Genomic DNA, 70,937 nt, shown 5'->3' with positions numbered 1-70,937 from the left:
TAGGGTTAGGGTAGTAGTTAGGGTTAGTGTACGTGTTAGGATTAAGGTAGTGATTAAACCTATCCCAATATCTAGATACCCCTTAGCACGTAAAGGAATATTATTTGGGGGTCCAGCCATGGAGAAAAGTTTAGACACTAGGATAAGATAAGGAACATACCCATTATAAAGAAATCACATTAGGATTCTCTTTTTAAGCTGTTCCTTAAAACACTCGTGCTTAAGAAATCTATTGGAGGCAGAAGCTGTCAAGGGTAGCCTAGGGTTAGGGTTATGCTTAGGGTTAGGCTTAGGGTACGGCTGAGGGTACGGTTTCGGGGAGGGCTTCGGTTATGGCGTAGGGTATGTGTTAGGGTTAGGGTTAGGGTTAGTGTTAGGGTTAGGGCTCGGTTTAGGGTATTGGTTAGGATTAGGGTACGTGTTAGGGTTACGGTAGGGGTTTGGGTTAGGGTACGCATTAGGGTTAGTGTAGTTATTAAACCTATCCCACTCTCTAGATACCCCTTAGCACGGAAAGGAATATTATTTGGAGGTCCAGCCATGGAGAAGAGTTTAGACACTAGGATAAGATAAGGAACACACCCATTATAAAGAAATCACATTAGGATTCTCTTTTTAAGCTGTTTCTTAAAACACTAGTGCTTAGAAAATCTATTGGAGGCAGAAGCAGTCAAGGGTAGCCTAGGGTTAGGGTTAGGCTTAGGGTTAGGCTTAGGGTACGGCTTAGGGTACGGGTTCGGGGAGGGCTTCGGGTACGGCGTAGGGTATGGGTTAGGTTTAGGGTTAGGGTTAGTGTTAGGGTTAGGGCTCGGTTTAGGGTACGGGTTAGGATTAGGGTACGTGTTAGGGTTAGGGTAGGGGTTAGGGTTAGGGTACGCGTTAGGGTTAGGGTTGTTATTAAACCTATCCCACTCTCTAAATACCCCTTAGCACGTAAAGGAGTATTATTTTGGGGTCCAGCCATGGAGAAGCGTTTAGACACTAAGATAATATAAGGAACACACACATTATAAAGAAATCACATTAGGATTCTCTTTTTAAGCTGTTCCTTAAAACACTAGTGCTTAGGAAATCTATTGGAGGCAGAAGCAGTCAAGGGTAGCCTAGGGTTAGGGTTAGGCTTATGGTTAGGATTAGGGTACGGCTTAGGGTACGGGTTGTGGGAGTGGTTCGGATACGGCGTAGGGTATGGGTTAGGGTTAGGGTTAGGGTTAGTGTTAGGGTTAGGGCTCGGTTTAGGTTATTGATTAGGATTAGGGTAAGTGTTAGGGTTAGGGTAGTAGTTAGGGTTAGTGTACGTGTTAGGATTAAGGTAGTGATTAAACCTATCCCAATATCTAGATACCCCTTAGCACGTAAAGGAATATTATTTGGGGGTCCAGCCATGGAGAAAAGTTTAGACACTAGGATAAGATAAGGAACATACCCATTATAAAGAAATCACATTAGGATTCTCTTTTTAAGCTGTTCCTTAAAACACTAGTGCTTAAGAAATCTATTGGAGGCAGAAGCTGTCAAGGGTAGCCTAGGGTTAGGGTTAGGCTTAGGGTTAGGCTTAGGGTACGGCTGAGGGTACGGTTTCGGGGAGGGCTTCGGTTATGGCGTAGGGTATGTGTTAGGGTTAGGGTTAGGGTTAGTGTTAGGGTTAGGGCTCGGTTTAGGGTATTGGTTAGGATTAGGGTACGTGTTAGGGTTACGGTAGGGTTTTGGGTTAGGGTACGCATTAGGGTTAGTGTAGTGATTAAACCTATCCCACTCTCTAGATACCCCTTAGCACGTAAAGGAATATTATTTGGAGGTCCAGCCATGGAGAAGAGTTTAGACACTAGGATAAGATAAGGAACACACCCATTATAAAGAAATCACATTAGGATTCTCTTTTTAAGCTGTTTCTTAAAACACTAGTGCTTAGAAAATCTATTGGAGGCAGAAGCAGTCAAGGGTAGCCTAGGTTTAGGGTTAGGCTTAGGGTTAGGCTTAGGGTACGGGTTCGGGGAGGGCTTCGAGTACGGCGTAGGGTATGGGTTAGGTTTAGGGTTAGGGTTAGTGTTAGGGTTAGGGCTCCGTTTAGGGTATTGGTTAGGATTAGGGTACGTGTTAGGGTTAGGGTAGGGGTTAGGGTTAGGGTACGCGTTAGGGTTAGGGTAGTTATTAAACCTATCCCACTCTCTAGATACCCATTAGCACGTAAAGGAATATTATTTGGAGGTCCAGCCATGGAGAAGAGTTTAGACACTAGGATAAGATAAGGAACACACCCATTATAAAGAAATCACATTAGGATTCTCTTTTTAAGTTGTTCCTTAAAACACTAGTGCTTAGGAAATCTATTGGAGGCAGAAGCAGTCAAGGGTAGCCTAGGGTTAGGGTTAGGCTTAGGGTTAGGCTTAGGGTACGGGTTCGGGGAGGGCTTCGAATACGGCGTAGGGTATGGGTTAGGGTTAGGGTTAGGGTTAGTGTTAGGGTTAGGGCTCCGTTTAGGGTATTGGTTAGGATTAGGGTACGTGTTAGGGTTAGGGTAGGGGTTAGGGTTAGGGTACGCGTTAGGGTTAGGGTAGTTATTAAACCTATCCCACTCTCTAGATACCCATTAGCACGTAAAGGAATATTATTTGGAGGTCCAGCCATGGAGAAGAGTTTAGACACTAGGATAAGATAAGGAACACACGCATTATAAAGAAATCACATTAGGATTCTCTTTTTAAGCTGTTCCTTAAAACACTAGTGCTTAGGAAATCTATTGGAGGCAGAAGCAGTCAAGGGTAGCCAAGGGTTAGGTTTAGGCTTAGGGTTAGGCTTAGGGTACGGCTTACGGTACGGGTTCGGGGAGGGCTTCGGGTACGGCGTAGGGTATGGGTTAGGGTTAGGGTTAGGGTTAGTGTTAGGGTTAGGGCTCGGTTTAGGGTACGGGTTAGGATAAGGGTACGTGTTAGGTTTAGAGTAGGGGTTAGGGTTAGGGTACGCGTTATGGTTAGGGTAGTTATTAAACCTATCCCACTCTCTAGATACCCCTTAGCACGTAAAGTATATTATTTGGGGGTCCAGCCATGGAGAAGAGTTTAGACACTAGGATAAGATAAGCAACACACCCATTATAAAGAAATCACATTAGGATTCTCTTTTTAAGCTGTTCCTTAAAACACTAGTGCTTAGGAAATCTATTGGAGGCAGAAGCAGTCAAGGGTAGCCTAACGTTAGGGTTAGGCTTAGGGTTAGGCTTAGGGTACGGCTTAGGGTACGGGTTCGGGGAGAGCTTCGGGTACGGTGTAGGGTATGTGTTAGGGTTAGGGTTAGGGTTAGTGTTAGGGTTAGGGCTCGGTTTAGGGTACGGGTTAGGATTAGGGTACGTGTTAGGGTTAGGGTAGGGGTTAGGGTTAGGGTACACGTTAGGGTTAGGGTAGTTATTAAACCTATCCCACTCTCTAGATACCCCTTAGCACGTAAAGGAATATTATTTGGAGGTCCAGCCATGGAGAAGAGTTTAGACACTAGGATAAGATAAGGAACTCACCCATTATAAAGAAATCACATTAGGATTCTCTTTTTAAGCTGTTCCTTAAAACACTAGTGCTTAGGAAATCTATTGGAGGCAGAAGCAGTCAAGGGTAGCCTAGGGTTAGGTTTAGGCTTAGGGTTAGGCTTAGGGTACGGCGTACGGTACGGTTTCGGGGAGGGCTTCGGGTACGGCGTAGGGTATGGGTTAGGGTTAGGGTTAGTGTTAGGGTTACGGCTCGGTTTAGGGTACGGGTTAGGATTAGGGTACGTGTTAGGGTTAGGGTAGGGGTTAGGGTTAGGGTACACGTTAGGGTTAGGGTAGTTATTAAACCTATCCCACTCTCTAGATACCCCTTAGCACGTAAAGGAGTATTATTTGGGGGTCCAGCCATGGAGAAGCGTTTAGACACTAAGATAATATAAAGAACACACACATTATAAAGAAATCACATTAGGATTCTCTTTTTAAGCTGTTCCTTAAAACACTAGTGCTTAGGAAATCTATTGGAGACAGAAGCAGTCAAGGGTAGCCTAGGGTTAGGGTTAGGCTTAGGGTTAGGCTTAGGGTACGGGTTCGGGGAGGGCTTCGTGTACGGTGGATGGTATGGGTTAGGGTTAGGGTTTGGGTTAATGTTAGGGTTAGGGCTCCGTTTAGGTTACGGGATAGGATTAGGGTACGTGTTAGGGTTACGGTAGGGGTTAGCCATAGGGTACGCGTTAGGGTTAGGGTAGTTATTAAACCTATCCCACTCTCTAGATACCCCTTAGCACGTAAAGGAATATTATTTGGGGGTCCAGCCATGGAGAAGAGTTTAGACACTAGGATAAGATAAGGAACACACCCATTATAAAGAAATCACATTAGGATTCTCTTTTTAAGCTGTTTCTTAAAACAAGAGTGCTTAGGAAATCTATTGGAGGCAGAAGCAGTCAAGGGTAGCCTAGGGTTAGGGTTAGGCTTAGGGTTAGGCTTAGGGTACGGCTTAGGGTACGGGTTCGGGGAGGGCTTCGGGTACGGCGTTGGGTATGGGTTAGGGTTAGGGTTAGGGTTAGTTTTAGGGTTAGGGCTCGGTTTAGGGTACGGGTTAGGATTAGGGTACGTGGTAGGGTTAGGGTAGGGGTTAGGGTTAGGGTACGCGTTAGGGTTAGGGTAGTTATTAAACCTATCCCACTCTCTAGATACCCCTTAGCACGTAAAGGAATATTATTTGGAGGTCCAGCCATGGAGAAGAGTTTAGACAGTAGGATAAGATAAGGAACACACACATTATAAAGAAATCACATTAGGATTCTCTTATTAAGCTGTTCCTTAAAACACTAGTGCTTAGGAAATCTATTGGAGGCAGAAGCAGTCAAGGGTAGCCTAGGGTTAGATTTAGGCTTAGGGTTAGGCTTAGGGTACGGCTTACGGTACGGGTTCGGGGAGGGCTTCGGGTACGGCGTACGGTATGGGTTAGGGTTAGGGTTAGGGTTAGGATTAGGGTACGGCTTAGGGTACGGGTTGTGGGAGTGGTTCGGATACGGCGTAGGGTATGGGTTAGGGTTAGGGTTAGGGTTAGTGTTAGGGTTAGGGCTCGGTTTAGGTTATGGATTAGGATTAGGGTAAGTGTTAGGGTTAGGGTAGTAGTTAGGGTTAGTGTACGTGTTAGGGTTAAGGTAGTGATTAAACCTATCCCAATATCTAGATACCCCTTAGCACGTAAAGGAGTATTATTTGGGGGTCCAGCCATGGAGAAGAGTTTAGACACTAAGATAATATAAGGAACACACACATTATAAAGAAATCACATTAGGATTCTCTTTTTAAGCTGTTCCTTAAAACACTAGTGCTTAGGAAATCTATTGGATGCAGAAGCAGTCAAGGGTAGCCTAGGGTTAGGGTTAGGCTTAGGGTACGACGTAGGGTACGGGTTCGGGGAGGGCTTCGGGTACGGCGTAGGGTATGGGTTAGGTTTAGGGTTAGGGTTAGTGTTAGGGTTAGGGATCGGTTTAGGGTACGGTTTAGGATTAGGGTACGTGTTAGGGTTAGGGTAGGGGTTACGGTTAGGGTACGCATTAGGGTTACGGTAGTTATTAAACCTATCCCACTCTCCAGATACCACTTAGCACGTAAAGGAATATTATTTGGGGTTCCAGCCATGGAGAAGAGTTTAGACACTAGGATAAGATAAGGAACACACCCATTATAAAGAAATCACATTAGGATTCTCTTTTTAAGCTGTTCCTTAAAACACTAGTGCTTAGGAAATCTATTGGAGGCAGAAGCAGTCAAGGGTAGCCTACGGTTAGGGTTAGGCTTAGGGTTAGGCTTAGGGTACGGATTAGGGTACGGGTTCGGGGAGGGCTTCGGGTACAGCGTAGGGTATGGGTTAGGTTTAGGGTTAGTGTTAGTGTTAGGGTTAGGGCTCGGTTTAGGGTCTGTGTTAGGATTAGGGTACGTGTTAGGGTTATGGTAGTGGTTAGGGTTAGGGTACGCGTTATGGTTAGGGTAGTTATTAAACCTATCCCACTCTCTAGATACCCCTTAGCACGTAAAGGAATATTATTTGGGGGTCCATCCATGGAGAAAAGTTTAGACACTAGGATAAGATAAGAAACATACCCATTATAAAGAAATCACATTAGGATTCTCTTTTTAAGCTGTTCCTTAAAACACTAGTGCTTAGGAAATCTATTGGAGGCAGAAGCAGTCAAGGGTAGCCTAGGGTTAGGGTTAGGCTTAGGGTTAGGCTTAGGGTACGGGTTCGGGGAGGGCTTCGAGTACGGCGTAGGGTATGGGTTAGGGTTAGGGTTAGGGTTAGTGTTAGGGTTAGGGCTCCGTTTAGGGTATTGGTTAGGATTAGGGTACGTGTTAGGGTTAGGGTAGGGGTTAGGGTTAGGGTACGCGTTAGGGTTAGGGTAGTTATTAAACCTATCCCACTCTCTAGATACCCATTAGCACGTAAAGGAATATTATTTGGAGGTCCAGCCATGGAGAAGAGTTTAGACACTATAATAAGATAAGGAACACACCCATTATAAAGAAATCACATTAGGATTCTCTTTTTAAGCTGTTCCTTAAAACACTAGTTCTTAGGAAATCTATTGGAGGCAGAAGCAGTCAAGGGTAGCCTAGGGTTAGGGTTAGGCTTAGGGTTAGGGTTAGGGTACGGCTTAGGGTTCGGGTAGTGGGAGGGGTTCGGATACGGCGTAGGGTATGGGTTAGGGTTAGGGTTAGGGTTAGTGTTAGGGTTAGGGTAGTAGTTAGGGTTAGTGTACGTGTTAGGGTTAAGGTAGTCATTAAACCTATCCCAATATCTAGATACCCCTTAGCACGTAAAGGAATATTATTTGGGGGTCCAGCCATGGAGAAAAGTTTAGACACTAGGATAAGATAAGGAACATACCCATTATAAAGAAATCACATTAGGATTCTCTTTTTAAGCTGTTCCTCAAAACACTAGTGCTTAGGAAATCTATTGGAGGCAGAAGCTGTCAAGGGTAGCCTAGGGTTAGGGTTAGGCTTAGGGTTAGGCTTAGGGTACGGGTTCGGGCAGGGCTTCGTGTACGGGGGAGGGTATGGGTTAGGGTTAGGGTTTGGGTTAATGTTAGGGTTAGGGCTCCGTTTAGGGTACGGGATAGGATTAGGGTACGTGTTAGGGTTAGGGTAGGGGTTAGCGTTAGGGTACGCGTTAGGGTTAGGGTAGTTATTAAACCTATCCCACTCTCTAGATACCCCTTAGCACGTAAAGGAATATTATTTGGGGGTCCAGCCATGGAGAAGAGTTTAGACACTAGGATAAGATAAGGAACACACCCATTATAAAGAAATCACATTAGGATTCTCTTTTTAAGCTGTTCCTTAAAACACTAGTGCTTAGGAAATCTATTGGAGGCAGAAGCAGTCAAGGGAAGCCTAGGGTTAGGGTTAGGCTTAGGGTTAGGCTTAGGGTACGGCTTAGGGTACGGGTTCGGGGAGGGCTTCGGGTACGGCGTAGGGTATGGGTTAGGGTTAGGGTTAGGGTTAGTTTTAGGGTTAGGTCTCGGTTTAGGGTACGGGTTAGGATTAGGGTACGTGTTAGGGTTAGGGTAGGGGTTAGGGTTAGGGTACGCGTTAGGTTTAGGGTAGTTATTAAACCTATCCCACTCTCTAGATACCCCTTAGCACGTAAAGGAGTATTATTTTGGGGTCCAGCCATGGAGAAGCGTTTAGACACTAAGATAATATAAGGAACACACACATTATAAAGAAATCACATTAGGATTCTCTTTTTAAGCTGTTCCTTAAAACACTAGTGCTTAGGAAATCTATTGGAGGCAGAAGCAGTCAAGGGTAGCCTAGGGTTAGGGTTAGGCTTAGGGTTAGGCTTAGGGTACGGGTTCGGGGAGGGCTTCGTGTACGGCGGAGGGTATGGGTTAGGGTTAGGGTTAGGGTTAGTGTTAGGGTTAGGGCTCGGTTTAGGGTTTGGGTTAGGATTAGGGTACGTGTTAGGTTTAGGGTAGGGGTTAGGGTTAGGGTACGCGTTACGGTTAGGGTAGTTATTAAAACTATCCCACTCTCTAGATAACCCTTAGCACGTAAAGGAATATTATTTGGGGTTCCAGCCATGGAGAAGAGTTGAGACACTAGGATAAGATAAGGAACACACCCATTATAAAGAAATCACATTAGGATTCTCTTTTTAAGCTGTTCCTTAAAACACTAGTGCTTAGGAAATCTATTGGAGGCAGAAGCAGTCAAGGGTAGCCTAGGGTTAGGGTTAGGCTTATGGTTAGGATTAGGGTACGGCTTAGGGTACGGGTTGTGGGAGTGGTTCGGATACGGCGTAGGGTATGGGTTAGGGTTAGGGTTAGGGTTAGTGTTAGGGCTAGGGCTCGGTTTAGGTTATTGATGAGGATTAGGGTAAGTGTTAGGGTTAGGGTAGTAGTTAGGGTTAGTGTACGTGTTAGGATTAAGGTAGTGATTAAACCTATCCCAATATCTAGATACCCCTTAGCACGTAAAGGAATATTATTTGGGGGTCCAGCCATGGAGAAAAGTTTAGACACTAGGATAAGATAAGGAACATACCCATTATAAAGAAATCACATTAGGATTCTCTTTTTAAGCTGTTCCTTAAAACACTAGTGCTTAAGAAATCTATTGGAGGCAGAAGCTGTCAAGGGTAGCCTAGGGTTAGGGTTAGGCTTAGGGTTAGGCTTAGGGTACGGCTGAGGGTACGGTTTCGGGGAGGGCTTCGGTTATGGCGTAGGGTATGTGTTAGGGTTAGGGTTAGGGTTAGTGTTAGGGTTAGGGCTCGGTTTAGGGTATTGGTTAGGATTAGGGTACGTGTTAGGGTTACGGTAGGGGTTTGGGTTAGTGTACGCATTAGGGTTAGTGTAGTTATTAAACCTATCCCACTCTCTAGATACCCCTTAGCACGTAAAGGAATATTATTTGGAGGTCCAGCCATGGAGAAGAGTTTAGACACTAGGATAAGATAAGGAACACACCCATTATAAAGAAATCACATTAGGATTCTCTTTTTAAGCTGTTTCTTAAAACACTAGTGCTTAGAAAATCTATTGGAGGCAGAAGCAGTCAAGGGTAGCCTAGGGTTAGGGTTAGGCTTAGGGTTAGGCTTAGGGTACGGCTTAGGGTACGGGTTCGGGGAGGGCTTCGGGTACGGCGTAGGGTATGGGTTAGGTTTAGGGTTAGGGTTAGTGTTAGGGTTAGGGCTCGGTTTAGGGTACGGGTTAGGATTAGTGTACGTGTTAGGGTTAGGGTAGGGGTTAGGGTTAGGGTACGCGTTAGGGTTAGGGTAGTTATTAAACCTATCCCACTCTCTAGATACCCCTTAGCACGTAAAGGAGTATTATTTTGGGGTCCAGCCATGGAGAAGCGTTTAGACACTAAGATAATATAAGGAACACACACATTATAAAGAAATCACATTAGGATTCTCTTTTTAAGCTGTTCCTTAAAACACTAGTGCTTAGGAAATCTATTGGAGGCAGAAGCAGTCAAGGGTAGCCTAGGGTTAGGGTTAGGCTTAGGGTTAGGCTTAGGGTACGGGTTCGGGGAGGGCTTCGTGTACGGCGGAGGGTATGGGTTAGGGTTAGGGTTAGGGTTAGTGTTAGGGTTAGGGCTCGGTTTAGGGTTCGGGTTAGGATTAGGGTACGTGTTAGGTTTAGGGTAGAGGTTAGGGTTAGGGTACGCGTTACGGTTAGGGTAGTTATTAAAACTATCCCACTCTCTAGATAACCCTTAGCACGTAAAGGAATATTATTTGGGGTTCCAGCCATGGAGAAGTGTTGAGACACTAGGACAAGATAAGGAACACACCCATTATAAAGAAATCACATTAGGATTCTCTTTTTAAGCTGTTCCTTAAAACACTAGTGCTTAGGAAATCTATTGGAGGCAGAAGCAGTCAAGGGTAGCCTAGGGTTAGGGTTAGGCTTATGGTTAGGATTAGGGTACGGCTTAGGGTACGGGTTGTGGGAATGGTTCGGATACGGCGTAGGGTATGGGTTAGGGTTAGGGTTAGGGTTAGTGTTAGGGTTAGGGCTCGGTTTAGGTTATTGATTAGGATTAGGGTAAGTGTTAGGGTTAGGGTAGTAGTTAGGGTTAGTGTACGTGTTAGGATTAAGGTAGTGATTAAACCTATCCCAATATCTAGATACCCCTTAGCACGTAAAGGAATATTATTTGGGGGTCCAGCCCTGGAGAAAAGTTTAGACACTAGGATCAGATAAGGAACATACCCATTATAAAGAAATCACATTAGGATTCTCTTTTTAAGCTGTTCCTTAAAACACTAGTGCTTAAGAAATCTATTGGAGGCAGAAGCTGTCAAGGGTAGCCTAGGGTTAGGGTTAGGCTTAGGGTTAGGCTTAGGGTACGGCTGAGGGTACGGTTTCGGGGAGGGCTTCGGTTATGGCGTAGGGTATGTGTTAGGGTTAGCGTTAGGGTTAGTGTTAGGGTTAGGGCTCGGTTTAGGGTATTGGTTAGGATTAGGGTACGTGTTAGGGTTACGGTAGGGTTTTGGGTTAGGGTACGCATTAGGGTTAGTGTAGTTATTAAACCTATCCCACTCTGTAGATACCCCTTAGCACGTAAAGGAATATTATTTGGAGGTCCAGCCATGGAGAAGAGTTTAGACACTAGGATAAGATAAGGAACACACCCATTATAAAGAAATCACATTAGGATTCTCTTTTTAAGCTGTTCCTTAAAACACTAGTGCTTAGAAAATCTATTGGAGGCAGAAGCAGTCAAGGGTAGCCAAGGGTTAGGTTTAGGCTTAGGGTTAGGCTTAGGGTACGGCTTACGGTACGGGTTCGGGGAGGGCTTCGGGTACGGCGTAGGGTATGGGTTAGGGTTAGGGTTAGGGTTAGTGTTAGGGTTAGGGCTCGGTTTAGGGTACGGGTTAGGATAAGGGTACGTGTTAGGTTTAGAGTAGGGGTTAGGGTTAGGGTACGCGTTATGGTTAGGGTAGTTATTAAACCTATCCCACTCTCTAGATACCCCTTAGCACGTAAAGTATATTATTTGGGGGTCCAGCCATGGAGAAGAGTTTAGACACTAGGATAAGATAAGCAACACACCCATTATAAAGAAATCACATTAGGATTCTCTTTTTAAGCTGTTCCTTAAAACACTAGTGCTTAGGAAATCTATTGGAGGCAGAAGCAGTCAAGGGTAGCCTAACGTTAGGGTTAGGCTTAGGGTTAGGCTTAGGGTACGGCTTAGGGTACGGGTTCGGGGAGAGCTTCGGGTACGGTGTAGGGTATGTGTTAGGGTTAGGGTTAGGGTTAGTGTTAGGGTTAGGGCTCGGTTTAGGGTACGGGTTAGGATTAGGGTACGTGTTAGGGTTAGGGTAGGGGTTAGGGTTAGGGTACACGTTAGGGTTAGGGTAGTTATTAAACCTATCCCACTCTCTAGATACCCCTTAGCACGTAAAGGAATATTATTTGGAGGTCCAGCCATGGAGAAGAGTTTAGACACTAGGATAAGATAAGGAACTCACCCATTATAAAGAAATCACATTAGGATTCTCTTTTTAAGCTGTTCCTTAAAACACTAGTGCTTAGGAAATCTATTGGAGGCAGAAGCAGTCAAGGGTAGCCTAGGGTTAGGTTTAGGCTTAGGGTTAGGCTTAGGGTACGGCGTACGGTACGGTTTCGGGGAGGGCTTCGGGTACGGCGTAGGGTATGGGTTAGGGTTAGGGTTAGTGTTAGGGTTACGGCTCGGTTTAGGGTACGGTTTAGGATTAGGGTACGTGTTAGGGTTAGGGTAGGGGTTAGGGTTAGGGTACACGTTAGGGTTAGGGTAGTTATTAAACCTATCCCACTCTCTAGATACCCCTTAGCACGTAAAGGAGTATTATTTGGGGGTCCAGCCATGGAGAAGCGTTTAGACACTAAGATAATATAAAGAACACACACATTATAAAGAAATCACATTAGGATTCTCTTTTTAAGCTGTTCCTTAAAACACTAGTGCTTAGGAAATCTATTGGAGACAGAAGCAGTCAAGGGTAGCCTAGGGTTAGGGTTAGGCTTAGGGTTAGGCTTAGGGTACGGGTTCGGGGAGGGCTTCGTGTACGGTGGATGGTATGGGTTAGGGTTAGGGTTTGGGTTAATGTTAGGGTTAGGGCTCCGTTTAGGTTACGGGATAGGATTAGGGTACGTGTTAGGGTTACGGTAGGGGTTAGCCATAGGGTACGCGTTAGGGTTAGGGTAGTTATTAAACCTATCCCACTCTCTAGATACCCCTTAGCACGTAAAGGAATATTATTTGGGGGTCCAGCCATGGAGAAGAGTTTAGACACTAGGATAAGATAAGGAACACACCCATTATAAAGAAATCACATTAGGATTCTCTTTTTAAGCTGTTTCTTAAAACAAGAGTGCTTAGGAAATCTATTGGAGGCAGAAGCAGTCAAGGGTAGCCTAGGGTTAGGGTTAGGCTTAGGGTTAGGCTTAGGGTACGGCTTAGGGTACGGGTTCGGGGAGGGCTTCGGGTACGGCGTTGGGTATGGGTTAGGGTTAGGGTTAGGGTTAGTTTTAGGGTTAGGGCTCGGTTTAGGGTACGGGTTAGGATTAGGGTACGTGGTAGGGTTAGGGTAGGGGTTAGGGTTAGGGTACGCGTTAGGGTTAGGGTAGTTATTAAACCTATCCCACTCTCTAGATACCCCTTAGCACGTAAAGGAATATTATTTGGAGGTCCAGCCATGGAGAAGAGTTTAGACAGTAGGATAAGATAAGGAACACACACATTATAAAGAAATCACATTAGGATTCTCTTATTAAGCTGTTCCTTAAAACACTAGTGCTTAGGAAATCTATTGGAGGCAGAAGCAGTCAAGGGTAGCCTAGGGTTAGATTTAGGCTTAGGGTTAGGCTTAGGGTACGGCTTACGGTACGGGTTCGGGGAGGGCTTCGGGTACGGCGTACGGTATGGGTTAGGGTTAGGGTTAGGGTTAGGATTAGGGTACGGCTTAGGGTACGGGTTGTGGGAGTGGTTCGGATACGGCGTAGGGTATGGGTTAGGGTTAGGGTTAGGGTTAGTGTTAGGGTTAGGGCTCGGTTTAGGTTATGGATTAGGATTAGGGTAAGTGTTAGGGTTAGGGTAGTAGTTAGGGTTAGTGTACGTGTTAGGGTTAAGGTAGTGATTAAACCTATCCCAATATCTAGATACCCCTTAGCACGTAAAGGAGTATTATTTGGGGGTCCAGCCATGGAGAAGAGTTTAGACACTAAGATAATATAAGGAACACACACATTATAAAGAAATCACATTAGGATTCTCTTTTTAAGCTGTTCCTTAAAACACTAGTGCTTAGGAAATCTATTGGATGCAGAAGCAGTCAAGGGTAGCCTAGGGTTAGGGTTAGGCTTAGGGTACGACGTAGGGTACGGGTTCGGGGAGGGCTTCGGGTACGGCGTAGGGTATGGGTTAGGTTTAGGGTTAGGGTTAGTGTTAGGGTTAGGGATCGGTTTAGGGTACGGTTTAGGATTAGGGTACGTGTTAGGGTTAGGGTAGGGGTTAGGGTTAGGGTACGCATTAGGGTTACGGTAGTTATTAAACCTATCCCACTCTCCAGATACCACTTAGCACGTAAAGGAATATTATTTGGGGTTCCAGCCATGGAGAAGAGTTTAGACACTAGGATAAGATAAGGAACACACCCATTATAAAGAAATCACATTAGGATTCTCTTTTTAAGCTGTTCCTTAAAACACTAGTGCTTAGGAAATCTATTGGAGGCAGAAGCAGTCAAGGGTAGCCTACGGTTAGGGTTAGGCTTAGGGTTAGGCTTAGGGTACGGATTAGGGTACGGGTTCGGGGAGGGCTTCGGGTACAGCGTAGGGTATGGGTTAGGTTTAGGGTTAGTGTTAGTGTTAGGGTTAGGGCTCGGTTTAGGGTCTGTGTTAGGATTAGGGTACGTGTTAGGGTTATGGTAGTGGTTAGGGTTAGGGTACGCGTTATGGTTAGGGTAGTTATTAAACCTATCCCACTCTCTAGATACCCCTTAGCACGTAAAGGAATATTATTTGGGGGTCCATCCATGGAGAAAAGTTTAGACACTAGGATAAGATAAGAAACATACCCATTATAAAGAAATCACATTAGGATTCTCTTTTTAAGCTGTTCCTTAAAACACTAGTGCTTAGGAAATCTATTGGAGGCAGAAGCAGTCAAGGGTAGCCTAGGGTTAGGGTTAGGCTTAGGGTTAGGCTTAGGGTACGGGTTCGGGGAGGGCTTCGAGTACGGCGTAGGGTATGGGTTAGGGTTAGGGTTAGGGTTAGTGTTAGGGTTAGGGCTCCGTTTAGGGTATTGGTTAGGATTAGGGTACGTGTTAGGGTTAGGGTAGGGGTTAGGGTTAGGGTACGCGTTAGGGTTAGGGTAGTTATTAAACCTATCCCACTCTCTAGATACCCATTAGCACGTAAAGGAATATTATTTGGAGGTCCAGCCATGGAGAAGAGTTTAGACACTATAATAAGATAAGGAACACACCCATTATAAAGAAATCACATTAGGATTCTCTTTTTAAGCTGTTCCTTAAAACACTAGTTCTTAGGAAATCTATTGGAGGCAGAAGCAGTCAAGGGTAGCCTAGGGTTAGGGTTAGGCTTAGGGTTAGGGTTAGGGTACGGCTTAGGGTTCGGGTAGTGGGAGGGGTTCGGATACGGCGTAGGGTATGGGTTAGGGTTAGGGTTAGGGTTAGTGTTAGGGTTAGGGTAGTAGTTAGGGTTAGTGTACGTGTTAGGGTTAAGGTAGTCATTAAACCTATCCCAATATCTAGATACCCCTTAGCACGTAAAGGAATATTATTTGGGGGTCCAGCCATGGAGAAAAGTTTAGACACTAGGATAAGATAAGGAACATACCCATTATAAAGAAATCACATTAGGATTCTCTTTTTAAGCTGTTCCTCAAAACACTAGTGCTTAGGAAATCTATTGGAGGCAGAAGCTGTCAAGGGTAGCCTAGGGTTAGGGTTAGGCTTAGGGTTAGGCTTAGGGTACGGGTTCGGGCAGGGCTTCGTGTACGGGGGAGGGTATGGGTTAGGGTTAGGGTTTGGGTTAATGTTAGGGTTAGGGCTCCGTTTAGGGTACGGGATAGGATTAGGGTACGTGTTAGGGTTAGGGTAGGGGTTAGCGTTAGGGTACGCGTTAGGGTTAGGGTAGTTATTAAACCTATCCCACTCTCTAGATACCCCTTAGCACGTAAAGGAATATTATTTGGGGGTCCAGCCATGGAGAAGAGTTTAGACACTAAGATAAGATAAGGAAAACACCTATTATAAAGAAATCACATTAGGATTCTCTTTTTAAGCTGTTCCTTAAAACACTAGTGCTTAGGAAATCTATTGGAGGCAGAAGCAGTCAAGGGTAGCCTAGGGTTAGGGTTAGGCTTAGGGTTAGGCTTAAGGTACGGCTTAGGGTACGGGTTAGGGGAGGGCTTCGGGTACGGTGTAGGGTATGTTTTAGGGTTAGGGTTAGGGTTAGTGTTAGGGTTAGGGCTCGGTTTAGGGTACGGGTTAGGATTAGGGTACGTGTTAGGGTTAGGGTAGGGGTTAGGGTTAGGGTACGCGTTAGGGTTAGGGGAGTTATTAAACCTATCCCACTCTCTAGATACCCCTTAGCACGTAAAGGAATATTATTTGGAGGTCCAGCCATGGAGAAGAGTTTAGACACTAGGATAAGATAAGGAACACACCCATTATAAAGAAATCACATTAGGATTCTCTTTTTAAGCTGTTCCTTAAAACACTAGTGCTTAGGAAATCTATTGGAGGCAGAAGCAGTCAAGGGTAGCCTAGGGTTAGGTTTAGGCTAAGGGTTAGGCTTAGGGTACGGCTTACGGTACGGGTTTGAGGAGGGCTTCGGGTACGGCGTAGGGTATGGGTTAGGGTTAGGGTTAGGGTTAGTGTTAGGGTTAGGGCTCGGTTTAGGGTACGGGTTAGGATTAGGGTACGTGTTAGGTTTAGGGTAGGGGTTAGGGTTAGGGTACGCGTTATGGTTAGGGTAGTTATTAAACCTATCCCACTCTCTAGATACCCCTTAGCACGTAAAGGAATATTATTTGGGGGTCCAGCCATGGAGAAGAGTTTAGACACTAGGATAAGATAAGGAACACACCCATTATAAAGAAATCACATTAGGATTCTCTTTTTAAGCTGTTCCTTAAAACACTAGTGCTTAGGAAATCTATTGGAGGCAGAAGCAGTCAAGGGAAGCCTAGGGTTAGGGTTAGGCTTAGGGTTAGGCTTAGGGTACGGCTTAGGGTACGGGTTCGGGGAGGGCTTCGGGTACGGCGTAGGGTATGGGTTAGGGTTAGGGTTAGGGTTAGTTTTAGGGTTAGGTCTCGGTTTAGGGTACGGGTTAGGATTAGGGTACGTGTTAGGGTTAGGGTAGGGGTTAGGGTTAGGGTACGCGTTAGGTTTAGGGTAGTTATTAAACCTATCCCACTCTCTAGATACCCCTTAGCACGTAAAGGAGTATTATTTTGGGGTCCAGCCATGGAGAAGCGTTTAGACACTAAGATAATATAAGGAACACACACATTATAAAGAAATCACATTAGGATTCTCTTTTTAAGCTGTTCCTTAAAACACTAGTGCTTAGGAAATCTATTGGAGGCAGAAGCAGTCAAGGGTAGCCTAGGGTTAGGGTTAGGCTTAGGGTTAGGCTTAGGGTACGGGTTCGGGGAGGGCTTCGTGTACGGCGGAGGGTATGGGTTAGGGTTAGGGTTAGGGTTAGTGTTAGGGTTAGGGCTCGGTTTAGGGTTTGGGTTAGGATTAGGGTACGTGTTAGGTTTAGGGTAGGGGTTAGGGTTAGGGTACGCGTTACGGTTAGGGTAGTTATTAAAACTATCCCACTCTCTAGATAACCCTTAGCACGTAAAGGAATATTATTTGGGGTTCCAGCCATGGAGAAGAGTTGAGACACTAGGATAAGATAAGGAACACACCCATTATAAAGAAATCACATTAGGATTCTCTTTTTAAGCTGTTCCTTAAAACACTAGTGCTTAGGAAATCTATTGGAGGCAGAAGCAGTCAAGGGTAGCCTAGGGTTAGGGTTAGGCTTATGGTTAGGATTAGGGTACGGCTTAGGGTACGGGTTGTGGGAGTGGTTCGGATACGGCGTAGGGTATGGGTTAGGGTTAGGGTTAGGGTTAGTGTTAGGGCTAGGGCTCGGTTTAGGTTATTGATGAGGATTAGGGTAAGTGTTAGGGTTAGGGTAGTAGTTAGGGTTAGTGTACGTGTTAGGATTAAGGTAGTGATTAAACCTATCCCAATATCTAGATACCCCTTAGCACGTAAAGGAATATTATTTGGGGGTCCAGCCATGGAGAAAAGTTTAGACACTAGGATAAGATAAGGAACATACCCATTATAAAGAAATCACATTAGGATTCTCTTTTTAAGCTGTTCCTTAAAACACTAGTGCTTAAGAAATCTATTGGAGGCAGAAGCTGTCAAGGGTAGCCTAGGGTTAGGGTTAGGCTTAGGGTTAGGCTTAGGGTACGGCTGAGGGTACGGTTTCGGGGAGGGCTTCGGTTATGGCGTAGGGTATGTGTTAGGGTTAGGGTTAGGGTTAGTGTTAGGGTTAGGGCTCGGTTTAGGGTATTGGTTAGGATTAGGGTACGTGTTAGGGTTACGGTAGGGGTTTGGGTTAGTGTACGCATTAGGGTTAGTGTAGTTATTAAACCTATCCCACTCTCTAGATACCCCTTAGCACGTAAAGGAATATTATTTGGAGGTCCAGCCATGGAGAAGAGTTTAGACACTAGGATAAGATAAGGAACACACCCATTATAAAGAAATCACATTAGGATTCTCTTTTTAAGCTGTTTCTTAAAACACTAGTGCTTAGAAAATCTATTGGAGGCAGAAGCAGTCAAGGGTAGCCTAGGGTTAGGGTTAGGCTTAGGGTTAGGCTTAGGGTACGGCTTAGGGTACGGGTTCGGGGAGGGCTTCGGGTACGGCGTAGGGTATGGGTTAGGTTTAGGGTTAGGGTTAGTGTTAGGGTTAGGGCTCGGTTTAGGGTACGGGTTAGGATTAGTGTACGTGTTAGGGTTAGGGTAGGGGTTAGGGTTAGGGTACGCGTTAGGGTTAGGGTAGTTATTAAACCTATCCCACTCTCTAGATACCCCTTAGCACGTAAAGGAGTATTATTTTGGGGTCCAGCCATGGAGAAGCGTTTAGACACTAAGATAATATAAGGAACACACACATTATAAAGAAATCACATTAGGATTCTCTTTTTAAGCTGTTCCTTAAAACACTAGTGCTTAGGAAATCTATTGGAGGCAGAAGCAGTCAAGGGTAGCCTAGGGTTAGGGTTAGGCTTAGGGTTAGGCTTAGGGTACGGGTTCGGGGAGGGCTTCGTGTACGGCGGAGGGTATGGGTTAGGGTTAGGGTTAGGGTTAGTGTTAGGGTTAGGGCTCGGTTTAGGGTTCGGGTTAGGATTAGGGTACGTGTTAGGTTTAGGGTAGGGGTTAGGGTTAGGGTACGCGTTACGGTTAGGGTAGTTATTAAAACTATCCCACTCTCTAGATAACCCTTAGCACGTAAAGGAATATTATTTGGGGTTCCAGCCATGGAGAAGTGTTGAGACACTAGGACAAGATAAGGAACACACCCATTATAAAGAAATCACATTAGGATTCTCTTTTTAAGCTGTTCCTTAAAACACTAGTGCTTAGGAAATCTATTGGAGGCAGAAGCAGTCAAGGGTAGCCTAGGGTTAGGGTCAGGCTTATGGTTAGGATTAGGGTACGGCTTAGGGTACGGGTTGTGGGAATGGTTCGGATACGGCGTAGGGTATGGGTTAGGGTTAGGGTTAGGGTTAGTGTTAGGGTTAGGGCTCGGTTTAGGTTATTGATTAGGATTAGGGTAAGTGTTAGGGTTAGGGTAGTAGTTAGGGTTAGTGTACGTGTTAGGATTAAGGTAGTGATTAAACCTATCCCAATATCTAGATACCCCTTAGCACGTAAAGGAATATTATTTGGGGGTCCAGCCCTGGAGAAAAGTTTAGACACTAGGATCAGATAAGGAACATACCCATTATAAAGAAATCACATTAGGATTCTCTTTTTAAGCTGTTCCTTAAAACACTAGTGCTTAAGAAATCTATTGGAGGCAGAAGCTGTCAAGGGTAGCCTAGGGTTAGGGTTAGGCTTAGGGTTAGGCTTAGGGTACGGCTGAGGGTACGGTTTCGGGGAGGGCTTCGGTTATGGCGTAGGGTATGTGTTAGGGTTAGGGTTAGGGTTAGTGTTAGGGTTAGGGCTCGGTTTAGGGTATTGGTTAGGATTAGGGTACGTGTTAGGGTTACGGTAGGGTTTTGGGTTAGGGTACGCATTAGGGTTAGTGTAGTTATTAAACCTATCCCACTCTCTAGATACCCCTTAGCACGTAAAGGAATATTATTTGGATGTCCAGCCATGGAGAAGAGTTTAGACACTAGGATAAGATAAGGAACACACCCATTATAAAGAAATCACATTAGGATTCTCTTTTTAAGCTGTTTCTTAAAACACTAGTGCTTAGAAAATCTATTGGAGGCAGAAGCAGTCAAGGGTAGCCTAGGTTTAGGGTTAGGCTTAGGGTTAGGCTTAGGGTACGGCTTAGGGTACGGGTTCGGGGAGGGCTTCGGGTACGGCGTAGGGTATGGGTTAGGGTTAGGGTTAGTGTTAGTATTAGGGTTAGGGCTCGGTTTAGGGTCTGTGTTAGGATTAGGGTACGTGTTAGGGTTAGGGTAGTGGTTAGGGTTAGTGTACGTGTTAGGGTTAGTGTAGTGATTAAACCTATCCCACTCTCTAGATACCCCTTAGCACGTAAAGGAATATTATTTGGGGGTCCATCCATGGAGAAAAGTTTAGACACTAGGATAAGATAAGGAACATACCCATTATAAAGAAATCACATTAGGATTCTCTTTTTAAGCTGTTCCTTAAAACACTAGTGCTTAGGAAATCTATTGGAGGCAGAAGCAGTCAAGGGTAGCCTAGGGTTAGGGTTAGGCTTAGGGTACGGGTTCGGGGAGGGCTTCGAGTACGGCGTAGGGTATGGGTTAGGGTTAGGGTTAGGGTTAGTGTTAGGGTTAGGGCTCCGTTTAGGGTATTGGTTAGGATTAGGGTACGTGTTAGGGTTAGGGTAGGGGTTAGGGTTAGGGTACGCGTTAGGGTTACGGTAGTTATTAAACCTATCCCACTCTCTAGATACCCCTTAGCACGTAATAGAATATTATTTGGGGGTCCAGCCATGGAGAAGAGTTTAGACACTAGGATAAGATAAGGAACACACCCATTATAAAGAAATCACATTAGGATTCTCTTTTTAAGCTGTTCCTTAAAACACTAGTTCTTAGGAAATCTATTGGAGGCAGAAGCAGTCAAGGGTAGCCTAGGGTTAGGGTTAGGCTTAGGGTTAGGGTTAGGGTACGGCTTAGGGTTCGGGTTGTGGGAGGGGTTCGGATACGGCGTAGGGTATGGGTTAGGGTTAGGGTTAGGGTTAGTGTTAGGGTTAGGGTAGTAGTTAGGGTTAGTGTACGTGTTAGGGTTAAGGTAGTGATTAAACCTATCCCAATATCTAGATACCCCTTAGCACGTAAAGGAATATTATTTGGGGGTCCAGCCCTGGAGAAAAGTTTAGACACTAGGATAAGATAAGGAACATACCCATTATAAAGAAATCACATTAGGATTCTCTTTTTAAGCTGTTCCTTAAAACACTAGTGCTTAAGAAATCTATTGGAGGCAGAAGCTGTCAAGGGTAGCCTAGGGTTAGGGTTAGGCTTAGGGTTAGGCTTAGGGTACGGCTGAGGGTACGGTTTCGGGGAGGGCTTCGGTTATGGCGTAGGGTATGTGTTAGGGTTAGGGTTAGGGTTAGTGTTAGGGTTAGGGCTCGGTTTAGGGTATTGGTTAGGATTAGGGTACGTGTTAGGGTTACGGTAGGGGTTTGGGTTAGGGTACGCATTAGGGTTAGTGTAGTTATTAAACCTATCCCACTCTCTAGATTCCCCTTAGCACGTAAAGGAATATTATTTGGAGGTCCAGCCATGGAGAAGAGTTTAGACACTAGGATAAGATAAGGAACACACCCATTATAAAGAAATCACATTAGGATTCTCTTTTTAAGCTGTTTCTTAAAACACTAGTGCTTAGAAAATCTATTGGAGGCAGAAGCAGTCAAGGGTAGCCTAGGGTTAGGGTTAGGCTTAGGGTTAGGCTTAGGGTACGGCTTAGGGTACGGGTTCGGGGAGGGCTTCGGGTACGGCGTAGGGTATGGGTTAGGTTTAGGGTTAGGGTTAGTGATAGGGTTAGGGCTCGGTTTAGGGTACGGTTTAGGATTAGGGTACGTGTTAGGGTTAGGGTAGGGGTTAGGGTTAGGGTACGCATTAGGGTTACGGTAGTTATTAAACCTATCCCACTCTCCAGATACCACTTAGCACGTAAAGGAATATTATTTGGGGTTCCAGCCATGGAGAAGAGTTTAGACACTAGGATAAGATAAGGAACACACCCATTATAAAGAAATCACATTAGGATTCTCTTTTTAAGCTGTTCCTTAAAATACTAGTGCTTAGGAAATCTATTGGAGGCAGAAGCAGTCAAGGATAGCCTACGGTTAGGATTAGGCTTAGGGTTAGGCTTAGGGTACGGATTAGGGTACGCGTTCGGTGAGGGCTTCGGGTACAGCGTAGGGTATGGGTTAGGGTTAGGGTTAGTGTTAGTGTTAGGGTTAGGGCTCGGTTTAGGGTCTGTGTTAGGATCAGGGTACGTGTTAGGGTTAGGGTAGTGGTTAGGGTTAGTGTACGTGTTAGGGTTAGTGTAGTGATTAAACCTATCCCACTCTCTAGATACCCCTTAGCACGTAAAGGAATATTATTTGGGGGTCCATTCATGGAGAAAAGTTTAGACACTAGGATAAGATAAGGAACATACCCATTATAAAGAAATCACATTAGGATTCTCTTTTTAAGCTGTTCCTTAAAACACTAGTGCTTAGGAAATCTATTGGAGGCAGAAGCAGTCAAGGGTAGCCTAGGGTTAGGGTTAGGCTTAGGGTTAGGCTTAGGGTACGGGTTCGGGGAGGGCTTCGAGTACGGCGTAGGGTATGGGTTAGGGTTAGGGTTAGGGTTAGTGTTAGGGTTAGGGCTCCGTTTAGGTTATTGGTTAGGATTAGGGTACGTGTTAGGGTTAGGGTAGGGGTTAGGGTTAGGGTACGCGTTAGGGTTAGGGTAGTTATTAAACCTATCCCACTCTCTAGATACCCATTAGCACGTAAAGGAATATTATTTGGAGGTCCAGCCATGGAGAAGAGTTTAGACACTAGGATAAGATAAGGAACACACGCATTATAAAGAAATCACATTAGGATTCTCTTTTTAAGCTGTTCCTTAAAACACTAGTGCTTAGGAAATCTATTGGAGGCAGAAGCAGTCAAGGGTAGCCAAGGGTTAGGTTTAGGCTTAGGGTTAGGCTTAGGGTACGGCTTACGGTACGGGTTCGGGGAGGGCTTCGGGTACGGCGTAGGGTATGGGTTAGGGTTAGGGTTAGGGTTAGTGTTAGGGTTAGGGCTCGGTTTAGGGTACGGGTTAGGATTAGGGTACGTGTTAGGTTTAGGGTAGGGGTTAGGGTTAGGGTACGCGTTACGGTTAGGGTAGTTATTAAAACTATCCCACTCTCTAGATAACCCTTAGCACGTAAAGGAATATTATTTGGGGTTCCAGCCATGGAGAAGAGTTGAGACACTAAGATAAGATAAGGAACACACCCATTATAAAGAAATCACATTAGGATTCTCTTTTTAAGCTGTTCCTTAAAACACTAGTGCTTAGGAAATCTATTGGAGGCAGAAGCAGTCAAGGGTAGCCTAGGGTTAGGGTTAGGCTTAGGGTTAGGATTAGGGTACGGCTTAGGGTACGGGTTGTGGGAGTGGTTCGGATACGGCGTAGGGTATGGGTTAGGGTTAGGGTTAGGGTTAGTGTTAGGGTTAGGGCTCGGTTTAGGTTATTGATTAGGATTAGGGTAAGTGTTAGGGTTAGGGTATTAGTTAGGGTTAGTGTACGTGTTAGGGTTAAGGTAGTGATTAAACCTATCCCAATATCTAGATACCCCATAGCACGTAAAGGAATATTATTTGGGGGTCCAGCCGTGGAGAAAAGTTTAGACACTAGGATAAGATAAGGAACACACCCATTATAAAGAAATCACATTAGGATTCTCTTTTTAAGCTGTTCCTTAAAACACTAGTGCTTAGGAAATCTATTGGAGGCAGAAGCAGTCAAGGGTAGCCTAGGGTTAGGGTTAGGCTTAGGGTTAGGCTTAGGGTACGGCTTAGGGTACGGGTTCGGGGAGGGCTTCGGGTACGGCGTTGGGTATGGGTTAGGGTTAAGGTTAGGGTTAGTTTTAGGGTTAGGGCTCGGTTTAGGGTACGGGTTAGGATTAGGGTACGTGGTAGGGTTAGGGTAGGGGTTAGGGTTAGGGTACGCGTTAGGGTTAGGGTAGTTATTAAACCTATCCCACTCTCCAGATACCACTTAGCACGTAAAGGAATATTATTTGGGGTTCCAGCCATGGAGAAGAGTTTAGACACTAGGATAAGATAAGGAACACACCCATTATAAAGAAATCACATTAGGATTCTCTTTTTAAGCTGTTCCTTAAAACACTAGTGCTTAGGAAATCTATTGGAGGCAGAAGCAGTCAAGGATAGCCTACGGTTAGGATTAGGCTTAGGGTTAGGATTAGGGTACGGATTAGGGTACGCGTTCGGTGAGGGCTTCGGGTACAGCGTAGGGTATGGGTTAGGGTTAGGGTTAGTGTTAGTGTTAGGGTTAGGGCTCGGTTTAGGGTCTGTGTTAGGATCAGGGTACGTGTTAGGGTTAGGGTAGTGGTTAGGGTTAGTGTACGTGTTAGGGTTAGTGTAGTGATTAAACCTATCCCACTCTCTAGATACCCCTTAGCACGTAAAGGAATATTATTTGGGGGTCCATCCATGGAGAAAAGTTTAGACACTAGGATAAGATAAGGAACATACCCATTATAAAGAAATCACATTAGGATTCTCTTTTTAAGCTGTTCCTTAAAACACTAGTGCTTAGGAAATCTATTGGAGTCAGAAGCAGTCAAGGGTGGCCTAGGGTTAGGGTTAGGCTTAGGGTTAGGCTTAGGGTACGGGTTCGGGGAGGGCTTCGAGTACGGCGTAGGGTATGGGTTAGGGTTAGGTTTAGGGTTAGTATTAGGGTTAGGGCTCTGTTTAGGGTACGGGTTAGGATAAGGGTACGTGTTAGGTTTAGGGTAGGGGTTAGGTTTAGGGTACGCGTTATGGTTAGGGTAGTTATTAAACCTATCCCACTCTCTAGATACCCCTTAGCACGTAAAGTATATTATTTGGGGGTCCAGCCATGGAGAAGAGTTTAGACACTAGGATAAGATAAGCAACACACCCATTATAAAGAAATCACATTAGGATTCTCTTTTTAAGCTGTTCCTTAAAACACTAGTTCTTAGGAAATCTATTGGAGGCAGAAGCAGTCAAGGGTAGCCTAGGGTTAGGGTTAGGCTTAGGGTTAGGGTTAGGGTACGGCTTAGTGTTCGGGTTGTGGGAGGGGTTCGGATACGGCGTAGGGTATGGGTTAGGGTTAGGGTTAGGGTTAGTGTTAGGGTTAGGGTAGTAGTTAGGGTTAGTGTACGTGTTAGGGTTAAGGTAGTGATTAAACCTATCCCAATATCTAGATACCCCTTAGCACGTAAAGGAATATTATTTGGGGGTCCAGCCCTGGAGAAAAGTTTAGACACTAGGATAAGATAAGGAACATACCCATTATAAAGAAATCACATTAGGATTCTCTTTTTAAGCTGTTCCTTAAAACACTAGTGCTTAAGAAATCTATTGGAGGCAGAAGCTGTCAAGGGTAGCCTAGGGTTAGGGTTAGGCTTAGGGTTAGGCTTAGCGTACGGCTGAGGGTACGGTTTCGGGGAGGGCTTCGGTTATGGCGTAGGGTATGTGTTAGGGTTAGGGTTAGGGTTAGTGTTAGGGTTAGGGCTCGGTTTAGGGTATTGGTTAGGATTAGGGTACGTGTTAGGGTTACGGTAGGGGTTTGGGTTAGGGTACGCATTAGGGTTAGTGTAGTTATTAAACCTATCCCACTCTCTAGATACCCCTTAGCACGTAAAGGAATATTATTTGGAGGTCCAGCCATGGAGAAGAGTTTAGACACTAGGATAAGATAAGGAACACACCCATTATAAAGAAATTACATTAGGATTCTCTTTTTAAGCTGTTCCTTAAAACACTAGTGCTTAGGAAATCTATTGGAGGCAGAAGCAGTCAAGGGTAGCCTAGGGTTAGATTTAGGCTTAGGGTTAGGCTTAGGGTACGGCTTACGGTACGGGTTCGGGGAGGGCTTCGGGTAGGGCGTAGGGTATGGGTTAGGGTTAGGGTTAGGGTTAGGGTTAGTGTTAGGGTTAGGGCTCGGTTTAGGGTACGGGTTAGGATTAGGGTACGTGTTAGGTTTAGGGTAGGGGTTAGGGTTAGGGTACGCGTTACGGTTAGGGTAGTTATTAAAACTATCCCACTCTCTAGATAACCCTTAGCACGTAAAGGAATATTATTTGGGGTTCCAGCCATGGAGAAGAGTTGAGACACTAGGATAAGATAAGGAACACACCCATTATAAAGAAATCACATTAGGATTCTCTTTTTAAGCTGTTCCTTAAAACACTAGTGCTTAGGAAATCTATTGGAGGCAGAAGCAGTCAAGGGTAGCCTAGGGTTAGGGTTAGGCTTAGGGTTAGGATTAGGGTACGGCTTAGGGTACGGGTTGTGGGAGTGGTTCAGGTACGGCGTAGGGTATGGGTTAGGGTTAGGGTTAGGGTTAGTGTTTGGGTTAGGGCTCGGTTTAGGTTATTGATTAGGATTAGGGTAAGTGTTAGGGTTAGGGTAGTAGTTAGGGTTAGTGTACGTGTTAGGGTTAAGGTAGTGATTAAACCTATCCCAATATCTAGATACCCCTTAGCACGTAAAGGAGTATTATTTTGGGGTCCAGCCATGGAGAAGCGTTTAGACACTAAGATAATATAAGGAACAGACACATTATAAAGAAATCACATTAGGATTCTCTTTTTAAGCTGTTCCTTAAAACACTAGTGCTTAGGAAATCTATTGGAGGCAGAAGCAGTCAAGGGTAGCCTAGGGTTAGGGTTAGGCTTAGGGTTAGGCTTAGGGTACGGGTTCGGGGAGGGCTTCGTGTACGGCGGAGGGTATGGGTTAGGGTTAGGGTTTGGGTTAATGTTAGGGTTAGGGCTCCGTTTAGGGTACGGAATAGGATTAGGGTACGTGTTAGGGTTAGGGTAGGGGTTAGCGTTAGGGTACGCGTTAGGGTTAGGGTAGTTATTAAACCTATCCCACTCTCTAGATACCCCTTAGCACGTAAAGGAATATTATTTGGGGGTCCAGCCATGGAGAAGAGTTTAGACACTAGGATAAGATAAGGAACACACCCATTTTAAAGAAATCACATTAGGATTCTCTTTTTAAGCTGTTCCTTAAAACACTAGTGCTTAGGAAATCTATTGGAGGCAGAAGCAGTCAAGGGAAGCCTAGGGTTAGGGTTAGGCTTAGGGTTAGGCTTAGGGTACGGCTTACGGTACGGTTTCGGGGAGGGCTTCGGGTACCGCGTAGGGTATGGGTTAGGGTTAGGGTTAGTGTTAGCTTTAGGGTTAGGGCTCGGTTTAGGGTACGGGTTAGGATTAGGGTACGTGTTAGGGTTAGGGTAGGGGTTAGGGTTAGGGTACGCGTTAGGGTTAGGGTAGTTATTAAACCTATCCCACTCTCTAGGTACCCCTTAGCACGTAAAGGAGTATTATTTTGGGGTCCAGCCATGGAGAAGCGTTTAGACACTAAGATAATATAAGGAACACACACATTATAAAGAAATCACATTAGGATTCTCTTTTTAAGCTGTTCCTTAAAACACTAGTGCTTAGGAAATCTATTGGAGCCAGAAGCAGTCAAGGGTAGCCTACGGTTAGGGTTAGGCTTAGGGTTAGGCTTAGGGTACGGCTTAGGGTACGGGTTCGGGGAGGGCTTCGGGTACGGCGTTGGGTATGGGTTAGGGTTAGGGTTAGGGTTAGTTTTAGGGTTAGGGCTCGGTTTAGGGTACGGGTTAGGATTAGGGTACGTGGTAGGGTTAGGGTAGTGGTTAAGGTTAGGGTACGCGTTAGGGTTAGGGTAGTTATTAAACCTATCCCACTCTCTAGATACCCCTTAGCACGTAAAGGAATATTATTTGGAGGTCCAGCCATGGAGAAGAGTTTAGACACTAGGATAAGGTAAGGAACACACACATTATAAAGAAATCACATTAGGATTCTCTTTTTAAGCTGTTCCTTAAAACACTAGTGCTTAGGAAATCTATTGGAGGCAGAAGCAGTCAAGGGTAGCCTAGGGTTAGATTTAGGCTTAGGGTTAGGCTTAGGGTACGGCTTACGGTACGGGTTCGGGGAGGGCTTCGGGTACGGCGTACGGTATGGGTTAGGGTTAGGGTTAGGGTTAGTGTTAGGGTTAGGGCTCGGTTTAGGGTACGGGTTAGGATTAGGGTACGTGTTAGGTTTAGGGTAGGGGTTAGGGTTAGGGTACGCGTTAGGGTTAGGGTAGTTATTAAACCTATCCCACTCTCTAGATACCCATTAACACGTAAAGGAATATTATTTGGAGGTCCAGCCATGGAGAAGAGTTTAGACACTAGGATAAGATAAGGAACACACCCATTATAAAGAAATCACATTAGGATTCTCTTTTTAAGCTGTTCCTTAAAACACTAGTGCTTAGGAAATCTATTGGAGGCAGAAGCAGTCAAGGGTAGCCTAGGGTTAGGGTTAGGCTTAGGGTTAGGATTAGGGTACGGCTTAGGGTGCGGGTTGTGGGAGTGGTTCGGATACGGCGTAGGGTATGGGTTAGGGTTAGGATTAGGGTTAGTGTTAGGGTTAGGGCTCGGTTTAGGTTATTGATTAGGATTAGGGTAAGTGTTAGGGTTAGGGTAGTAGTTAGGGTTAGTGTACGTGTTAGGGTTAAGGTAGTGATTAAACCTATCCCAATATCTAGATACCCCTTAGCACGTAAAGGAGTATTATTTTGGGGTCCAGCCATGGAGAAGCGTTTAGACACTAAGATAATATAAGGAACAGACACATTATAAAGAAATCACATTAGGATTCTCTTTTTAAGCTGTTCCTTAAAACACTAGTGCTTAGGAAATCTATTGGAGGCAGAAGCAGTCAAGGGTAGCCTAGGGTTAGGATTAGGCTTAGGGTTAGGCTTAGGGTACGGGTTCGGGGAGGGCTTCGTGTACGGCGGATGGTATGGGTTAGGGTTAGGGTTTGGGTTAATGTTAGGGTTAGGGCTCCGTTTAGGGTACGGAATAGGATTAGGGTACGTGTTAGGGTTAGGGTAGGGGTTAGCGTTAGGGTACGCGTTAGGGTTAGGGTAGTTATTAAACCTATCCCACTCTCTAGATACCCCTTAGCACGTAAAGGAATATTATTTGGGGGTCCAGCCATGGAGAAGAGTTTAGACACTAGGATAAGATAAGGAACACACCCATTATAAAGAAATCACATTAGGATTCTCTTTTTAAGCTGTTCCTTAAAACACTAGTGCTTAGGAAATCTATTGGAGGCAGAAGCAGTCAAGGGTAGCCTAGGGTTAGATTTAGGCTTAGGGTTAGGCTTAGGGTACGGCTTACGGTACGGGTTCGGGGAGGGCTTCGGGTACGGCGTACGGTATGGGTTAGGGTTAGGGTTAGGGTTAGTGTTAGGGTTAGGGCTCGGTTTAGGGTACGGGTTAGGATTAGGGTACGTGTTAGGTTTAGGGTAGGGGTTAGGGTTAGGGTACGCGTTAGGGTTAGGGTAGTTATTAAACCTATCCCACTCTCTAGATACCCATTAGCACGTAAAGGAATATTATTTGGAGGTCCAGCCATGGAGAAGAGTTTAGACACTAGGATAAGATAAGGAACACACCCATTATAAAGAAATCACATTAGGATTCTCTTTTTAAGCTGTTCCTTAAAACACTAGTGCTTAGGAAATCTATTGGAGGCAGAAGCAGTCAAGGGTAGCCTAGGGTTAGGGTTATGCTTAGGGTTAGGATTAGGGTACGGCTTAAGGTGCGGGTTGTGGGAGTGGTTCGGATACGGCGTAGGGTATGGGTTAGGGTTAGGGTTAGGGTTAGTGTTAGGGTTAGGGATCGGTTTAGGGTACGGTTTAGGATTAGGGTACGTGTTAGGGTTAGGGTAGGGGTTAGGGTTAGGGTACGCATTAGGGTTACGGTAGTTATTAAACCTATCCCACACTCCAGATACCACTTAGCACGTAAAGGAATATTATTTGGGATTCCAGCCATGGAGAAGAGTTTAGACACTAGGATAAGATAAGGAACACACCCATTATAAAGAAATCACATTAGGATTCTCTTTTTAAGCTGTTCCTTAAAACACTAGTGCTTAGGAAATCTATTGGAGGCAGAAGCAGTCAAGGGTAGCCTACGGTTAGGGTTAGGCTTAGGGTTAGGCTTAGGGTACGGATTAGGGTACGCGTTCGGTGAGGGCTTCGGGTACAGCGTAGGGTATGGGTTAGGGTTAGGGTTAGTGTTAGTGTTAGGGTTAGGGCTCGGTTTAGGGTCTGTGTTAGGATTAGGGTACGTGTTAGGGTTAGGGTAGTGGTTAGGGTTAGTGTACGTGTTAGGGTTAGTGTAGTGATTAAACCTATCCCACTCTCTAGATACCCCTTAGCACGTAAAGGAATATTATTTGGGGGTCCATCCATGGAGAAAAGTTTAGACACTAGGATAAGATAAGGAACATACCCATTATAAAGAAATCACATTAGGATTCTCTTTTTAAGCTGTTCCTTAAAACACTAGTGCTTAGGAAATCTATTGGAGGCAGAAGCAGTCAAGGGTAGCCTAGGGTTAGGGTTAGGCTTAGGGTTAGGCTTAGGGTACGGGTTCGGGGAGGGCTTCGAGTACGGCCTAGGGTATGGGTTAGGGTTAGGGTTAGGGTTAGTGTTAGGGTTAGGGCTCCGTTTAGGGTATTGGTTAGGATTAGGGTACGTGTTAGGGTTAGGGTAGGGGTTAGGGTTAGGGTACGCGTTAGGGTTAGGGTAGTTATTAAACCTATCCCACTCTCTAGATACCCATTAGCACGTAAAGGAATATTATTTGGAGGTCCAGCCATGGAGAAGAGTTTAGACACTAGGATAAGATAAGGAACACACCCATTATAAAGAAATCACATTAGGATTCTCTTTTTAAGCTGTTCCTTAAAACACCAGTGCTTAGGAAATCTATTGGAGGCAGAAGCAGTCAAGGGTAGCCAAGGGTTAGGTTTAGGCTTAGGGTTAGGCTTAGGGTACGGCTTACGGTACGGGTTCGGGGAGGGCTTCGGGTACGGCGTAGGGTATGGGTTAGGGTTAGGGTTAGGGTTAGTGTTAGGGTTAGGGCTCGGTTTAGGGTACGGGTTAGGATAAGGGTACGTGTTAGGTTTAGGGTAGGGGTTAGGGTTAGAGTACGCGTTATGGTTAGGGTAGTTATTAAACCTATCCCACTCTCTAGATACCCCTTAGCACGTAAAGGAATATTATTTGGAGGTCCAGCCATGGAGAAGAGTTTAGACACTAGGATAAGATAAGCAACACACCCATTATAAAGAAATCACATTAGGATTCTCTTTTTAAGCTGTTCCTTAAAACACTAGTTCTTAGGAAATCTATTGGAGGCAGAAGCAATCAAGGGTAGCCTAGGGTTAGGGTTAGGCTTAGGGTTAGGGTTAGGGTACGGCTTAGGGTTCGGGTTGTGGGAGGGGTTCGGATATGGCGTAGGGTATGGGTTAGGGTTAGGGTTAGGGTTAGTGTTAGGGTTAGGGCTCGGTTTAGGGTACGGTTTAGGATTAGGGTACGTGTTAGGGTTAGGGTAGGGGTTAGGGTTAGGGTACGCATTAGGGTTACGGTAGTTATTAAACCTATCCCACTCTCCAGATACCACTTAGCACGTAAAGGAATATTATTTGGGGTTCCAGCCATGGAGAAGAGTTTAGACACTAGGATAAGATAAGGAACACACCCATTATAAAGAAATCACATTAGGATTCTCTTTTTAAGCTGTTCCTTAAAACACTAGTGCTTAGGAAATCTATTGGAGGCAGAAGCAGTCAAGGGTAGCCTACGGTTAGGGTTAGGCTTAGGGTTAGGCTTAGGGTACGGATTAGGGTACGCGTTCGGTGAGGGCTTCGGGTACAGCGTAGGGTATGGGTTAGGGTTAGGGTTAGTGTTAGTGTTAGGGTTAGGGCTCGGTTTAGGGTCTGTGTTAGGATTAGGGTACGTGTTAGGGTTAGGGTAGTGGTTAGGGTTAGTGTACGTGTTAGGGTTAGTGTAGTGATTAAACCTATCCCACTCTCTAGATACCCCTTAGCACGTAAAGGAATATTATTTGGGGGTCCATCCATGGAGAAAAGTTTAGACACTAGGATAAGATAAGGAACATACCCATTATAAAGAAATCACATTAGGATTCTCTTTTTAAGCTGTTCCTTAAAACACTAGTGCTTAGGAAATCTATTGGAGGCAGAAGCAGTCAAGGGTAGCCTAGGGTTAGGGTTAGGCTTAGGGTTAGGCTTAGGGTACGGGTTCGGGGAGGGCTTCGAGTACGGCGTAGGGTATGGGTTAGGGTTAGGGTTAGGGTTAGTGTTAGGGTTAGGGCTCCGTTTAGGGTATTGGTTAGGATTAGGGTACGTGTTAGGGTTAGGGTAGGGGTTAGGGTTAGGGTACGCGTTAGGGTTAGGGTAGTTATTAAACCTATCCCACTCTCTAGATACCCATTAGCAAGTAAAGGAATATTATTTGGAGGTCCAGCCATGGAGAAGAGTTTAGACACTAGGATAAGATAAGGAACACACCCATTATAAAGAAATCACATTAGGATTCTCTTTTTAAGCTGTTCCTTAAAACACTAGTGCTTAGAAAATCTATTGGAGGCAGAAGCAGTCAAGGGTAGCCAAGGGTTAGGTTTAGGATTAGGGTTAGGCTTAGGGTACGGCTTACGGTACGGGTTCGGGGAGGGCTTCGGGTACGGCGTAGGGTATGGGTTAGGGTTAGGGTTAGGGTTAGTGTTAGGGTTAGGGCTCGGTTTAGGGTACGGGTTAGGATAAGGGTACGTGTTAGGTTTAGGGTAGGGGTTAGGGTTAGAGTACGCGTTATGGTTAGGGTAGTTATTAAACCTATCCCACTCTCTAGATACCCCTTAGCACGTAAAGGAATATTATTTGGAGGTCCAGCCATGGAGAAGAGTTTAGACACTAGGATAAGATAAGCAACACACCCATTATAAAGAAATCACATTAGGATTCTCTTTTTAAGCTGTTCCTTAAAACACTAGTTCTTAGGAAATCTATTGGAGGCAGAAGCAATCAAGGGTAGCCTAGGGTTAGGGTTAGGCTTAGGGTTAGGGTTAGGGTACGGCTTAGGGTTCGGGTTGTGGGAGGGGTTCGGATACGGCGTAGGGTATGGGTTAGGGTTAGGGTTAGGGTTAGTGTTAGGGTTAGGGTAGTAGTTAGGGTTAGTGTACGTGTTAGGGTTAAGGTAGTGATTAAACCTATCCCAATATCTAGATACCCCTTAGCACGTAAAGGAATATTATTTGGGGGTCCAGCCATGGAGAAAAGTTTAGACACTAGGATAAGATAAGGAACATACCCATTATAAAGAAATCACATTAGGATTCTCTTTTTAAGCTGTTCCTTAAAACACTAGTGCTTAGGAAATCTATTGGAGGCAGAAGCTGTCAAGGGTAGCCTAGGGTTAGGGTTAGGCTTAGGGTTAGGCTTAGGGTACGGCTGAGGGTACGGTTTCGGGGAGGGCTTCGGTTATGGCGCAGGGTATGGGTTAGGGTTAGGGTTAGGGTTAGTGTTAGGGTTAGGGCTCGGTTTAGGGTATTGGTTAGGATTAGGGTACGTGTTAGGGTTACGGTAGGGGTTTGGGTTAGGGTACGCATTAGGGTTAGTGTAGTTATTAAACCTATCCCACTCTCTAGATACCCCTTAGCACGTAAAGGAATATTATTTGGAGGTCCAGCCATGGAGAAGAGTTTAGACACTAGGATAAGATAAGGAACACACCCATTATAAAGAAATCACATTAGGATTCTCTTTTTAAGCTGTTTCTTAAAACACTAGTGCTTAGAAAATCTATTGGAGGCAGAAGCAGTCAAGGGTAGCCTAGGGTTAGGGTTAGGTTTAGGGTTAGGCTTAGGGTACGGGTTCGGGGAGGGCTTCGAGTACGGCGTAGGGTATGGGTTAGGGTTAGGGTTAGGGTTAGTGTTAGGGTTAGGGCTCCGTTTAGGGTATTGGTTAGGATTAGGGTACGTGTTAGGGTTAGGGTAGGGGTTAGGGTTAGGGTACGCGTTAGGCTTAGGGTAGTTATTAAACCTATCCCACTCTCTAGATACCCCTTAGCACGTAAAGGAATATTATTTGGAGGTCCAGCCATGGAGAATAGTTTAGACAATAGGATAAGATAAGGAACACACCCATTATAAAGAAATCACATTAGGATTCTCTTTTTAAGCTGTTCCTTAAAACACTAGTGCTTAGGAAATCTATTGGAGGCAGAAGCAGTCAAGGGAAGCCTAGGGTTAGGTTTAGGCTTAGGGTTAGGCTTAGGGTACGGCTTACGGTACGGTTTCGGGGAGGGCTTCGGGTACGGCGTAGGGTATGGGTTAGGGTTAGGGTTAGGGTTAGTGTTAGGGTTAGGGATCGGTTTAGGTTACAGATTAGGATTAGGGTAAGTGTTAGGGTTAGGGTAGTAGTTAGGGTTAGTGTACGTGTTAGGGTTAAGGTAGTGATTAAACCTATCCCAATATCTAGATACCCCCTAGCACGTAAAGGAATATTATTTGGGGGTCCAGCCCTGGAGAAAAGTTTAGACACTAGGATAAGATAAGGAACATACCCATTATAAAGAAATCACATTAGGATTCTCTTTTTAAGCTGTTCCTTAAAACACTAGTGCTTAAGAAATCTATTGGAGGCAGAAGCTGTCAAGGGTAGCCTAGGGTTAGGGTTAGGCTTAGGGTTAGGCTTAGGGTACGGCTGAGGGTACAGTTTCGGGGAGGGCTTCGGTTATGGCGTAGGGTATGTGTTAGGGTTAGGGTTAGGGTTAGTGTTAGGGTTAGGGCTCGGTTTAGGGTATTGGTTAGGATTAGGGTACGTGTTAGGGTTACGGTAGGGGTTTGGGTTAGGGTACGCGTTAGGGTTAGTGTAGTTATTAAACCTATCCCACTCTCTAGATACCCCTTAGCACGTAAAGGAATATTATTTGGAGGTCCAGCCATGGAGAAGAGTTTAGACACTAGGATAAGATAAGGAACACACCCATTATAAAGAAATCACATTAGGATTCTCTTTTTAAGCTGTTTCTTAAAACACTAGTGCTTAGAAAATCTATTGGAGGCAGAAGCAGTCAAGGGTAGCCTAGGGTTAGGGTTAGGCTTAGGGTTAGGCTTAGGGTACGGCTTAGGGTACGGGTTCGGGGAGGACTTCGTTTACGGCGTAGGGTATGGGTTAGGTTTAGGGTTAGGGTTAGTGTTAGGGTTAGGGCTCGGTTTAGGGTACGGTTTAGGATTAGGGTACGTGTTAGGGTTAGGGTAGGGGTTAGGGTTAGGGTACGCATTAGGGTTACGGTAGTTATTAAACCTATCCCACTCTCCAGATACCACTTAGCACGTAAAGGAATATTATTTGGGGTTCCAGCCATGGAGAAGAGTTTAGACACTAGGATAAGATAAGGAACACACCCATTATAAAGAAATCACATTAGGATTCTCTTTTTAAGCTATTCCTTAAAACACTAGTGCTTAGGAAATCTATTGGAGGCAGAAGCAGTCAAGGGTAGCCTACGGTTAGGGTTAGGCTTAGGGTTAGGCTTAGGGTACGGATTAGGGTACGCGTTCGGTGAGGGCTTCGGGTACAGCGTAGGGTATGGGTTAGGGTTAGGATTATTGTTAGTGTTAGGGTTAGGGCTCGGTTTAGGGTCTGTGTTAGGATTAGGGTACGTGTTAGGGTTAGGGTAGTGGTTAGGGTTAGTGTACGTGTTAGGGTTAGTGTAGTGATTAAACCTATCCCACTCTCTAGTTACCCCTTAGCACGTAAAGGAATATTATTTGGGGGTCCATCCATGGAGAAAAGTTTAGACACTAGGATAAGATAAGGAACATACCCATTATAAAGAAATCACATTAGGATTCTCTTTTTAAGCTGTTCCTTAAAACACTAGTGCTTAGGAAATCTATTGGAGGCAGAAGCAGTCAAGGGTAGCCTAGGGTTAGGGTTAGGCTTAGGGTTAGGCTTAGGGTACGGGTTCGGGGAGGGCTTCGAGTACGGCGTAGGGTATGGGTTAGGGTTAGGGTTAGGGTTAGTGTTAGGGTTAGGGCTCCGTTTAGGGTATTGGTTAGGATTAGGGTACGTGTTAGGGTTAGGGTAGGGGTTAGGGTTAGGGTACGCGTTAGGGTTAGGGTAGTTATTAAACCTATCCCACTCTCTAGATACCCATTAGCACGTAAAGGAATATTATTTGGAGGTCCAGCCATGGAGAAGAGTTTAGACACTAGGATAAGATAAGGAACATACCCATTATAAAGAAATCACATTAGGATTCTCTTTTTAAGCTGTTCCTTAAAACACTAGTGCTTAGGAAATCTATTGGAGGCAGAAGCAGTCAAGGGTAGCCAAGGGTTAGGTTTAGGCTTAGGGTTAGGCTTAGGGTACGGCTTACGGTAAGGGTTCGGGGAGGGCTTCTGGTACGGCGTAGGGTATGGGTTAGGGTTAGGGTTAGGGTTAGTGTTAGGGTTAGGGCTCGGTTTAGGGTACGGGTTAGGATAAGGGTACGTGTTAGGTTTAGGGTAGGGGTTAGGGTTAGGGTACGCGTTATGGTTAGGGTAGTTATTAAACCTATCCCACTCTCTAGATACACCTTAGCAGGTAAAGGAATATTATTTGGAGGTCCAGCCATGGAGAAGAGTTTAGACACTAGGATAAGATAAGCAACACACCCATTATAAAGAAATCACATTAGGATTCTCTTTTTAAGCTGTTCCTTAAAACACTAGTTCTTAGGAAATCTATTGGAGGCAGAAGCAGTCAAGGGTAGCCTAGGGTTAGGGTTAGGCTTAGGGTTAGGGTTAGGGTACGGCTTAGGGTTCGGGTTGTGGGAGGGGTTCGGATACGGCGTAGGGTATGGGTTAGGGTTAGGGTTAGGGTTAGTGTAAGGGTTAGGGTAGTAGTTAGGGTTAGTGTACGTGTTAGGGTTAAGGTAGTGATTAAACCTATCCCAATATCTAGATACCCCTTAGCACGTAAAGGAATATTATTTGGGGGTCCAGCCCTGGAGAAAAGTTTAGACACTAGGATAAGATAAGGAACATACCCATTATAAAGAAATCACATTAGGATTCTCTTTTTAAGCTGTTCCTTAAAACACTAGTGCTTAGGAAATCTATTGGAGGCAGAAGCAGTCAAGGGTAGCCTAGGGTTAGGGTTAGGCTTAGGGTTAGGCTTAGGGTACGGCTGAGGGTACGGTTTCGGGGAGGGCTTCGGTTATGGCGTAGGGTATGTGTTAGGGTTAGGGTTAGGGTTAGTGTTAGGGTTAGGGCTCGGTTTAGGGTATTGGTTAGGATTAGGGTACGTGTTAGGGTTACGGTAGGGGTTTGGGTTAGGGTACGCATTAGGGTTAGTGTAGTTATTAAACCTATCCCACTCTCTAGATACCCCTTAGCACGTAAAGGAATATTATTTGGAGGTCCAGCCATGGAGAAGAGTTTAGACACTAGGATAAGATAAGGAACACACCCATTATAAAGAAATCACATTAGGATTCTCTTTTTAAGCTGTTTCTTAAAACACTAGTGCTTAGAAAATCTATTGGAGGCAGAAGCAGTCAAGGGTAGCCTAGGGTTAGGGTTAGGCTTAGGGTTAGGCTTAGGGTACGGCTTAGGGTACGGGTTCGGGGAGGGCTTCGGGTACGGCGTAGGGTATGGGTTAGGTTTAGGGTTAGTGTTAGTGTTAGGGTTAGGGCTCGGTTTAGGGTACGGTTTAGGATTAGGGTACGTGTTAGGGTTAGGGTAGGGGTTAGGGTTAGGGTACGCATTAGGGTTACGGTAGTTATTAAACCTATCCCACTCTCCAGATACCACTTAGCACGTAAAGGAATATTATTTGGGGTTCCAGCCATGGAGAAGAGTTTAGACACTAGGATAAGATAAGGAACACACCCATTATAAAGAAATCACATTAGGATTCTCTTTTTAAGCTGTTCCTTAAAACACTAGTGCTTAGGAAATCTATTGGAGGCAGAAGCAGTCAAGGGTAGCCTACGGTTAGGGTTAGGCTTAGGGTTAGGCTTAGGGTACGGATTAGGGTACGCGTTCGGTGAGGGCTTCGGGTACAGCGTAGGGTATGGGTTAGGGTTAGGGTTAGTGTTAGTGTTAGGGTTAGGGCTCGGTTTAGGGTCTGTGTTAGGATTAGGGTACGTGTTAGGGTTAGGGTAGTGGTTAGGGTTAGTGTACGTGTTAGGGTTAGTGTAGTGATTAAACCTATCCCACTCTCTAGATACCCCTTAGCACGTAAAGGAATATTATTTGGGGGTCCATCCATGGAGAAAAGTTTAGACACTAGGATAAGATAAGGAACATACCCATTATAAAGAAATCACATTAGGATTCTCTTTTTAAGCTGTTCCTTAAAACACTAGTGCTTAGGAAATCTATTGGAGGCAGAAGCAGTCAAGGGTAGCCTAGGGTTAGGGTTAGGCTTAGGGTTAGGCTTAGGGTACGGGTTCGGGGAGGGCTTCGAGTACGGCGTAGGGTATGGGTTAGGGTTAGGGTTAGGGTTAGTGTTAGGGTTAGGGCTCCGTTTAGGGTATTGGTTAGGATTAGGGTACGTGTTAGGGTTAGGGTAGGGGTTAGGGTTAGGGTACGCGTTAGGGTTAGGGTAGTTATTAAACCTATCCCACTCTCTAGATACCCATTAGCACGTAAAGGAATATTATTTGGAGGTCCAGCCATGGAGAAGAGTTTAGACACTAGGATAAGATAAGGAACACACCCATTATAAAGAAATCACATTAGGATTCTCTTTTTAAGCTGTTCCTTAAAACACTAGTGCTTAGGAAATCTATTGGAGGCAGAAGCAGTCAAGGGTAGCCAAGGGTTAGGTTTAGGCTTAGGGTTAGGCTTAGGGTACGGCTTACGGTACGGGTTCGGGGAGGGCTTCGGGTACGGCGTAGGGTATGGGTTAGGGTTAGGGTTAGGGTTAGTGTTAGGGTTAGGGCTCGGTTTAGGGTACGGGTTAGGATAAGGGTACGTGTTAGGTTTAGGGTAGGAGTTAGGGTTAGAGTACGCGTTATGGTTAGGGTAGTTATTAAACCTATCCCACTCTCTAGATACCCCTTAGCACGTAAAGGAATATTATTTGGAGGTCCAGCCATGGAGAAGAGTTTAGACACTAGGATAAGATAAGCAACACACCCATTATAAAGAAATCACATTAGGATTCTCTTTTTAAGCTGTTCCTTAAAACACTAGTTCTTAGGAAATCTATTGGAGGCAGAAGCAATCAAGGGTAGCCTAGGGTTAGGGTTAGGCTTAGGGTTAGGGTTAGGGTACGGCTTAGGGTTCGGGTTGTGGGAGGGGTTCGGATACGGCGTAGGGTATGGGTTAGGGTTAGGGTTAGGGTTAGTGTTAGGGTTAGGGCTCGGTTTAGGGTACGGTTTAGGATTAGGGTACGTGTTAGGGTTAGGGTAGGGGTTAGGGTTAGGGTACGCATTAGGGTTACGGTAGTTATTAAACCTATCCCACTCTCCAGATACCACTTAGCACGTAAAGGAATATTATTTGGGGTTCCAGCCATGGAGAAGAGTTTAGACACTAGGATAAGATAAGGAACACACCCATTATAAAGAAATCACATTAGGATTCTCTTTTTAAGCTGTTCCTTAAAACACTAGTGCTTAGGAAATCTATTGGAGGCAGAAGCAGTCAAGGGTAGCCTACGGTTAGGGTTAGGCTTAGGGTTAGGCTTAGGGTACGGATTAGGGTACGCGTTCGGTGAGGGCTTCGGGTACAGCGTAGGGTATGGGTTAGGGTTAGGGTTAGTGTTAGTGTTAGGGTTAGGGCTCGGTTTAGGGTCTGTGTTAGGATTAGGGTACGTGTTAGGGTTAGGGTAGTGGTTAGGGTTAGTGTACGTGTTAGGGTTAGTGTAGTGATTAAACCTATCCCACTCTCTAGATACTCCTTAGCACGTAAAGGAATATTATTTGGGGGTCCATCCATGGAGAAAAGTTTAGACACTAGGATAAGATAAGGAACATACCCATTATAAAGAAATCACATTAGGATTCTCTTTTTAAGCTGTTCCTTAAAACACTAGTGCTTAGGAAATCTATTGGAGGCAGAAGCAGTCAAGGGTAGCCTAGGGTTAGGGTTAGGCTTAGGGTTAGGCTTAGGGTACGGGTTCGGGGAGGGCTTCGAGTACGGCGTAGGGTATGGGTTAGGGTTAGGGTTAGGGTTAGTGTTAGGGTTAGGGCTCCGTTTAGGGTATTGGTTAGGATTAGGGTACGTGTTAGGGTTAGGGTAGGGGTTAGGGTTAGGGTACGCGTTAGGGTTAGGGTAGTTATTAAATCTATCCCACTCTCTAGATACCCATTAGCACGTAAAGGAATATTATTTGGAGGTCCAGCCATGGAGAAGAGTTTAGACACTAGGATAAGATAAGGAACACACCCATTATAAAGAAATCACATTAGGATTCTCTTTTTAAGCTGTTCCTTAAAACACTAGTGCTTAGGAAATCTATTGGAGGCAGAAGCAGTCAAGGGTAGCCAAGGGTTAGGTTTAGGCTTAGGGTTAGGCTTAGGGTACGGCTTACGGTACGGGTTCGGGGAGGGCTTCGGGTACGGCGTAGGGTATGGGTTAGGGTTAGGGTTAGGGTTAGTGTTAGGGTTAGGGCTCGGTTTAGGGTACGGGTTAGGATAAGGGTACGTGTTAGGTTTAGGGTAGGGGTTAGGGTTAGAGTACGCGTTATGGTTAGGGTAGTTATTAAACCTATCCCACTCTCTAGATACCCCTTAGCACGTAAAGGAATATTATTTGGAGGTCCAGCCATGGAGAAGAGTTTAGACACTAGGATAAGATAAGCAACACACCCATTATAAAGAAATCACATTAGGATTCTCTTTTTAAGCTGTTCCTTAAAACACTAGTTCTTAGGAAATCTATTGGAGGCAGAAGCAATCAAGGGTAGCCTAGGGTTAGGGTTAGGCTTAGGGTTAGGGTTAGGGTACGGCTTAGGGTTCGGGTTGTGGGAGGGGTTCGGATACGGCGTAGGGTATGGGTTAGGGTTAGAGTTAGGGTTAGTGTTAGGGTTAGGGTAGTAGTTAGGGTTAGTGTACGTGTTAGGGTTAAGGTAGTGATTAAACCTATCCCAATATCTAGATACCCCTTAGCACGTAAAGGAATATTATTTGGGGGTCCAGCCATGGAGAAAAGTTTAGACACTAGGATAAGATAAGGAACATACCCATTATAAAGAAATCACATTAGGATTCTCTTTTTAAGCTGTTCCTTAAAACACTAGTGCTTAGGAAATCTATTGGAGGCAGAAGCTGTCAAGGGTAGCCTAGGGTTAGGGTTAGGCTTAGGGTTAGGCTTAGGGTACGGCTGAGGGTACGGTTTCGGGGAGGGCTTCGGTTATGGCGCAGGGTATGGGTTAGGGTTAGGGTTAGGGTTAGTGTTAGGGTTAGGGCTCGGTTTAGGGTATTGGTTAGGATTAGGGTACGTGTTAGGGTTACGGTAGGGGTTTGGGTTAGGGTACGCATTAGGGTTAGTGTAGTTATTAAACCTATCCCACTCTCTAGATACCCCTTAGCACGTAAAGGAATATTATTTGGAGGTCCAGCCATGGAGAAGAGTTTAGACACTAGGATAAGATAAGGAACACACCCATTATAAAGAAATCACATTAGGATTCTCTTTTTAAGCTGTTTCTTAAAACACTAGTGCTTAGAAAATCTATTGGAGGCAGAAGCAGTCAAGGGTAGCCTAGGGTTAGGGTTAGGTTTAGGGTTAGGCTTAGGGTACGGGTTCGGGGAGGGCTTCGAGTACGGCGTAGGGTATGGGTTAGGGTTAGGGTTAGGGTTAGTGTTAGGGTTAGGGCTCCGTTTAGGGTATTGGTTAGGATTAGGGTACGTGTTAGGGTTAGGGTAGGGGTTAGGGTTAGGGTACGCGTTATGGTTAGGGTATTTATTAAACCTATCCCACTCTCTAGATACCCCTTAGCACGTAAAGGAATATTATTTGGAGGTCCAGCCATGGAGAAGAGTTTAGACACTAGGATAAGATAAGGAACACACCCATTATAAAGAAATCACATTAGGATTCTCTTTTTAAGCTGTTCCTTAAAACACTAGTGCTTAGGAAATCTATTGGAGGCAGAAGCAGTCAAGGGTAGCCTACGGTTAGGGTTAGGCTTAGGGTTAGGCTTAGGGTACGGATTAGGGTACGGGTTCGGGGAGGGCTTCAGGTACAGCGTACGGTATGGGTTAGGGTTAGGGTTAGTGTTAGGGTTAGGGCTCGGTTTAGGGTCTGTGTTAGGATTAGGGTACGTCTTAGGGTTAGGGTAGTGGTTAGGGTTAGTGTACGTGTTAGGGTTAGTGTAGTGATTAAACCTATCCCACTCTCTAGATACCCCTTAGCACGTAAAGGAATATTATTTGGGGGTCCATCCATGGAGAAAAGTTTAGACACTAGGATAAGATAAGGAACATACCCATTATAAAGAAATCACATTAGGATTCTCTTTTTAAGCTGTTCCTTAAAACACTAGTGCTTAGGAAATCTATTGGAGGCAGAAGCAGTCAAGGGTAGCCTAGGATTAGATTTAGGCTTAGGGTTAGGCTTAGGGTACGGGTTCGGGGAGGGCTTCGAGTACTCCGTAGGGTATGGGTTAGAGTTAGGGTTAGGGTTAGTGTTAGGGTTAGGGCTCCGTTTTGGGTATTGATTAGGATTAGGGTACGTGTTAGGGTTAGGGTAGGGGTTAGGGTTAGGGTACGCGTTAGGGTTAGGGTAGTTATTAAACCTATCCCACTCTCTAGATACCCCTTAGCACGTAAAGGAATATTATTTGGGGGTCCAGCCATGGAGAAGAGTTTAGACACTAGGATAAGATCAGGAAAACACCTATTATAAAGAAATCACATTAGGATTCTCTTTTTAAGCTGTTCCTTAAAACACTAGTGCTTAGGAAATCTATTGGAGGCAGAAGCAGTCAAGGGTAGCCTAGGGTTAGGGTTAGGCTTAGGGTTAGGCTTAGGGTATGGCTTAGGGTACGGGTTAGGGGAGGGCTTCGGGTACGGTGTAGGGTATGTGTTAGGGTTAGGGTTAGGGTTAGTGTTAGGGTTAGGGCTGGGTTTAGGGTACGGGTTAGGATTAGGGTACATGTTAGGGTTAGGGTAGGGGTTAGGGTTAGGGTACGCGTTAGGGTTAGGGGAGTTATTAAACCTATCCCACTCTCTAGATACCCCTTAGCACGTAAAGGAATATTATTTGGAGGTCCAGCCATGGAGAAGAGTTTAGACACTAGGATAAGATAAGGAACACACCCATTATAAAGAAATCACATTAGGATTCTCTTTTTAAGCTGTTCCTTAAAACACTAGTGCTTAGGAAATCTATTGGAGGCAGAAGCAGTCAAGGGTAGCCTAGGGTTAGGTTTAGGCTAAGGGTTAGGCTTAGGGTACGGCTTACGGTACGGGTTTGGGGAGGGCTTCGGGTACGGCGTAGGGTATGGGTTAGGGTTAGGGTTAGGGTTAGTGTTAGGGTTAGGGCTCGGTTTAGGGTACGGGATAGGATTAGGGTACGTGTTAGGGTTAGGGTAGGGGTTAGGGTTGGGGTACGCGTTAGGGTTAGGGTAGTTATTAAACCTATCCCACTCTCTAGATACCCCTTAGCACGTAAAGGAGTATTATTTTGGGGTCCAGCCATGGAGAAGCGTTTAGACACTAAGATAATATAAGGAACAGACACATTATAAAGAAATCACATTAGGATTCTCTTTTTAAGCTGTTCCTTAAAACACTAGTGCTTAGGAAATCTATTGGAGGCAGAAGCAGTCAAGGGTAGCCTAGGGTTAGGGTTAGGCTTAGGGTTAGGCTTAGGGTACGGGTTCGGGGAGGGCTTCGTGTACGGCGGAGGGTATGGGTTAGGGTTAGGGTTTGGGTTAATGTTAGGGTTAGGGCTCCGTTTAGGGTACGGAATAGGATTAGGGTACGTGTTAGGGTTAGGGTAGGGGTTAGCGTTAGGGTACGCGTTAGGGTTAGGGTGGTTATTAAACCTATCCCACTCTCTAGATAACCCTTAGCACGTAAAGGAATATTATTTGGGGGTCCAGCCATGGAGAAGAGTTTAGACACTAGGATAAGATAAGGAACACACCCATTATAAAGAAATCACATTAGGATTCTCTTTTTAAGCTGTTCCTTAAAACACTAGTGCTTAGGAAATCTATTGGAGGCAGAAGCAGTCAAGGGAAGCCTAGGGTTAGGGTTAGGCTTAGGGTACGGCTTACGGTACGGTTTCGGGGAGGGCTTCGGGTACGGCGTAGGGTATGGGTTAGGGTTAGGGTTAGTGTTAGCTTTAGGGTTAGGGCTCGGTTTAGGGTACGGGTTAGGATTAGGGTACGTGTTAGGGTTAGGGTAGGGGTTAGGGTTAGGGTACGCGTTAGGGTTAGGGTAGTTATTAAACCTATCCCACTCTCTAGGTACCCCTTAGCACGTAAAGGAGTATTATTTTGGGGTCCAGCCATGGAGAAGCGTTTAGACACTAAGATAATATAAGGAACACACACATTATAAAGAAATCACATTAGGATTCTCTTTTTAAGCTGTTCCTTATAACACTAGTGCTTAGGAAATCTATTGGAGCCAGAAGCAGTCAAGGGTAGCCTAGGGTTAGGGTTAGGCTTAGGGTTAGGCTTAGGGTACGGCTTAGGGTATGGGTTCGGGGAGGGCTTCGGGTACGGCGTTGGGTATGGGTTAGGGTTAGGGTTAGGGTTAGTTTTAGGGTTAGGGCTCGGTTTAGGGTACGGGTTAGGATTAGGGTACGTGGTAGGGTTAGGGTAGTGGTTAAGGTTAGGGTACGCGTTAGGGTTAGGGTAGTTATTAAACCTATCCCACTCTCTAGATACCCCTTAGCACGTAAAGGAATATTATTTGGAGGTCCAGCCATGGAGAAGAGTTTAGACACTAGGATAAGGTAAGGAACACACACATTATAAAGAAATCACATTAGGATTCTCTTTTTAAGCTGTTCCTTAAAACACTAGTGCTTAGGAAATCTATTGGAGGCAGAAGCAGTCAAGGGTAGCCTAGGGTTAGATTTAGGCTTAGGGTTAGGCTTAGGGTACGGCTTACGGTACGGGTTCGGGTAGGGCTTCGGGTACGGCGTACGGTATGGGTTAGGGTTAGGGTTAGGGTTAGTGTTAGGGTTAGGGCTCGGTTTAGGGTACGGGTTAGGATTAGGGTACGTGTTAGGTTTAGGGTAGGGGTTAGGGTTAGGGTACGCGTTAGGGTTAGGGTAGTTATTAAACCTATCCCACTCTCTAGATACCCATTAGCACGTAAAGGAATATTATTTGGAGGTCCAGCCATGGAGAAGAGTTTAGACACTAGGATAAGATAAGGAACACACCCATTATAAAGAAATCACATTAGGATTCTCTTTTTAAGCTGTTCCTTAAAACACTAGTGCTTAGGAAATCTATTGGAGGCAGAAGCAGTCAAGGGTAGCCTAGGGTTAGGGTTAGGCTTAGGGTTAGGATTAGGGTACGGCTTAGGGTGCGGGTTGTGGGAGTGGTTCGGATACGGCGTAGGGTATGGGTTAGGGTTAGGGTTAGGGTTAGTGTTAGGGTTAGGGCTCGGTTTAGGTTACGGATTAGGATTAGGGTAAGTGTTAGGGTTAGGGTAGTAGTTAGGGTTAGTGTACGTGTTAGGGTTAAGGTAGTGATTAAACCTATCCCAATATCTAGATACCCCTTAGCACGTAAAGGAATATTATTTGGGGGTCCAGCCCTGGAGAAAAGTTTAGACACTAGGATAAGATAAGGAACATACCCATTATAAAGAAATCACATTAGGATTCTCTTTTTAAGCTGTTCCTTAAAACACTAGTGCTTAGGAAATCTATTGGAGGCAGAAGCAGTCAAGGGTAGCCTAGGGTTAGGGTTAGGGTTAGGGTTAGGCTTAGGATACGGGTTCGGGGAGGGCTTCGTGTACGGCGGAGGGTATGGGTTAGGGTTAGGGTTTGGGTTAATGTTAGGGTTAGGGCTCCGTTTAGGGTACGGAATAGGATTAGGGTACGTGTTAGGGTTAGGGTAGGGGTTAGCGTTAGGGTACGCGTTAGGGGTAGGGTAGTTATTAAACCTATCCCACTCTCCAGATACCACTTAGCACGTAAAGGAATATTATTTGGGGTTCCAGCCATGGAGAAGAGTTTAGACACTAGGATAAGATAAGGAACACACCCATTATAAAGAAATCACATTAGGATTCTCTTTTTAAGCTGTTCCTTAAAACACTAGTGCTTAGGAAATCTATTGGAGGCAGAAGCAGTCAAGGGTAGCCTACGGTTAGGGTTAGGCTTAGGGTTAGGCTTAGGGTACGGATTAGGGTACGCGTTCGGTGAGGGCTTCGGGTACAGCGTAGGGTATGGGTTAGGGTTAGGGTTAGTGTTAGTGTTAGGGTTAGGGCTCGGTTTAGGGTCTGTGTTAGGATTAGGGTACGTGTTAGGGTTAGGGTAGTGGTTAGGGTTAGTGTACGTGTTAGGGTTAGTGTAGTGATTAAACCTATCCCACTCTCTAGATACCCCTTAGCACGTAAAGGAATATTATTTGGGGGTCCATCCATGGAGAAAAGTTTAGACACTAGGATAAGATAAGGAACATACCCATTATAAAGAAATCACATTAGGATTCTCTTTTTAAGCTGTTCCTTAAAACACTAGTGCTTAGGAAATCTATTGGAGGCAGAAGCAGTCAAGGGTAGCCAAGGGTTAGGGTTAGGCTTAGGGTTAGGCTTAGGGTACGGGTTCGGGGAGGGCTTCGAGTACGGCGTAGGGTATGGGTTAGGGTTAGGGTTAGGGTTAGTGTTAGGGTTAGGGCTCCGTTTAGGGTATTGGTTAGGATTAGGGTACGTGTTAGGGTTAGGGTAGGGGTTAGGGTTAGGGTACGCGTTAGGGTTAGGGTAGTTATTAAACCTATCCCACTCTCTAGATACCCATTAGCACGTAAAGGAATATTATTTGGAGGTCCAGCCATGGAGAAGAGTTTAGACACTAGGATAAGATAAGGAACACACCCATTATAAAGAAATCACATTAGGATTCTCTTTTTAAGCTGTTCCTTAAAACACTAGTGCTTAGGAAATCTATTGGAGGCAGAAGCAGTCAAGGGTAGCCAAGGGTTAGGTTTAGGCTTAGGGTTAGGCTTAGGGTACGGCTTACGGTACGGGTTCGGGGAGGGCTTCGGGTAAGGCGTAGGGTATGGGTTAGGGTTAGGGTTAGGGTTAGTGTTAGGGTTAGGGCTCGGTTTAGGGTACGGGTTAGGATAAGGGTACGTGTTAGGTTTAGGGTAGGGGTTAGGGTTAGAGTACGCGTTATGGTTAGGGTAGTTATTAAACCTATCCCACTCTCTAGATACCCCTTAGCACGTAAAGGAATATTATTTGGAGGTCCAGCCATGGAGAAGAGTTTAGACACTAGGATAAGATAAGCAACACACCCATTATAAAGAAATCACATTAGGATTCTCTTTTTAAGCTGTTCCTTAAAACACTAGTTCTTAGGAAATCTATTGGAGGCAGAAGCAATCAAGGGTAGCCTAGGGTTAGGGTTAGGCTTAGGGTTAGGGTTAGGGTACGGCTTAGGGTTCGGGTTGTGGGAGGGGTTCGGATACGGCGTAGGGTATGGGTTAGGGTTAGGGTTAGGGTTAGTGTTAGGGTTAGGGCTCGGTTTAGGGTACGGTTTAGGATTAGGGTACGTGTTAGGGTTAGGGTAGGGGTTAGGGTTAGGGTACGCATTAGGGTTACGGTAGTTATTAAACCTATCCCACTCTCCAGATACCACTTAGCACGTAAAGGAATATTATTTGGGGTTCCAGCCATGGAGAAGAGTTTAGACACTAGGATAAGATAAGGAACACACCCATTATAAAGAAATCACATTAGGATTTTCTTTTTAAGCTGTTCCTTAAAACACTAGTGCTTAGGAAATCTATTGGAGGCAGAAGCAGTCAAGGGTAGCCTACGGTTAGGGTTAGGCTTAGGGTTAGGCTTAGGGTACGGATTAGGGTACGCGTTCGGTGAGGGCTTCGGGTACAGCGTAGGGTATGGGTTAGGGTTAGGGTTAGTGTTAGTGTTAGGGTTAGGGCTCGGTTTAGGGTCTGTGTTAGGATTAGGGTACGTGTTAGGGTTAGGGTAGTGGTTAGGGTTAGTGTACGTGTTAGGGTTAGTGTAGTGATTAAACCTATCCCACTCTCTAGATACCCCTTAGCACGTAAAGGAATATTATTTGGGGGTCCATCCATGGAGAAAAGTTTAGACACTAGGATAAGATAAGGAACATACCCATTATAAAGAAATCACATTAGGATTCTCTTTTTAAGCTGTTCCTTAAAACACTAGTGCTTAGGAAATCTATTGGAGGCAGAAGCAGTCAAGGGTAGCCTAGGGTTAGGGTTAGGCTTAGGGTTAGGCTTAGGGTACGGGTTCGGGGAGGGCTTCGAGTACGGCGTAGGGTATGGGTTAGGGTTAGGGTTAGGGTTAGTGTTAGGGTTAGGGCTCCGTTTAGGGTATTGGTTAGGATTAGGGTACGTGTTAGGGTTAGGGTAGGGGTTAGGGTTAGGGTACGCGTTAGGGTTAGGGTAGTTATTAAACCTATCCCACTCTCTAGATACCCATTAGCACGTAAAGGAATATTATTTGGAGGTCCAGCCATGGAGAAGAGTTTAGACACTAGGATAAGATAAGGAACACACCCATTATAAAGAAATCACATTAGGATTCTCTTTTTAAGCTGTTCCTTAAAACACTAGTGCTTAGGAAATCTATTGGAGGCAGAAGCAGTCAAGGGTAGCCAAGGGTTAGGTTTAGGCTTAGGGTTAGGCTTAGGGTACGGCTTACGGTACGGGTTCGGGGAGGGCTTCGGGTACGGCGTAGGGTATGGGTTAGGGTTAGGGTTAGGGTTAGTGTTAGGGTTAGGGCTCGGTTTAGGGTACGGGTTAGGATAAGGGTACGTGTTAGGTTTAGGGTAGGAGTTAGGGTTAGAGTACGCGTTATGGTTAGGGTAGTTATTAAACCTATCCCACTCTCTAGATACCCCTTAGCACGTAAAGGAATATTATTTGGAGGTCCAGCCATGGAGAAGAGTTTAGACACTAGGATAAGATAAGCAACACACCCATTATAAAGAAATCACATTAGGATTCTCTTTTTAAGCTGTTCCTTAAAACACTAGTTCTTAGGAAATCTATTGGAGGCAGAAGCAATCAAGGGTAGCCTAGGGTTAGGGTTAGGCTTAGGGTTAGGGTTAGGGTACGGCTTAGGGTTCGGGTTGTGGGAGGGGTTCGGATACGGCGTAGGGTATGGGTTAGGGTTAGGGTTAGGGTTAGTGTTAGGGTTAGGGCTCGGTTTAGGGTACGGTTTAGGATTAGGGTACGTGTTAGGGTTAGGGTAGGGGTTAGGGTTAGGGTACGCATTAGGGTTACGGTAGTTATTAAACCTATCCCACTCTCCAGATACCACTTAGCACGTAAAGGAATAATATTTGGGGTTCCAGCCATGGAGAAGAGTTTAGACACTAGGATAAGATAAGGAACACACCCATTATAAAGAAATCACATTAGGATTCTCTTTTTAAGCTGTTCCTTAAAACACTAGTGCTTAGGAAATCTATTGGAGGCAGAAGCAGTCAAGGGTAGCCTACGGTTAGGGTTAGGCTTAGGGTTAGGCTTAGGGTACGGATTAGGGTACGCGTTCGGTGAGGGCTTCGGGTACAGCGTAGGGTATGGGTTAGGGTTAGGGTTAGTGTTAGTGTTAGGGTTAGGGCTCGGTTTAGGGTCTGTGTTAGGATTACGGTACGTGTTAGGGTTAGGGTAGTGGTTAGGGTTAGTGTACGTGTTAGGGTTAGTGTAGTGATTAAACCTATCCCACTCTCTAGATACCCCTTAGCACGTAAAGGAATATTATTTGGGGGTCCATCCATGGAGAAAAGTTTAGACACTAGGATAAGATAAGGAACATACCCATTATAAAGAAATCACATTAGGATTCTCTTTTTAAGCTGTTCCTTAAAACACTAGTGCTTAGGAAATCTATTGGAGGCAGAAGCAGTCAAGGGTAGCCTAGGGTTAGGGTTAGGCTTAGGGTTAGGCTTAGGGTACGGGTTCGGGGAGGGCTTCGAGTACGGCGTAGGGTATGGGTTAGGGTTAGGGTTAGGGTTAGTGTTAGGGTTAGGGCTCCGTTTAGAGTATTGGTTAGGATTAGGGTACGTGTTAGGGTTAGGGTAGGGGTTAGGGTTAGGGTACGCGTTAGGGTTAGGGTAGTTATTAAACCTATCCCACTCTCTAGATACCCATTAGCACGTAAAGGAATATTATTTGGAGGTCCAGCCATGGAGAAGAGTTTAGACACTAGGATAAGATAAGGAACACACCCATTATAAAGAAATCACATTAGGATTCTCTTTTTAAGCTGTTCCTTAAAACACTAGTGCTTAGGAAATCTATTGGAGGCAGAAGCAGTCAAGGGTAGCCAAGGGTTAGGTTTAGGCTTAGGGTTAGGCTTAGGGTACGGCTTACGGTACGGGTTCGGGGAGGGCTTCGGGTACGGCGTAGGGTATGGGTTAGGGTTAGGGTTAGGGTTAGTGTTAGGGTTAGGGCTCGGTTTAGGGTACGGGTTAGGATAAGGGTACGTGTTAGGTTTAGGGTAGGGGTTAGGGTTAGAGTACGCGTTATGGTTAGGGTAGTTATTAAACCTATCCCACTCTCTAGATACCCCTTAGCACGTAAAGGAATATTATTCGGAGGTCCAGCCATGGAGAAGAGTTTAGACACTAGGATAAGATAAGCAACACACCCATTATAAAGAAATCACATTAGGATTCTCTTTTTAAGCTGTTCCTTAAAACACTAGTTCTTAGGAAATCTATTGGAGGCAGAAGCAATCAAGGGTAGCCTAGGGTTAGGGTTAGGCTTAGGGTTAGGGTTAGGGTACGGCTTAGGGTTCGGGTTGTGGGAGGGGTTCGGATACGGCGTAGGGTATGGGTTAGGGTTAGGGTTAGGGTTAGTGTTAGGGTTAGGGTAGTAGTTAGGGTTAGTGTACGTGTTAGGGTTAAGGTAGTGATTAAACCTATCCCAATATCTAGATACCCCTTAGCACGTAAAGGAATATTATTTGGGGGTCCAGCCATGGAGAAAAGTTTAGACACTAGGATAAGATAAGGAACATACCCATTATAAAGAAATCACATTAGGATTCTCTTTTTAAGCTGTTCCTTAAAACACTAGTGCTTAGGAAATCTATTGGAGGCAGAAGCTGTCAAGGGTAGCCTAGGGCTAGGGTTAGGCTTAGGGTTAGGCTTAGGGTACGGCTGAGGGTACGGTTTCGGGGAGGGCTTCGGTTATGGCGCAGGGTATGGGTTAGGCTTAGGGTTAGGGTTAGTGTTAGGGTTAGGGCTCGGTTTAGGGTATTGGTTAGGATTAGGGTACGTGTTAGGGTTACGGTAGGGGTTTGGGTTAGGGTACGCATTAGGGTTAGTGTAGTTATTAAACCTATCCCACTCTCTAGATACCCCTTAGCACGTAAAGGAATATTATTTGGAGGTCCAGCCATGGAGAAGAGTTTAGACACTAGGATAAGATAAGGAACACACCCATTATAAAGAAATCACATTAGGATTCTCTTTTTAAGCTGTTTCTTAAAACACTAGTGCTTAGAAAATCTATTGGAGGCAGAAGCAGTCAAGGGTAGCCTAGGGTTAGGGTTAGGTTTAGGGTTAGGCTTAGGGTACGGGTTCGGGGAGGGCTTCGAGTACAGCGTAGGGTATGGGTTAGGGTTAGGGTTAGGGTTAGTGTTAGGGTTAGGGCTCCGTTTAGGGTATTGGTTAGGATTAGGGTACGTGTTAGGGTTAGGGTAGGGGTTAGGGTTAGGGTACGCGTTAGGGTTAGGGTAGTTATTAAACCTATCCCACTCTCTAGATACCCCTTAGCACGTAAAGGAATATTATTTGGAGGTCCAGCCATGGAGAAGAGTTTAGACAATAGGATAAGATAAGGAACACACCCATTATAAAGAAATCACATTAGGATTCTCTTTTTAAGCTGTTCCTTAAAACACTAGTGCTTAGGAAATCTATTGGAGGCAGAAGCAGTCAAGGGAAGCCTAGGGTTAGGTTTAGGCTTAGGGTTAGGCTTAGGGTACGGCTTACGGTACGGGTTCGGGGAGGGCTTCGGGTACGGCGTAGGGTATGGGTTAGGGTTAGGGTTAGGGTTAGTGTTAGGGTTAGGGCTCGGTTTAGGGTACGGGTTAGGATAAGGGTACGTGTTAGGTTTAGGGTAGGGGTTAGGGTTAGGGTACGCGTTATGGTTAGGGTATTTATTAAACCTATCCCACTCTCTAGATACCCCTTAGCACGTAAAGGAATATTATTTGGAGGTCCAGCCATGGAGAAGAGTTTAGACACTAGGATAAGATAAGGAACACACCCATTATAAAGAAATCACATTAGGATTCTCTTTTTAAGCTGTTCCTTAAAACACTAGTGCTTAGGAAATCTATTGGAGGCAGAAGCAGTCAAGGGTAGCCTACGGTTAGGGTTAGGCTTAGGGTTAGGCTTAGGGTACGGATTAGGGTACGGGTTCGGGGAGGGCTTCAGGTACAGCGTAGGGTATGGGTTAGGGTTAGTGTTAGTGTTAGTGTTAGGGTTAGGGCTCGGTTTAGGGTCTGTGTTAGGATTAGGGTACGTGTTAGGGTTAGGGTAGTGGTTAGGGTTAGTGTACGTGTTAGGGTTAGTGTAGTGATTAAACCTATCCCACTCTCTAGATACCCCTTAGCACGTAAAGGAATATTATTTGGGGGTCCATCCATGGAGAAAAGTTTAGACACTAGGATAAGATAAGGAACATACCCATTATAAAGAAATCACATTAGGATTCTCTTTTTAAGCTGTTCCTTAAAACACTAGTGCTTAGGAAATCTATTGGAGGCAGAAGCAGTCAAGGGTAGCCTAGGATTAGATTTAGGCTTAGGGTTAGGCTTAGGGTACGGGTTCGGGGAGGGCTTCGAGTACGGCGTAGGGTATGGGTTAGGGTTAGGGTTAGGGTTAGTGTTAGGGTTAGGGCTCCGTTTAGGGTATTGATTAGGATTAGGGTACGTGTTAGGGTTAGGGTAGGGGTTAGGGTTAGGGTACGCGTTAGGGTTAGGGTAGTTATTAAACCTATCCCACTCTCTAGATACCCCTTAGCACGTAAAGGAATATTATTTGGGGGTCCAGCCATGGAGAAGAGTTTAGACACTAGGATAAGATCAGGAAAACACCTATTATAAAGAAATCACATTAGGATTCTCTTTTTAAGCTGTTCCTTAAAACACTAGTGCTTAGGAAATCTATTGGAGGCAGAAGCAGTCAAGGGTAGCCTAGGGTTAGGGTTAGGCTTAGGGTTAGGCTTAGGGTACGGCTTAGGGTACGGGTTAGGGGAGGGCTTCGGGTACGGTGTAGGGTATGTGTTAGGGTTAGGGTTAGGGTTAGTGTTAGGGTTAGGGCTGGGTTTAGGGTACGGGTTAGGATTAGGGTACATGTTAGGGTTAGGGTAGGGGTTAGGGTTAGGGTACGCGTTAGGGTTAGGGGAGTTATTAAACCTATCCCACTCTCTAGATACCCCTTAGCACGTAAAGGAATATTATTAGGAGGTCCAGCCATGGAGAAGAGTTTAGACACTAGGATAAGATAAGGAACACACCCATTATAAAGAAATCACATTAGGATTCTCTTTTTAAGCTGTTCCTTAAAACACTAGTGCTTAGGAAATCTATTGGAGGCAGAAGCAGTCAAGGGTAGCCTAGGGTTAGGTTTAGGCTAAGGGTTAGGCTTAGGGTACGGCTTACGGTACGGGTTTGGGGAGGGCTTCGGGTACGGCGTAGGGTATGGGTTAGGGTTAGGGTTAGGGTTAGTGTTAGGGTTAGGGCTCGGTTTAGGGTACGGGATAGGATTAGGGTACGTGTTAGGGTTAGGGTAGGGGTTAGGGTTGGGGTACGCGTTAGGGTTAGGGTAGTTATTAAACCTATCCCACTCTCTAGATACCCCTTAGCACGTAAAGGAGTATTATTTTGGGGTCCAGCCATGGAGAAGCGTTTAGACACTAAGATAATATAAGGAACAGACACATTATAAAGAAATCACATTAGGATTCTCTTTTTAAGCTGTTCCTTAAAACACTAGTGCTTAGGAGATCTATTGGAGGCAGAAGCAGTCAAGGGTAGCCTAGGGTTAGGGTTAGGCTTAGGGTTAGGCTTAGGGTACGGGTTCGGGGAGGGCTTCGTGTACGGCGGAGGGTATGGGTTAGGGTTAGGGTTTGGGTTAATGTTAGGGTTAGGGCTCCGTTTAGGGTACGGAATAGGATTAGGGTACGTGTTAGGGTTAGGGTAGGGGTTAGGGTTAGGGTACGCGTTAGGGTTAGGGTAGTTATTAAACCTATCCCACTCTCTAGGTACCCCTTAGCACGTAAAGGAGTATTATTTTGGGGTCCAGCCATGGAGAAGCGTTTAGACACTAAGATAATATAAGGAACACACACATTATAAAGAAATCACATTAGGATTCTCTTTTTAAGCTGTTCCTTAAAACACTAGTGCTTAGGAAATCTACTGGAGCCAGAAGCAGTCAAGGGTAGCCTAGGGTAGGGGTTAGGCTTAGGGTTAGGCTTAGGGTACGGCTTAGGGTACGGGTTCGGGGAGGGCTTCGGGTACGGCGTTGGGTATGGGTTAGGGTTAGGGTTAGGGTTAGTTTTAGGGTTAGGGCTCGGTTTAGGGTACGGGTTAGGATTAGGGTACGTGGTAGGGTTAGGGTAGTGTTTAAGGTTAGGGTACGCGTTAGGGTTAGGGTAGTTATTAAACCTATCCCACTCTCTAGATACCCCTTAGCACGTAAAGGAATATTATTTGGAGGTCCAGCCATGGAGAAGAGTTTAGACACTAGGATAAGGTAAGGAACACACACATTATAAAGAAATCACATTAGGATTCTCTTTTTAAGCTGTTCCTTAAAACACTAGTGCTTAGGAAATCTATTGGACGCAGAAGCAGTCAAGGGTAGCCTAGGGTTAGATTTAGGCTTAGGGTTAGGCTTAGGGTACGGCTTACGGTACGGGTTCGGGGAGGGCTTCGGGTACGGCGTACGGTATGGGTTAGGGTTAGGGTTAGGGTTAGTGTTAGGGTTAGGGCTCGGTTTAGGGTACGGGTTAGGATTAGGGTACGTGTTAGGTTTAGGGTAGGGGTTAGTGTTAGGGTACGCGTTAGGGTTAGGGTAGTTATTAAACCTATCCCACTCTCTAGATACCCATTAGCACGTAAAGAAATATTATTTGGAGGTCCAGCCATGGAGAAGAGTTTAGACACTAGGATAAGATAAGGAACACACCCATTATAAAGAAATCACATTAGGATTCTCTTTTTAAGCTGTTCCTTAAAACACTAGTGCTTAGGAAATCTATTGGAGGCAGAAGCAGTCAAGGGTAGCCTAGGGTTAGGGTTAGGCTTAGGGTTAGGATTAGGGTACGGCTTAGGGTGCGGGTTGTGGGAGTGGTTCGGATACGGCGTAGGGTATGGGTTAGGGTTAGGGTTAGGGTTAGTGTTAGGGTTAGGGCTCGGTTTAGGTTACGGATTAGGATTAGGGTAAGTGTTAGGGTTAGGGTAGTAGTTAGGGTTAGTGTACGTGTTAGGGTTAAGGTAGTGATTAAACCTATCCCAATATCTAGATACCCCTTAGCACGAAAAGGAATATTATTTGGGGGTCCAGCCCTGGAGAAAAGTTTAGACACTAGGATAAGATAAGGAACATACCCATTATAAAGAAATCACATTAGGATTCTCTTTTTAAGCTGTTCCTTAAAACACTAGTGCTTAGGAAATCTATTGGAGGCAGAAGCTGTCAAGGGTAGCCTAGGGTTAGGGTTAGGCTTAGGGTTAGGCTTAGGGTACGGCTGAGGGTACGGTTTCGGGGAGGGCTTCGGTTATGGCGCAGGGTATGGGTTAGGGTTAGGGTTAGGGTTAGTGTTAGGGTTAGGGCTCGGTTTAGGGTATTGGTTAGGATTAGGGTACGTGTTAGGGTTACGGTAGGGGTTTGGGTTAGGGTACGCATTAGGGTTAGTGTAGTTATTAAACCTATCCCACTCTCTAGATACCCCTTAGCACGTAAAGGAATATTATTTGGAGGTCCAGCCATGGAGAAGAGTTTAGACACTAGGATAAGATAAGGAACACACCCATTATAAAGAAATCACATTAGGATTCTCTTTTTAAGCTGTTTCTTAAAACACTAGTGCTTAGAAAATCTATTGGAGGCAGAAGCAGTCAAGGGTAGCCTAGGGTTAGGGTTAGGCTTAGGGTTAGGCTTAGGGTACGGGATCGGGGAGGGCTTCGAGTACGGCGTAGGGTATGGGTTAGGGTTAGGGTTAGGGTTAGTGTTAGGGTTAGGGCTCCGCTTAGGGTATTGGTTAGGATTAGGGTACGTGTTAGGGTTAGGGTAGGGGTTAGGGTTAGGGTACGCGTTAGGGTTAGGGTAGTTATTAAACCTATCCCACTCTCTAGATACCCCTTAGCACGTAAAGGAATATTATTTGGAGGTCCAGCCATGGAGAAGAGTTTAGACAATAGGATAAGATAAGGAACACACCCATTATAAAGAAATCACATTAGGATTCTCTTTTTAAGCTGTTCCTTAAAACACTAGTGCTTAGGAAATCTATTGGAGGCAGAAGCAGTCAAGGGAAGCCTAGGGTTAGGTTTAGGCTTAGGGTTAGGCTTAGGGTACGGCTTACGGTACGGGTTCGGGGCGGGCTTCGGGTACGGCGTAGGGTATGGGTTAGGGTTAGGGTTAGGGTTAGTGTTAGGGTTAGGGCTCGGTTTAGGGTACGGGTTAGGATAAGGGTACGTGTTAGGTTTAGGGTAGGGGTTAGGGTTAGGGTACGCGTTATGGTTAGGGTATTTATTAAACCTATCCCACTCTCTAGATACCCCTTAGCACGTAAAGGAATATTATTTGGAGGTCCAGCCATGGAGAAGAGTTTAGACACTAGGATAAGATAAGGAACACACCCATTATAAAGAAATCACATTAGGATTCTCTTTTTAAGCTGTTCCTTAAAACACTAGTGCTTAGGAAATCTATTGGAGGCAGAAGCAGTCAAGGGTAGCCTACGGTTAGGGTTAGGCTTAGGGTTAGGCTTAGGGTACGGATTAGGGTACGGGTTCGGGGAGGGCTTCAGGTACAGCGTAGGGTATGGGTTAGGGTTAGGGTTAGTGTTAGTGTTAGGGTTAGGGCTCGGTTTAGGGTCTGTGTTAGGATTAGGGTACGTGTTCGGGTTAGGGTAGTGGTTAGGGTTAGTGTACGTGTTAGGGTTAGTGTAGTGATTAAACCTATCCCACTCTCTAGATACCCCTTAGCACGTAAAGGAATATTATTTGGGGGTCCATCCATGGAGAAAAGTTTAGACACTAGGATAAGATAAGGAACATACCCATTATAAAGAAATCACATTAGGATTCTCTTTTTAAGCTGTTCCTTAAAACACTAGTGCTTAGGAAATCTATTGGAGGCAGAAGCAGTCAAGGGTAGCCTAGGGTTAGATTTAGGCTTAGGGTTAGGCTTAGGGTACGGGTTCGGGGAGGGCTTCGAGTACGGCGTAGGGTATGGGTTAGGGTTAGGGTTAGGGTTAGTGTTAGGGTTAGGGCTCCGTTTAGGGTATTGGTTAGGATTAGGGAACGTGTTAGGGTTAGGGTAGGGGTTAGGGTTAGGGTACGCGTTAGGGTTAGGGTAGTTATTAAACCTATCCCACTCTCTAGATACCCCTTAGCACGTAAAGGAATATTATTTGGAGGTCCAGCCATGGAGAAGAGTTTAGACAATAGGATAAGATAAGGAACACACCCATTATAAAGAAATCACATTAGGATTCTCTTTTTAAGCTGTTCCTTAAAACACTAGTGCTTAGGAAATCTATTGGAGGCAGAAGCAGTCAAGGGAAGCCTAGGGTTAGGTTTAGGCTTAGGGTTAGGCTTAGGGTACGGCTTACGGTACGGGTTCGGGGAGGGCTTCGGGTACGGCGTACGGTATGGGTTAGGGTTAGGGTTAGGGTTAGTGTTAGGGTTAGGGCTCGGTTTAGGGTACGGGTTAGGATTAGGGTACGTGTTAGGTTTAGGGTAGGGGTTAGGGTTAGGGTACGCGTTAGGGTTAGGGTAGTTATTAAACCTATCCCACTCTCTAGATACCCATTAGCACGTAAAGGAATATTATTTGGAGGTCCAGCCATGGAGAAGAGTTTAGACACTAGGATAAGATAAGGAACACACCCATTATAAAGAAATCACATTAGGATTCTCTTTTTAAGCTGTTCCTTAAAACACTAGTGCTTAGGAAATCTATTGGAGGCAGAAGCAGTCAAGGGTAGCCTAGGGTTAGGGTTATGCTTAGGGTTAGCATTAGGGTACGGCTTAAGGTGCGGGTTGTGGGAGTGGTTCGGATACGGCGTAGGGTATGGGTTAGGGTTAGGGTTAGGGTTAGTGTTAGGGTTAGGGATCGGTTTAGGTTACAGATTAGGATTAGGGTAAGTGTTAGGGTTAGGGTAGTAGTTAGGGTTAGTGTACGTGTTAGGGTTAAGGTAGTGATTAAACCTATCCCAATATCTAGATACCCCCTAGCACGTAAAGGAATATTATTTGGGGGTCCAGCCCTGGAGAAAAGTTTAGACACTAGGATAAGATAAGGAACATACCCATTATAAAGAAATCACATTAGGATTCTCTTTTTAAGCTGTTCCTTAAAACACTAGTGCTTAAGAAATCTATTGGAGGCAGAAGCTGTCAAGGGTAGCCTAGGGTTAGGGTTAGGCTTAGGGTTAGGCTTAGGGTACGGCTGAGGGTACAGTTTCGGGGAGGGCTTCGGTTATGGCGTAGGGTATGTGTTAGGGTTAGGGTTAGGGTTAGTGTTAGGGTTAGGGCTCGGTTTAGGGTATTGGTTAGGATTAGGGTACGTGTTAGGGTTACGGTAGGGGTTTGGGTTAGGGTACGCGTTAGGGTTAGTGTAGTTATTAAACCTATCCCACTCTCTAGATACCCCTTAGCACGTAAAGAAATATTATTTGGAGGTCCAGCCATGGAGAAGAGTTTAGACACTAGGATAAGATAAGGAACACACCCATTATAAAGAAATCACATTAGGATTCTCTTTTTAAGCTGTTTCTTAAAACACTAGTGCTTAGAAAATCTATTGGAGGCAGAAGCAGTCAAGGGTAGCCTAGGGTTAGGGTTAGGCTTAGGGTTAGGCTTAGGGTACGGCTTAGGGTACGGGTTCGGGGAGGACTTCGTTTACGGCGTAGGGTATGGGTTAGGTTTAGGGTTAGGGTTAGTGTTAGGGTTAGGGCTCGGTTTAGGGTACGGTTTAGGATTAGGGTACGTGTTAGGGTTAGGGTAGGGGTTAGGGTTAGGGTACGCATTAGGGTTACGGTAGTTATTAAACCTATCCCACTCTCCAGATACCACTTAGCACGTAAAGGAATATTATTTGGGGTTCCAGCCATGGAGAAGAGTTTAGACACTAGGATAAGATAAGGAACACACCCATTATAAAGAAATCACATTAGGATTCTCTTTTTAAGCTATTCCTTAAAACACTAGTGCTTAGGAAATCTATTGGAGGCAGAAGCAGTCAAGGGTTACCTACGGTTAGGGTTAGGCTTAGGGTTAGGCTTAGGGTACGGATTAGGGTACGCGTTCGGTGAGGGCTTCGGGTACAGCGTAGGGTATGGGTTAGGGTTAGGATTATTGTTAGTGTTAGGGTTAGGGCTCGGTTTAGGGTCTGTGTTAGGATTAGGGTACGTGTTAGGGTTAGGGTAGTGGTTAGGGTTAGTGTACGTGTTAGGGTTAGTGTAGTGATTAAACCTATCCCACTCTCTAGTTACCCCTTAGCACGTAAAGGAATATTATTTGGGGGTCCATCCATGGAGAAAAGTTTAGACACTAGGATAAGATAAGGAACATACCCATTATAAAGAAATCACATTAGGATTCTCTTTTTAAGCTGTTCCTTAAAACACTAGTGCTTAGGAAATCTATTGGAGGCAGAAGCAGTCAAGGGTAGCCTAGGGTTAGGGTTAGGCTTAGGGTTAGGCTTAGGGTACGGGTTCGGGGAGGGCTTCGAGTACGGCGTAGGGTATGGGTTAGGGTTAGGGTTAGGGTTAGTGTTAGGGTTAGGGCTCCGTTTAGGGTATTGGTTAGGATTAGGGTACGTGTTAGGGTTAGGGTAGGGGTTAGGGTTAGGGTACGCGTTAGGGTTAGGGTAGTTATTAAACCTATCCCACTCTCTAGATACCCATTAGCACGTAAAGGAATATTATTTGGAGGTCCAGCCATGGAGAAGAGTTTAGACACTAGGATAAGATAAGGAACACACCCATTATAAAGAAATCACATTAGGTTTCTCTTTTTAAGCTGTTCCTTAAAACACTAGTGCTTAGGAAATCTATTGGAGGCAGAAGCAGTCAAGGGTAGCCAAGGGTTAGGTTTAGGCTTAGGGTTAGGCTTAGGGTACGGCTTACGGTACGGGTTCGGGGAGGGCTTCGGGTACGGCGTAGGGTATGGGTTAGGGTTAGGGTTAGGGTTAGTGTTAGGGTTAGGGCTCGGTTTAGGGTACGGGTTAGGATAAGGGTACGTGTTAGGTTTAGGGTAGGGGTTAGGGTTAGGGTACGCGTTATGGTTAGGGTAGTTATTAAACCTATCCCACTCTCTAGATACACCTTAGCACGTAAAGGAATATTATTTGGAGGTCCAGCCATGGAGAAGAGTTTAGACACTAGGATAAGATAAGCAACACACCCATTATAAAGAAATCACATTAGGATTCTCTTTTTAAGCTGTTCCTTAAAACACTAGTTCTTAGGAAATCTATTGGAGGCAGAAGCAGTCAAGGGTAGCCTAGGGTTAGGGTTAGGCTTAGGGTTAGGGTTAGGGTACGGCTTAGGGTTCGGGTTGTGGGAGGGGTTCGGATACGGCGTAGGGTATGGGTTAGGGTTAGGGTTAGGGTTAGTGTAAGGGTTAGGGTAGTAGTTAGGGTTAGTGTACGTGTTAGGGTTAAGGTAGTGATTAAACCTATCCCAATATCTAGATACCCCTTAGCACGTAAAGGAATATTATTTGGGGGTCCAGCCCTGGAGAAAAGTTTAGACACTAGGATAAGATAAGGAACATACCCATTATAAAGAAATCACATTAGGATTCTCTTTTTAAGCTGTTCCTTAAAACACTAGTGCTTAGGAAATCTATTGGAGGCAGAAGCAGTCAAGGGTAGCCTAGGGTTAGGGTTAGGCTTAGGGTTAGGCTTAGGGTACGGCTGAGGGTACGGTTTCGGGGAGGGCTTCGGTTATGGCGTAGGGTATGTGTTAGGGTTAGGGTTAGGGTTAGTGTTAGGGTTAGGGCTCGGTTTAGGGTATTGGTTAGGATTAGGGTACGTGTTAGGGTTACGGTAGGGGTTTGGGTTAGGGTACGCATTAGGGTTAGTGTAGTTATTAAACCTATCCCACTCTCTAGATACCCCTTAGCACGTAAAGGAATATTATTTGGAGGTCCAGCCATGGAGAAGAGTTTAGACACTAGGATAAGATAAGGAACACACCCATTATAAAGAAATCACATTAGGATTCTCTTTTTAAGCTGTTTCTTAAAACACTAGTGCTTAGAAAATCTATTGGAGGCAGAAGCAGTCAAGGGTAGCCTAGGGTTAGGGTTAGGCTTAGGGTTAGACTTAGGGTACGGCTTAGGGTACGGGTTCGGGGAGGGCTTCGGGTACGGCGTAGGGTATGGGTTAGGTTTAGGGTTAGTGTTAGTGTTAGGGTTAGGGCTCGGTTTAGGGTACGGTTTAGGATTAGGGTACGTGTTAGGGTTAGGGTAGGGGTTAGGGTTAGGGTACGCATTAGGGTTACGGTAGTTATTAAACCTATCCCACTCTCCAGATACCACTTAGCACGTAAAGGAATATTATTTGGGGTTCCAGCCATGGAGAAGAGTTTAGACACTAGGATAAGATAAGGAACACACCCATTATAAAGAAATCACATTAGGATTCTCTTTTTAAGCTGTTCCTTAAAACACTAGTGCTTAGGAAATCTATTGGAGGCAGAAGCAGTCAAGGGTAGCCTACGGTTAGGGTTAGGCTTAGGGTTAGGCTTAGGGTACGGATTAGGGTACGCGTTCGGTGAGGGCTTCGGGTACAGCGTAGGGTATGGGTTAGGGTTAGGGTTAGTGTTAGTGTTAGGGTTAGGGCTCGGTTTAGGGTCTGTGTTAGGATTAGGGTACGTGTTAGGGTTAGGGTAGTGGTTAGGGTTAGTGTACGTGTTAGGGTTAGTGTAGTGATTAAACCTATCCCACTCTCTAGATACCCCTTAGCACGTAAAGGAATATTATTTGGGGGTCCATCCATGGAGAAAAGTTTAGACACTAGGATAAGATAAGGAACATACCCATTATAAAGAAATCACATTAGGATTCTCTTTTTAAGCTGTTCCTTAAAACACTAGTGCTTAGGAAATCTATTGGAGTCAGAAGCAGTCAAGGGTAGCCTAGGGTTAGGGTTAGGCTTAGGGTTAGGCTTAGGGTACGGGTTCGGGGAGGGCTTCGAGTACGGCGTAGGGTATGGGTTAGGGTTAGGGTTAGGGTTAGTGTTAGGGTTAGGGCTCCGTTTAGGGTATTGGTTAGGATTAGGGTACGTGTTAGGGTTAGGGTAGGGGTTAGGGTTAGGGTACGCGTTAGGGTTAGGGTAGTTATTAAACCTATCCCACTCTCTAGATACCCATTAGCACGTAAAGGAATATTATTTGGAGGTCCAGCCATGGAGAAGAGTTTAGACACTAGGATAAGATAAGGAACACACCCATTATAAAGAAATCACATTAGGATTCTCTTTTTAAGCTGTTCCTTAAAACACTAGTGCTTAGGAAATCTATTGGAGGCAGAAGCAGTCAAGGGTAGCCAAGGGTTAGGTTTAGGCTTAGGGTTAGGCTTAGGGTACGGCTTACGGTACGGGTTCGGGGAGGGCTTCGGGTACGGCGTAGGGTATGGGTTAGGGTTAGGGTTAGGGTTAGTGTTAGGGTTAGGGCTCGGTTTAGGGTACGGGTTAGGATAAGGGTACGTGTTAGGTTTAGGGTAGGAGTTAGGGTTAGAGTACGCGTTATGGTTAGGGTAGTTATTAAACCTATCCCACTCTCTAGATACCCCTTAGCACGTAAAGGAATATTATTTGGAGGTCCAGCCATGGAGAAGAGTTTAGACACTAGGATAAGATAAGCAACACACCCATTATAAAGAAATCACATTAGGATTCTCTTTTTAAGCTGTTCCTTAAAACACTAGTTCTTAGGAAATCTATTGGAGGCAGAAGCAATCAAGGGTAGCCTAGGGTTAGGGTTAGGCTTAGGGTTAGGGTTAGGGTACGGCTTAGGGTTCGGGTTGTGGGAGGGGTTCGGATACGGCGTAGGGTATGGGTTAGGGTTAGGGTTAGGGTTAGTGTTAGGGTTAGGGCTCGGTTTAGGGTACGGTTTAGGATTAGGGTACGTATTAGGGATAGGGTAGGGGTTAGGGTTAGGGTACGCATTAGGGTTACGGTAGTTATTAAACCTATCCCACTCTCCAGATACCACTTAGCACGTAAAGGAATAATATTTGGGGTTCCAGCCATGGAGAAGAGTTTAGACACTAGGATAAGATAAGGAACACACCCATTATAAAGAAATCACATTAGGATTCTCTTTTTAAGCTGTTCCTTAAAACACTAGTGCTTAGGAAATCTATTGGAGGCAGAAGCAGTCAAGGGTAGCCTACGGTTAGGGTTAGGCTTAGGGTTAGGCTTAGGGTACGGATTAGGGTACGCGTTCGGTGAGGGCTTCGGGTACAGCGTAGGGTATGGGTTAGGGTTAGGGTTAGTGTTAGTGTTAGGGTTAGGGCTCGGTTTAGGGTCTGTGTTAGGATTACGGTACGTGTTAGGGTTAGGGTAGTGGTTAGGGTTAGTGTACGTGTTAGGGTTAGTGTAGTGATTAAACCTATCCCACTCTCTAGATACCCCTTAGCACGTAAAGGAATATTATTTGGGGGTCCATCCATGGAGAAAAGTTTAGACACTAGGATAAGATAAGGAACATACCCATTATAAAGAAATCACATTAGGATTCTCTTTTTAAGCTGTTCCTTAAAACACTAGTGCTTAGGAAATCTATTGGAGGCAGAAGCAGTCAAGGGTAGCCTAGGGTTAGGGTTAGGCTTAGGGTTAGGCTTAGGGTACGGGTTCGGGGAGGGCTTCGAGTACGGCGTAGGGTATGGGTTAGGGTTAGGGTTAGGGTTAGTGTTAGGGTTAGGGCTCCGTTTAGAGTATTGGTTAGGATTAGGGTACGTGTTAGGGTTAGGGTAGGGGTTAGGGTTAGGGTACGCGTTAGGGTTAGGGTAGTTATTAAACCTATCCCACTCTCTAGATACCCATTAGCACGTAAAGGAATATTATTTGGAGGTCCAGCCATGGAGAAGAGTTTAGACACTAGGATAAGATAAGGAACACACCCATTATAAAGAAATCACATTAGGATTCTCTTTTTAAGCTGTTCCTTAAAACACTAGTGCTTAGGAAATCTATTGGAGGCAGAAGCAGTCAAGGGTAGCCAAGGGTTAGGTTTAGGCTTAGGGTTAGGCTTAGGGTACGGCTTACGGTACGGGTTCGGGGAGGGCTTCGGGTACGGCGTAGGGTATGGGTTAGGGTTAGGGTTAGGGTTAGTGTTAGGGTTAGGTCTCGGTTTAGGGTACGGGTTAGGATAAGGGTACGTGTTAGGTTTAGGGTAGGGGTTAGGGTTAGAGTACGCGTTATGGTTAGGGTAGTTATTAAACCTATCCCACTCTCTAGATACCCCTTAGCACGTAAAGGAATATTATTCGGAGGTCCAGCCATGGAGAAGAGTTTAGACACTAGGATAAGATAAGCAACACACCCATTATAAAGAAATCACATTAGGATTCTCTTTTTAAGCTGTTCCTTAAAACACTAGTTCTTAGGAAATCTATTGGAGGCAGAAGCAATCAAGGGTAGCCTAGGGTTAGGGTTAGGCTTAGGGTTAGGGTTAGGGTACGGCTTAGGGTTCGGGTTGTGGGAGGGGTTCGGATACGGCGTAGGGTATGGGTTAGGGTTAGGGTTAGGGTTAGTGTTAGGGTTAGGGTAGTAGTTAGGGTTAGTGTACGTGTTAGGGTTAAGGTAGTGATTAAACCTATCCCAATATCTAGATACCCCTTAGCACGTAAAGGAATATTATTTGGGGGTCCAGCCATGGAGAAAAGTTTAGACACTAGGATAAGATAAGGAACATACCCATTATAAAGAAATCACATTAGGATTCTCTTTTTAAGCTGTTCCTTAAAACACTAGTGCTTAGGAAATCTATTGGAGGCAGAAGCTGTCAAGGGTAGCCTAGGGTTAGGGTTAGGCTTAGGGTTAGGCTTAGGGTACGGCTGAGAGTACGGTTTCGGGGAGGGCTTCGGTTATGGCGCAGGGTATGGGTTAGGGTTAGGGTTAGGGTTAGTGTTAGGGTTAGGGCTCGGTTTAGGGTATTGGTTAGGATTAGGGTACGTGTTAGGGTTACGGTAGGGGTTTGGGTTAGGGTACGCATTAGGGTTAGTGTAGTTATTAAACCTATCCCACTCTCTAGATACCCCTTAGCACGTAAAGGAATATTATTTGGAGGTCCAGCCATGGAGAAGAGTTTAGACACTAGGATAAGATAAGGAACACACCCATTATAAAGAAATCACATTAGGATTCTCTTTTTAAGCTGTTTCTTAAAACACTAGTGCTTAGAAAATCTATTGGAGGCAGAAGCAGTCAAGGGTAGCCTAGGGTTAGGGTTAGGTTTAGGGTTAGGCTTAGGGTACGGGTTCGGGGAGGGCTTCGAGTACAGCGTAGGGTATGGGTTAGGGTTAGGGTTAGGGTTAGTGTTAGGGTTAGGGCTCCGTTTAGGGTATTGGTTAGGATTAGGGTACGTGTTAGGGTTAGGGTAGGGGTTAGGGTTAGGGTACGCGTTAGGGTTAGGGTAGTTATTAAACCTATCCCACTCTCTAGATACCCCTTAGCACGTAAAGGAATATTATTTGGAGGTCCAGCCATGGAGAAGAGTTTAGACAATAGGATAAGATAAGGAACACACCCATTATAAAGAAATCACATTAGGATTCTCTTTTTAAGCTGTTCCTTAAAACACTAGTGCTTAGGAAATCTATTGGAGGCAGAAGCAGTCAAGGGAAGCCTAGGGTTAGGTTTAGGCTTAGGGTTAGGCTTAGGGTACGGCTTACGGTACGGGTTCGGGGAGGGCTTCGGGTACGGCGTAGGGTATGGGTTAGGGTTAGGGTTAGGGTTAGTGTTAGGGTTAGGGCTCGGTTTAGGGTACGGGTTAGGATAAGGGTACGTGTTAGGTTTAGGGTAGGGGTTAGGGTTAGGGTACGCGTTATGGTTAGGGTATTTATTAAACCTATCCCACTCTCTAGATACCCCTTAGCACGTAAAGGAATATTATTTGGAGGTCCAGCCATGGAGAAGAGTTTAGACACTAGGATAAGATAAGGAACATACCCATTATAAAGAAATCACATTAGGATTCTCTTTTTAAGCTGTTCCTTAAAACACTAGTGCTTAGGAAATCTATTGGAGGCAGAAGCAGTCAAGGGTAGCCTAGGATTAGATTTAGGCTTAGGGTTAGGCTTAGGGTACGGGTTCGGGGAGGGCTTCGAGTACGGCGTAGGGTATGGGTTAGGGTTAGGGTTAGGGTTAGTGTTAGGGTTAGGGCTCCGTTTAGGGTATTGATTAGGATTAGGGTACGTGTTAGGGTTAGGGTAGGGGTTAGGGTTAGGGTACGCGTTAGGGTTAGGGTAGTTATTAAACCTATCCCACTCTCTAGATACCCCTTAGCACGTAAAGGAATATTATTTGGGGGTCCAGCCATGGAGAAGAGTTTAGACACTAGGATAAGATCAGGAAAACACCTATTATAAAGAAATCACATTAGGATTCTCTTTTTTAAGCTGTTCCTTAAAACACTAGTGCTTAGGAAATCTATTGGAGGCAGAAGCAGTCAAGGGTAGCCTAGGGTTAGGGTTAGGCTTAGGGTTAGGCTTAGGGTACGGCTTAGGGTACGGGTTAGGGGAGGGCTTCGGGTACGGTGTAGGGTATGTGTTAGGGTTAGGGTTAGGGTTAGTGTTAGGGTTAGGGCTGGGTTTAGGGTACGGGTTAGGATTAGGGTACATGTTAGGGTTAGGGTAGGGGTTAGGGTTAGGGTACGCGTTAGGGTTAGGGGAGTTATTAAACCTATCCCACTCTCTAGATACCCCTTAGCACGTAAAGGAATATTATTAGGAGGTCCAGCCATGGAGAAGAGTTTAGACACTAGGATAAGATAAGGAACACACCCATTATAAAGAAATCACATTAGGATTCTCTTTTTAAGCTGTTCCTTAAAACACTAGTGCTTAGGAAATCTATTGGAGGCAGAAGCAGTCAAGGGTAGCCTAGGGTTAGGTTTAGGCTAAGGGTTAGGCTTAGGGTACGGCTTACGGTACGGGTTTGGGGAGGGCTTCGGGTACGGCGTAGGGTATGGGTTAGGGTTAGGGTTAGGGTTAGTGTTAGGGTTAGGGCTCGGTTTAGGGTACGGGATAGGATTAGGGTACGTGTTAGGGTTAGGGTAGGGGTTAGGGTTGGGGTACGCGTTAGGGTTAGGGTAGTTATTAAACCTATCCCACTCTCTAGATACCCCTTAGCACGTAAAGGAGTATTATTTTGGGGTCCAGCCATGGAGAAGCGTTTAGACACTAAGATAATATAAGGAACAGACACATTATAAAGAAATCACATTAGGATTCTCTTTTTAAGCTGTTCCTTAAAACACTAGTGCTTAGGAAATCTATTGGAGGCAGAAGCAGTCAAGGGAAGCCTAGGGTTAGGGTTAGGCTTAGGGTACGGCTTACGGTACGGTTTCGGGGAGGGCTTCGGGTACGGCGTAGGGTATGGGTTAGGGTTAGGGTTAGTGTTAGCTTTAGGGTTAGGGCTCGGTTTAGGGTACGGGTTAGGATTAGGGTACGTGTTAGGGTTAGGGTAGGGGTTAGGGTTAGGGTACGCGTTAGGGTTAGGGTAGTTATTAAACCTATCCCACTCTCTAGGTACCCCTTAGCACGTAAAGGAGTATTATTTTGGGGTCCAGCCATGGAGAAGCGTTTAGACACTAAGATAATATAAGGAACACACACATTATAAAGAAATCACATTAGGATTCTCTTTTTAAGCTGTTCCTTAAAACACTAGTGCTTAGGAAATCTACTGGAGCCAGAAGCAGTCAAGGGTAGCCTAGGGTAGGGGTTAGGCTTAGGGTTAGGCTTAGGGTACGGCTTAGGGTACGGGTTCGGGGAGGGCTTCGGGTACGGCGTTGGGTATGGGTTAGGGTTAGGGTTAGGGTTAGTTTTAGGGTTAGGGCTCGGTTTAGGGTACGGGTTAGGATTAGGGTACGTGGTAGGGTTAGGGTAGTGTTTAAGGTTAGGGTACGCGTTAGGGTTAGGGTAGTTATTAAACCTATCCCACTCTCTAGATACCCCTTAGCACGTAAAGGAATATTATTTGGAGGTCCAGCCATGGAGAAGAGTTTAGACACTAGGATAAGGTAAGGAACACACACATTATAAAGAAATCACATTAGGATTCTCTTTTTAAGCTGTTCCTTAAAACACTAGTGCTTAGGAAATCTATTGGACGCAGAAGCAGTCAAGGGTAGCCTAGGGTTAGATTTAGGCTTAGGGTTAGGCTTAGGGTACGGCTTACGGTACGGGTTCGGGGAGGGCTTCGGGTACGGCGTACGGTATGGGTTAGGGTTAGGGTTAGGGTTAGTGTTAGGGTTAGGGCTCGGTTTAGGGTACGGGTTAGGATTAGGGTACGTGTTAGGTTTAGGGTAGGGGTTAGTGTTAGGGTACGCGTTAGGGTTAGGGTAGTTATTAAACCTATCCCACTCTCTAGATACCCATTAGCACGTAAAGAAATATTATTTGGAGGTCCAGCCATGGAGAAGAGTTTAGACACTAGGATAAGATAAGGAACACACCCATTATAAAGAAATCACATTAGGATTCTCTTTTTAAGCTGTTCCTTAAAACACTAGTGCTTAGGAAATCTATTGGAGGCAGAAGCAGTCAAGGGTAGCCTAGGGTTAGGGTTAGGCTTAGGGTTAGGATTAGGGTACGGCTTAGGGTGCGGGTTGTGGGAGTGGTTCGGATACGGCGTAGGGTATGGGTTAGGGTTAGGGTTAGGGTTAGTGTTAGGGTTAGGGCTCGGTTTAGGTTACGGATTAGGATTAGGGTAAGTGTTAGGGTTAGGGTAGTAGTTAGGGTTAGTGTACGTGTTAGGGTTAAGGTAGTGATTAAACCTATCCCAATATCTAGATACCCCTTAGCACGAAAAGGAATATTATTTGGGGGTCCAGCCCTGGAGAAAAGTTTAGACACTAGGATAAGATAAGGAACATACCCATTATAAAGAAATCACATTAGGATTCTCTTTTTAAGCTGTTCCTTAAAACACTAGTGCTTAGGAAATCTATTGGAGGCAGAAGCTGTCAAGGGTAGCCTAGGGTTAGGGTTAGGCTTAGGGTTAGGCTTAGGGTACGGCTGAGGGTACGGTTTCGGGGAGGGCTTCGGTTATGGCGCAGGGTATGGGTTAGGGTTAGGGTTAGGGTTAGTGTTAGGGTTAGGGCTCGGTTTAGGGTATTGGTTAGGATTAGGGTACGTGTTAGGGTTACGGTAGGGGTTTGGGTTAGGGTACGCATTAGGGTTAGTGTAGTTATTAAACCTATCCCACTCTCTAGATACCCCTTAGCACGTAAAGGAATATTATTTGGAGGTCCAGCCATGGAGAAGAGTTTAGACACTAGGATAAGATAAGGAACACACCCATTATAAAGAAATCACATTAGGATTCTCTTTTTAAGCTGTTTCTTAAAACACTAGTGCTTAGAAAATCTATTGGAGGCAGAAGCAGTCAAGGGTAGCCTAGGGTTAGGGTTAGGCTTAGGGTTAGGCTTAGGGTACGGGATCGGGGAGGGCTTCGAGTACGGCGTAGGGTATGGGTTAGGGTTAGGGTTAGGGTTAGTGTTAGGGTTAGGGCTCCGCTTAGGGTATTGGTTAGGATTAGGGTACGTGTTAGGGTTAGGGTAGGGGTTAGGGTTAGGGTACGCATTAGGGTTAGGGTAGTTATTAAACCTATCCCACTCTCTAGATACCCCTTAGCACGTAAAGGAATATTATTTGGAGGTCCAGCCATGGAGAAGAGTTTAGACAATAGGATAAGATAAGGAACACACCCATTATAAAGAAATCACATTAGGATTCTCTTTTTAAGCTGTTCCTTAAAACACTAGTGCTTAGGAAATCTATTGGAGGCAGAAGCAGTCAAGGGAAGCCTAGGGTTAGGTTTAGGCTTAGGGTTAGGCTTAGGGTACGGCTTACGGTACGGGTTCGGGGCGGGCTTCGGGTACGGCGTAGGGTATGGGTTAGGGTTAGGGTTAGGGTTAGTGTTAGGGTTAGGGCTCGGTTTAGGGTACGGGTTAGGATAAGGGTACGTGTTAGGTTTAGGGTAGGGGTTAGGGTTAGGGTACGCGTTATGGTTAGGGTATTTATTAAACCTATCCCACTCTCTAGATACCCCTTAGCACGTAAAGGAATATTATTTGGAGGTCCAGCCATGGAGAAGAGTTTAGACACTAGGATAAGATAAGGAACACACCCATTATAAAGAAATCACATTAGGATTCTCTTTTTAAGCTGTTCCTTAAAACACTAGTGCTTAGGAAATCTATTGGAGGCAGAAGCAGTCAAGGGTAGCCTACGGTTAGGGTTAGGCTTAGGGTTAGGCTTAGGGTACGGATTAGGGTACGGGTTCGGGGAGGGCTTCAGGTACAGCGTAGGGTATGGGTTAGGGTTAGGGTTAGTGTTAGTGTTAGGGTTAGGGCTCGGTTTAGGGTCTGTGTTAGGATTAGGGTACGTGTTCGGGTTAGGGTAGTGGTTAGGGTTAGTGTACGTGTTAGGGTTAGTGTAGTGATTAAACCTATCCCACTCTCTAGATACCCCTTAGCACGTAAAGGAATATTATTTGGGGGTCCATCCATGGAGAAAAGTTTAGACACTAGGATAAGATAAGGAACATACCCATTATAAAGAAATCACATTAGGATTCTCTTTTTAAGCTGTTCCTTAAAACACTAGTGCTTAGGAAATCTATTGGAGGCAGAAGCAGTCAAGGGTAGCCTAGGGTTAGATTTAGGCTTAGGGTTAGGCTTAGGGTACGGGTTCGGGGAGGGCTTCGAGTACGGCGTAGGGTATGGGTTAGGGTTAGGGTTAGGGTTAGTGTTAGGGTTAGGGCTCCGTTTAGGGTATTGATTAGGATTAGGGTACGTGTTAGGGTTAGGGTAGGGGTTAGGGTTAGGGTACGCGTTAGGGTTAGGGTAGTTATTAAACCTATCCCACTCTCTAGATACCCCTTAGC

Source organism: Balaenoptera physalus (assembly GCF_965194825.1).
Source record: "Balaenoptera physalus genome assembly, contig: HAP1_SCAFFOLD_393, whole genome shotgun sequence".
Classification (NCBI taxonomy): Eukaryota; Metazoa; Chordata; class Mammalia; order Artiodactyla; family Balaenopteridae; genus Balaenoptera; species Balaenoptera physalus.
The sequence above is the reverse complement of the archived record's forward strand: the minus strand, read 5'-3'. Positions refer to the sequence as shown.